This window comes from Amyelois transitella, chromosome 19 (assembly GCF_032362555.1).
Source record: "Amyelois transitella isolate CPQ chromosome 19, ilAmyTran1.1, whole genome shotgun sequence".
Classification (NCBI taxonomy): Eukaryota; Metazoa; Arthropoda; class Insecta; order Lepidoptera; family Pyralidae; genus Amyelois; species Amyelois transitella.
The window spans coordinates 5033419-5105507 of record NC_083522.1 but is presented as its reverse complement, the minus strand read 5'-3'; the positions used below and the strand labels follow the sequence as shown (position 1 = coordinate 5105507).

The window sequence follows — 72089 nt, the reverse complement described above, 5'->3', positions numbered from 1 at the left end:
ACCAACAAAACTTCAACACACCCATTTTATTATTATTTTTATCGATAGAGCGTTTAAGATGCTAAATTTAAGATTTGATTTAGAATACTCTTTGTACCATCAACAAGCTTTTTAAGTAAATTAAGTAAAGAGAATATGAAATGAACTGCTTATTGCGCCCATGAAAAAAAAAAATAAGGTAAATACATAAATTGAGTTTATACTTCATACCGGCTTTATTTTAAGACAAAGGTTTTTTTTAATTCTATCTCAGCGTGTTCTCAATTCAATACTCTATTATATATCTTTATTAAAACCCTATTATAACGCAACAATCAATCCCGTGGGAACTCCAGGATAAACCTACATACCAAATTTCATCGTAATCGGTTCAGTAGCTTTTACGTGAAAGAGTAACACACATCCATACTGACATCCTGACATACTCACAAACTTCCGCATTTATAATATTAGTAGGATTTTTAACAATACGTTATTATTGTCTTCGGGTTATTCAGGTCTTCGCTCCAATAGGAATGGGTCAAAAGAGAAGCTTCAATTATTCTTTTATTAATCGTCTATAAAGAATATGAAGGGCCAAAAATCTGTGAAAATTATAAGTAAAGTGAATTAAATAACTGTTTCTTTTTTACTTTAGTAGTTATAAATAAAAAATATTACAAAAATGCAAACAGCTATTTAGTGTAAGCATTTAAATTTATGTAATATTTTTTAAGTATTTTTTAGTACTTTTAGAACATACTCGTAAATTTATGGTGTGAAGCATACATAAATTAGTAAGTACCTGATATATTAAAAACGATCCGCTCCGGCTTCACACAGGTAGCATTTATAGATATAAATCTAAAAAAGACAGAGAAAAAAGGGAGAATTTAAAATACGAGTATTCTACTAATAGTAGAGACAGCATTTTACAGTCATGAATTTGTTAAAGATACATTGATGTGTGTCATAAAAAATAATTAACTAGGCAAAAACAGTACATAATATGTTCTGTTGCTTTATTATTATTATTTTGTATATTATAGTGTGTAATATATTCCTATGCTTGAGTAAAGTTGTCTGAAGTTATAGATGCACTGTTGCAGTAACGTCAATACAACTGGCGAGATTTGTAACTAACTTTGCTTGTTCCAATGTATTTCCGTCTCTGATTGTCAATACATATGTACAACTGCGACTTCGCCCGCATAGACTCATCAAATAAGACTAAGAGAACTACTAATATGATGTAGACGAGCCACCAAAATAAATAGGTTATACTATGTCAGAGGTCAGGTTTTAGAGAAAAATATAAACGTAATTGAAATCATTCCAGAGGCAGGAGGTCTAGTTAAGCTTTAACGTCATAAGAAAATAAAATTATTTGCATAGTTTCACGTATAGTTCAAATAGCGTTAATTTAGAATTATTTATCCATTGAGAAAAAACGAAAAGCTGGAAACAATTAATCAATATATTTGAAAAATGCAGTTCGTTAAACAATTTAACTGCTTGCATAATGCAATAAAAAGAGTTGCAGTGTTAATAATTTGACACACAAAACTGAACCACGAAGCAGTGTACTCATATATTAATTGGATTGTTTTATAAACCACAAACCGAAAAACCTCATTAAAATTACCAGGATGGAAGAAAATTTCCTGGCTCATAATAATGATAAGGGTGCACGGATATTGACTTGATTAAAGTCAAGTCGCCGCACAAACCGCTAGTGTAGCTAGCCGCTAGCCTTATTTGCTTGCCGAATTTTTGGGAAATCTACTTTGTATGGTCAACAATAGTTTGGTATTTTACTATTTTATTTTCTGTTCCCCTTTTTTAATTTAAGTTCCCAAATTTAGGCATGAAATTAAAAACTAATAAAAGATGAAAGTATTTTTCATTGTATGTAATGTATGATGTATAACAGTAATTTGGGGTTATACTATTTGAGTAGGTAAATTTTCTAGTTTTCTTATTTACTAAAACAATAGTAAGCAAACATTTTTTTCAGATTTTATAACATTAAGCCGAAATAATCTGTGTGCTTTCAATTAAAATCTACTTTTCCATGCGTGCCGCAAAGTGAAAAGATATTGTTAATAACATCATTTTCCGTAATGTTGCCCTTAACTCATGGTTTGTTCTTTGCTGGTTTACCACCCTTAGTTGAACTTGATGACATTTCCTTATTCCACCCAAATATTTTGAACTTTTAAGATAATAACATGGCCTACCTATTTATAAAGTTTGATACCGTTATATAACATACGAAATGTTGTCATAATAGCTACGAAGATGTTTATGGTAACAATAAATTCTGTTACTGTCGTAGTTTTATTGCTCGAGTTACAGTGTTTTTATTATTAGATTAATGCTGTTTTTGTCCAGTCAGCTGAAAAGCGCTGTGTGGTCATCATACAAAATGTTTTTTTTTTCATTTTCGTCTACCATCTTTTGTATTTTTTAATAATATACAAAATTAGAAACGGCTTTGAAAATAAATTAAAATTTGAATCTATCGTCATATTTTAAGAAGAGTGGAAGTATATTCTGACATACATTTTTAAAATGGATGGATATGTTATCGCTTTGACAGAAGTCCTAGCATTCACGAACAAAATTCGCAGAAATCTAAATATTTTCCTTATAATTCAAATTACTGTGGTATAATTTCAATTACCATTTTGATATCCTCTATAATCCTCATCATACGGATTGTTTAGATATTATATTTGGATAATCCTAATGTGACAATCCAATATGGAAATTGTGTAATAACCTAATTTGAATATCGACAAGTTCTTGATAATTGGGTCCTATTGGGTAAATATCAACCTATATATAATAATGCCACATTACACAATAAGATCCCAACGGTTACTTATGTTACACTTTCGTACCTTTTCGAACATATGGTTCATACCTAAATAATTTGATAAAAATTTTAGTTACAAGGATTCCCATTTTTCTCAACTTATTAATGCGAGCAAATTGAAGTTTATTGTAAAAATTAATCATGTCTTTGTCGTTCTGTTGTTTGTGATGTACTTACCATTTCTAAACGAGTAGTAATTATTCTGTATTTCGTATTTATGTAAACCGTAACGTTCTTCACAAGAGAATATGGGAAGTGCAAGAAATAGGTTCATAGGGTATATCATTATAACATTATATATAAATGAAGCATTTTTTATCAATCATATATATAGCATACATCCTATGTCATTTTCTTGTAGTTTGTAGTAAAACGTACGTGGTGTCGTAAATATATTTAATTATTAGTTATTTCCCCCTATCTCGTTTAGATCAACCGCTAAGTTTACTGGTATTAAAACCCAAGGATTATTTTCCAACGTTATATATGTTCTGAAATACAGTTAACTAATTAAATACTCCATCATAATATAGATGTTTTCTTTGTTACAGGTCGACTTAAATTTGATCGGATCATGAAAACTTTGGTGCCAGCAATAAAAGTAAGTTTAGCAAATGAAAGTCATAATATCTCACATACCTGAATAATAATCTTCTGACCTGAATAAAAATCTTAACATTTCTGTCATTTAAAATTTATAACATCTAGCATAATTTCCATGGTATGGTAATCTTTTTCAGAAAATAAAAAAAAAGGGTAGCAGCTGCTATCACTATCATTTAATAAAAATAATTTGATCCCTCTCGTGGTAACTTTTCACTAAAATAAAAAAATAAAAATTATTTCAGCTAACTTTAAATGTTAAATCATGAATACGTTGCAAACAAAAAAATATTCAATAAAATTTATGAGCATTCGGAATTTATTTTTATCACTCAGTTACGGGCAACTTAGATCAACCTATAAAAATCTCGATAAGACCGAAAGCTGAGCCATGAAGTCCGACAACCTAACTAGATAAAAGATATGAGACTTTCTGCAGATTGCTAAACTCTTATCAAAATATCCTCTCTCAGGGTCATGTCTTAAGTGCTATAAAAACTTTTTTAATAAACGGTTTATGGCGCTTTAGTGTTGCATGGTGAGATGTAGTGGGCAGCATGTGGTGTATTATCTGACTTTGTTTTACTGGGGCTTCCATGCTAGTATTGTAACTAAGAAAGTAAATATTGTGTGCCAAGTGCTTTACTTACCGCGCATAGAAAATATCTTTGGAAATCTAGGCTCTTTTAACTTGAGATTCTTCGCAAGCTGTCATTTATACAATCTAAAAACTATGACTAAATCATGCACCTAAATGTAGCCTACGAGTATTGTGGCCATTGTATCTGTCTACTCCTTTTGAGATAAAGACATGACATGTCACGATTTTTAAGATCAAGAAAGCAAATTCCTTTGGATATCAATGCTTGTTCAAAACCAATTGAAATTGATTCTACTTATGTTATTCTCAGTATTTATACTATGTATTTATACACAGCATTCATACTTACTCTTACAAAATCTGTTGAACTTCTAATGATTACATAACAATTTCCCGGCATCAACACGGTTGATTTGGCATATTCTCAATATTAATAAGAAGCCAACCGACAAAGTTCGTCTTTGAAAGTTAATTCGAGCGAAATGCTTTAAGACTAATCGCGTAATCTTGAGAACAGAGAAAACACACATCTTCTTTCTAATTTGGCATCCATTTTTCTTGTACATGTGAGTAAAAAGACGTGGAAAAGGGTTAAGACTTCTATCGCGGGCTAGCTTTAGACAAGTAAAAATCAATGGTTATATTTTGGTATATTTTCTTTTAAATCTTTTAAATGTCATGTGCTGTTTTCAACGTAAGAAACAAATGAAATAAACATGACTTAATCCAGGATAGGTAATTATTTTTCCATCTTAGTATTTCGCCTTATTAAAATAATAAACTATTAGTATTAAATATCCATCATCCTGTTTGTATAGTTCATTTTACTGTTAAACATAAAATTTTTTAGGCACAGACATCAACCAAGGAAAAGCGCTACAGCCTACAACTGACACTCTGTTCTATTCTTCATATATTCTCTGTAATTACAAGTAATTATAGGCTTATCTAGCTGTGCAGGTGCCTCACTAATTAATGGCCTCTTAGTGGACATAGTGGGTTTGTAGCAGCGGCTTTCAAATCTATTAGCACAATGGAATAATTTGCATGTGTATACTGCACTGTGCCGAGTGTACCTAATTGTTTAGTAGGATGGTTGCTATTCATAGCAATTCACTATTCGTGAGAACGTATCCATACGTTACCAATGACTTTTTTCTGAGAAACGTAACTACCTAAGTTTGTGGACTAACCGATGCTTTTACAGTGAGGAAAAATATCGTAAGGAAACCTACCAATTCAGCATCTGAATGTGTAACCATGACTATGGGTTACGTTTCCTTTGTAAGTTATAGAGCTCAGACGGGAGTGACTTCGTTTTAAAACCAAAATATTGCTTAAGTACGCTATATCTTTTTCAACTCCACTCAATCCGATCTTTGCCTTTATAAAATAAACATGGATAAAATTTGTAAAAGCGTGAACATGACGTGGTGTTAACGCTTTCAGTAGAAAACCCCAATTAATTACGCGAAACAAATAAAACGAAAGGAAAAACGCTACGAAATTCAATATTGCAAAATGAGTTAATTAAAGCGACACTGGAGGCAAAAGTTGGAGGAAACTCAAAGGAAGAAAAATGAGGGCTGAATGTGATAGGTACATTCTCGCATACAACACGTCTGCTCAAAATATAAGCATTTCTGTAGTGAGATGCAGGTAAATTGATATTGATAACTTATGTGTGCGATAAGTATTAAGAACTTTATGCTCCTGAGTCCTCTCTGGGAAGAACTGGTTTCAGCCTATGTCAATTTCAATATTATGAAAGTTGGCAGTTTATAATGTCATAAAAAAGTGTCGTTAATTATTGTGCATCTTGCCATGTATGAATATAAAATGGAAATCATTGCATTAAGAAATTTTAAAAAAACAAAATCTCTGCATTTGCCAGGTTTTACGCTTTCACTACTGAACCGATTTTGATCAAATTTTGTATTAATATACCTACTTAATTCTTCCAAATCAAGCACAGCTACATTTTTTTTTTGATTGCCGTACGGTAAACGGGAAAAAAGCGTAATTCGTTATTTTGAAATTTATTTTCTTTTCTTCATCAAAGAGTCTAAAATGATTTATACTAGTTTAGTGATAACTTCCGTATAATTCCATCTGTACACATTTCCCAGCTGAACCTGCTACTTACGGAAATCCCAAACAAACAACCTCTAAAAGCGACCTACTTGTAAATAACCGACTTTAGCATAATAACATTATAGTAAATTCAAGTTAATGGTAAACCAATAGGAATGATTTACACCACAGAATTATTAAAAGTACTAAAGGTAACTTAAATTTTGTGGCCGACATTTTGTTAAAATTTTACTCAAATGAAGCACCGGTGGATTCATTTGAGAGATTAAACAAAATAGTCGGGTATAATTGGCGCAGGTGTTTTCATTGTCGCAAAAATATGAATGTAAATAGAAACGTAATAGATATTGCATAATTGATTTTTTCATACACAATTCCCAAAAAAATGTCTTCAAGAAATGCACAACACCATAATTTTTCGCATAGCCTTATTTTTATGTTGTTCTTATATGCGATAAAGGTAATTTAGTTTTTTATTTTATGATTTCATATAGGTAACTATCAAGTAAAATATTAAATCTATGAAAGTTGTAAATATTTAATTCTATATTAAAAATTTACTTAATTTAAAAAAATAATTAAAGAATTCAATGCAAGTACTAGTTACAATGAGTATTTATATACAGTACAACGCTGTTAGTTTTGATAAGTGTATTAACCTTTCACTTCGACCCTTCCTGATCCCTTTCCAATAGTTCCCTACCATTTCCCGCCTTAACCCAATCTACACATCAGAGCAAGATAAATTGGTATTTCACTTGAAAAAAAGATGTTATGGCAACATACATTTCACATAACCTGAAGGAATGTTGAATGTTTTTTCTTTAAATTTAGTAATCATTACTCGTGCTGTAATCACCGTGTTTTCAGCGCTATAAAAAACATAAGAAAAATTAATTCAACCAAGAAAATCCAAAAATGAAAACTATTATCCTCACTCAGTAAGACGTAGATCGTTCAAAAATAGCCAAAGCAATCAATAAAGGTGCTTGACTAAATTTCAACGGACATTTCCAAAAAATACTTGGCTGCCATCCATCAAGGCTTGTACGAGCGGCGATAACAAGTAAATAAACTCTTTACTCTGCCAAATTGATAGCCGGACAAAGTTTGTCTTTCGGTATGGCGCACCGATCCGTTCCGATAAATTCAATTTATCCAACCAACTCACATTTGCAGTTTGCTCTAGAATTTTCTAGCTTTCAAACAATTGCGAGGGAACGATTTCTTACCGTTTATCATGCTATTATTACGTTTGATTCTCTTTCTCACAAAACTACGCGGAATGGATTTTGTATATAACTTTTCACTTAGCTATTTACGGCAGCAGAAGCCGAAACTAGATTAGAATAATTTGAAGTGTCGAGTCATGCTTTTAAGTTTATTGTTTTATACTAACCATTTTCAGAAATAACTTATATTTAAACGCTACTAAATTTACCGCCTTTGACTAACATTACATGGGAGTAAAAGAAGAATATTTTTTCCCACGCAATAAATTAAAACAGATGATCCGTGGGTGCAGTGGTGGGCTTCGAATATGTATATAAAACCTATATAAATTAAATTCTTAAATAATTTTTCAGTAAAAGATTATATTAAGAAATGTTTATTACCCAATACTGCTCCGCCTCATTCGCCGCATTCATAACTTGATCTGCTAAGTGGCAATATTTTCTGGGACTCTGGGCAGATCATAACATTCCACTAAGAGTAATAAGTGTAATTTATCTTGACTAGTGTGCTCTACCATCATACACAGGGTTGTAGGGTAATGTACATGTACTTAAATTAATGTATTCAATCCTCATATATACTTTTTGTCGTCGCCAAAAAGCCTGTTAAGTAAAAGGATAATGAAGTTGGACTAAATCAATTATTTAAGAACATAAGGCTAAAGGATAGCCATTAGTCGTACCCAGCGGTTTCTAGCTAATTTATTTCTAGCTTTTATACGAAACTAGCTTTTAGCCTGCAGTCCTGCTCACGTTATGCTGAAATTCCTACAATTTTGAGACTTAATATCATCTTAAAACTTGATTTCAATAAAAATATTCATAATAACTACCGACTAAGTATATTAGTCCGCTTCGCATGTAACGCAGAAAATCAAGGTTCATTTCGTAATATTGAGATCGCAAACTCAATAAAACGAGACAGCCTACATCAGGCGCCATTGAGACATTTAACTGTTAAATTAAATCACTGTTTATTTCAAATTGAACTTTCATTGATCTTCCGTTATTGGACAGAATTCGTTTCGTTTAAAAATTGATATCTGATAAAATCTTTATGCCGGAGATAAAAGAAATTGGATTCAGTTTGTTTGGTTTTAATAGTAATGACTTTTGTTATTAACAGAAGTAGTATTTTTTTAATGAACAAAATTTTTAAAGCTCTATTTTCGTTCTTAAAATCTCTCCTAATTCTTGATTGCCGATAACAAAAAATATAAAATCTATACCTATATAAGATATAAAACTTAACCCTATGACAAATTTTGGCATTATAGGCATAATAAGAATTGCTTTGACATTCCTTAATAACTGGGCATTTGGATCTATGAATGGTAGTTAAGGTACTCAAAGGTAAGTTGGGTACTCAAAGGCAAACTTTGAGCTCAAATATAATCAGTAAGAGATAGATCTCACATGTACCAAGTCTAGCCTTGAATCTCCAAATCCACTTAATTCACTTAAATAATTTTACAGAAAACACAGAACCTTCCAAACTAGAATCCAAACCTAGGAAACCTAGCGAAGCAAACTATTCACCACGTCACTCAAAAGGGCCTTATTACCATGAAAATTGATTATATTTTTACCGCTGCAGTTGTTGATCTCAATCAAAAGTCATTACAGTAAATGCTTACCAAACTCAGTAACTCCATAGTTGTATATTAATTAAACCCAGTGAAAATTTAATCCGGAATCAACACCCGCAGTTTCGACTATTGAGAAGTTGGAAATCCGTGTAATACACTTCAACTAACTTCTAACTTAATGCTCTAAATTTAAACTCGGTGCACATCCCTATTCAAAACGAAATACGTACGTACCATCAAGATAGATGTATGGGGCAAAAATAATATTTTGATCTGTATTCTATACCATCAGTACGAGTGATTAATAGAAAAGAAATGAACACACCATGATTTGATGCGCGATCACTATTAAAATGAATAGTTAACCTTAATAATGCTAGCTAAAACTTTACCAAAAATTTTCCTCAGATGAAATAGTAAGTGATTAATGTTAAAAATAATACATTCCTGATTTATACATTTTTCGGACAAGATCATGTAATATCAGGTCAAAATACAGTATTTTTAATGCTGAGTTCTATTTATTTTCTCTCATTTCCACGTCTTAGATTAAACTTATTCTGATTGTATCCTCAGCTGTCGGCATCAATTCATTCCATGGGTTTAATAGGTTTAACTATTTTGGTTTACGATTGAATAACTTTTATTTGATAAAAATATTAATAGACTGTATTAAAACACGGATAAAATAATTGACTCATCCCATGTCACTTATAAACATTGGGATTTGAGACATACGCAACTGATTTTTAAATGATTAAGAAAGAAAACAACGTTGTTTGTTTGTATTACGACACATCACATCATTAATTTTTAGTAAACATAATAGCTAATTCAACTTATAATCTGAAGCTCTTCATGTTAAGAACTTAAATTTTAACCACCATTACAATTTACCAAAATAATAGCGAAAACCCATATCACACACGGCTCACCTTTCTACAATTTTTCTCTTATTAACTGAATCACAAATATTTGGTTTTTAATATGATTTATATAATATTTACTTAGTTGATATTCATTTACAAATAAGGGAAAACCTAGATAATGTTTAACGTTAGTTTCTTTGCACAAAAACCTCAACTACTCACATGCTATTCCTAGATATTTCTATACTCTCTATTGGCAAGGTTAAATTCCAATGTTGGTCCGTCAAGTGCATCACACAGGTACATAGCAAGTATTTACAGTGCTTTGCCGGTTGACATCACTGATAAGATTATGAATGGTGCTTTCTCGCTCGGCCGCTTCCTACTCTAGTCCATAAGATTTAATTAGTTCCGCATCTCTAGTCAGGGAATCCCCGCTATTGTATTAACCGACGTTTCTGAACTATGCTTTTAATAGATAATTCAATATAGACCTTTTTATGCAGTGGAGTGACAATATTGCAAGAGCACTTAGCCTGCTAGGAATTGTTGTCCGTACTAATTATGTTCCCGTGCTGAGTCCACTTTTATAGGCAACATTTTAATATACATATGTCACGCTTTACACCTTACCTGGAAGAAAGAACTTATAAGACTTGAATGCCACTTTCAGTTAGATTGCTTCATGATGGAATATGGATAAATAGAAATAATAAGTTGCTAACCCGTCGCCTCAAGAATAATCCCAAATTTATATTTAATAGAGCCTCTCAATTTAATTAAAATTTCTCTCTAAAAATCTCATTAGGAAAACTTAGATACTTGAACACACAATGTTTTTTTGCGCTTCAAGACAAGCATGGTCTTGTAATACGCAATAAATTTTTACAGCCGCCTAAGTAGCTGACCCTAACATACCAATTATACCAATTACCATAACACTTATGCTCCTTTAATACACATTTCGTTTAATGAATTTTATGTAATTGTAGGTAGGTACGTTAAACAAATAGGAAATCCATAAATGTAAAAAAAATATCTCAAAGTTAACTACTTTATATTATGAAATTCATTAGCAATGTTCGCTTGCAAAGTTTTATAAATCTGTAAGTAGTTCCTCCTGTATAGGCAATACATACATACATATTATTACGGCTACATCCTTTGCGGGGTAGACTGAGCCAGCAGCCTTGAAAAGACTGAAAGGCCTCGTACAGCCATATGAATTAGTTATGTATGAATGAAAAAAAAATGTAATTGAGATTCAAATAGTGACAGGTTGCCCACAAGAAGCCAAGATATTTAGCCTTTTCCTTAGTGGAGTGAATATATGGAGTGGTCTTATTCTATATTACTGTACCGTATGGTTTCCGGTATAGTATAGTAGTATAGTAATATAGGTAACTTTAATAATTTTGTATTGTTACCAAAATCTTAAATTAAATAAACAAGCTCCCATGGGAAGTATGTAAAAATACATACTCTTCAGTTCCCGGCCGGTTCTGTTACGCTTCAATTAAGGTTAACCCTTACAAATGAAATTCCTTGCTCCGGGACCACCCCATGTTCTCCTGGCTTCAGAATATTTTACCAACTACATAATCCTTACTTTACTTATAAATTGCGGATCAAAGAATTAACGATCAAGGTATTCGAAAAAATCGTAATGCGCAGGTAAAATCCGAAAGTAGCCAAGTAACAATGACTGTTTTTGAATTCTGGATACTCATACGGTGAGAGAATACAGCGGACTCCACAACTAGTGTTCTAATTTGTACAGCCGCCTGGAATGTTGCAATGCCATTGCGGCCATCACCAGTAGCATATTATCTTTTTAGCTACGTACATTAGTGTGAATGGTAACTCTTACAGTGAGAGAAAGCTTTGTAGGTTGCTTACAAATCTCTCCAAATTTCAGAACTTAGTTATGTATGTCTGTTCTCAGTTTGTTTTTGAACAAACTCTATCAAACTGTCATCAAGCTTGCATATCTTCATATTTTTCTATAATTTTTACCTATGAATTAAACTTTGCAAAATATACTAAACGCGAAGTTAGATTGAGAAAAACTCCATTAAATGAATTAAATATCTTCACGATTTTATTAATATAGTCCGTAGGTATTTATCAAAATCTTAACTGATGTAAAAGTTCACAACAGAAACATTTGTTGTTGATGCCGACTTAGAGAACTCCAGTTTTAGAAATTGTGGTTTTAAGGTGAAATTGAATAAATTAAACTTCCAATTAATTTCGTTTAAAATGTAATATTAGTCTGGGAAGTTTGAAACTTTCTCTTGCTATAAAAATAAAAGGTATCTTGTCCTGAATTCTGCTTACTTAATGCTATCCACGTGGACGTGACCAACAAAACTTCAACACACCCATTTTATTATTATTTTTATCGATAGAGCGTTTAAGATGCTAAATTTAAGATTTGATTTAGAATACTCTTTGTACCATCAACAAGCTTTTTAAGTAAATTAAGTAAAGAGAATATGAAATGAACTGCTTATTGCGCCCATGAAAAAAAAAAATAAGGTAAATACATAAATTGAGTTTATACTTCATACCGGCTTTATTTTAAGACAAAGGTTTTTTTTAATTCTATCTCAGCGTGTTCTCAATTCAATACTCTATTATATATCTTTATTAAAACCCTATTATAACGCAACAATCAATCCCGTGGGAACTCCAGGATAAACCTACATACCAAATTTCATCGTAATCGGTTCAGTAGCTTTTACGTGAAAGAGTAACACACATCCATACTGACATCCTGACATACTCACAAACTTCCGCATTTATAATATTAGTAGGATTTTTAACAATACGTTATTATTGTCTTCGGGTTATTCAGGTCTTCGCTCCAATAGGAATGGGTCAAAAGAGAAGCTTCAATTATTCTTTTATTAATCGTCTATAAAGAATATGAAGGGCCAAAAATCTGTGAAAATTATAAGTAAAGTGAATTAAATAACTGTTTCTTTTTTACTTTAGTAGTTATAAATAAAAAATATTACAAAAATGCAAACAGCTATTTAGTGTAAGCATTTAAATTTATGTAATATTTTTTAAGTATTTTTTAGTACTTTTAGAACATACTCGTAAATTTATGGTGTGAAGCATACATAAATTAGTAAGTACCTGATATATTAAAAACGATCCGCTCCGGCTTCACACAGGTAGCATTTATAGATATAAATCTAAAAAAGACAGAGAAAAAAGGGAGAATTTAAAATACGAGTATTCTACTAATAGTAGAGACAGCATTTTACAGTCATGAATTTGTTAAAGATACATTGATGTGTGTCATAAAAAATAATTAACTAGGCAAAAACAGTACATAATATGTTCTGTTGCTTTATTATTATTATTTTGTATATTATAGTGTGTAATATATTCCTATGCTTGAGTAAAGTTGTCTGAAGTTATAGATGCACTGTTGCAGTAACGTCAATACAACTGGCGAGATTTGTAACTAACTTTGCTTGTTCCAATGTATTTCCGTCTCTGATTGTCAATACATATGTACAACTGCGACTTCGCCCGCATAGACTCATCAAATAAGACTAAGAGAACTACTAATATGATGTAGACGAGCCACCAAAATAAATAGGTTATACTATGTCAGAGGTCAGGTTTTAGAGAAAAATATAAACGTAATTGAAATCATTCCAGAGGCAGGAGGTCTAGTTAAGCTTTAACGTCATAAGAAAATAAAATTATTTGCATAGTTTCACGTATAGTTCAAATAGCGTTAATTTAGAATTATTTATCCATTGAGAAAAAACGAAAAGCTGGAAACAATTAATCAATATATTTGAAAAATGCAGTTCGTTAAACAATTTAACTGCTTGCATAATGCAATAAAAAGAGTTGCAGTGTTAATAATTTGACACACAAAACTGAACCACGAAGCAGTGTACTCATATATTAATTGGATTGTTTTATAAACCACAAACCGAAAAACCTCATTAAAATTACCAGGATGGAAGAAAATTTCCTGGCTCATAATAATGATAAGGGTGCACGGATATTGACTTGATTAAAGTCAAGTCGCCGCACAAACCGCTAGTGTAGCTAGCCGCTAGCCTTATTTGCTTGCCGAATTTTTGGGAAATCTACTTTGTATGGTCAACAATAGTTTGGTATTTTACTATTTTATTTTCTGTTCCCCTTTTTTAATTTAAGTTCCCAAATTTAGGCATGAAATTAAAAACTAATAAAAGATGAAAGTATTTTTCATTGTATGTAATGTATGATGTATAACAGTAATTTGGGGTTATACTATTTGAGTAGGTAAATTTTCTAGTTTTCTTATTTACTAAAACAATAGTAAGCAAACATTTTTTTCAGATTTTATAACATTAAGCCGAAATAATCTGTGTGCTTTCAATTAAAATCTACTTTTCCATGCGTGCCGCAAAGTGAAAAGATATTGTTAATAACATCATTTTCCGTAATGTTGCCCTTAACTCATGGTTTGTTCTTTGCTGGTTTACCACCCTTAGTTGAACTTGATGACATTTCCTTATTCCACCCAAATATTTTGAACTTTTAAGATAATAACATGGCCTACCTATTTATAAAGTTTGATACCGTTATATAACATACGAAATGTTGTCATAATAGCTACGAAGATGTTTATGGTAACAATAAATTCTGTTACTGTCGTAGTTTTATTGCTCGAGTTACAGTGTTTTTATTATTAGATTAATGCTGTTTTTGTCCAGTCAGCTGAAAAGCGCTGTGTGGTCATCATACAAAATGTTTTTTTTTTCATTTTCGTCTACCATCTTTTGTATTTTTTAATAATATACAAAATTAGAAACGGCTTTGAAAATAAATTAAAATTTGAATCTATCGTCATATTTTAAGAAGAGTGGAAGTATATTCTGACATACATTTTTAAAATGGATGGATATGTTATCGCTTTGACAGAAGTCCTAGCATTCACGAACAAAATTCGCAGAAATCTAAATATTTTCCTTATAATTCAAATTACTGTGGTATAATTTCAATTACCATTTTGATATCCTCTATAATCCTCATCATACGGATTGTTTAGATATTATATTTGGATAATCCTAATGTGACAATCCAATATGGAAATTGTGTAATAACCTAATTTGAATATCGACAAGTTCTTGATAATTGGGTCCTATTGGGTAAATATCAACCTATATATAATAATGCCACATTACACAATAAGATCCCAACGGTTACTTATGTTACACTTTCGTACCTTTTCGAACATATGGTTCATACCTAAATAATTTGATAAAAATTTTAGTTACAAGGATTCCCATTTTTCTCAACTTATTAATGCGAGCAAATTGAAGTTTATTGTAAAAATTAATCATGTCTTTGTCGTTCTGTTGTTTGTGATGTACTTACCATTTCTAAACGAGTAGTAATTATTCTGTATTTCGTATTTATGTAAACCGTAACGTTCTTCACAAGAGAATATGGGAAGTGCAAGAAATAGGTTCATAGGGTATATCATTATAACATTATATATAAATGAAGCATTTTTTATCAATCATATATATAGCATACATCCTATGTCATTTTCTTGTAGTTTGTAGTAAAACGTACGTGGTGTCGTAAATATATTTAATTATTAGTTATTTCCCCCTATCTCGTTTAGATCAACCGCTAAGTTTACTGGTATTAAAACCCAAGGATTATTTTCCAACGTTATATATGTTCTGAAATACAGTTAACTAATTAAATACTCCATCATAATATAGATGTTTTCTTTGTTACAGGTCGACTTAAATTTGATCGGATCATGAAAACTTTGGTGCCAGCAATAAAAGTAAGTTTAGCAAATGAAAGTCATAATATCTCACATACCTGAATAATAATCTTCTGACCTGAATAAAAATCTTAACATTTCTGTCATTTAAAATTTATAACATCTAGCATAATTTCCATGGTATGGTAATCTTTTTCAGAAAATAAAAAAAAAGGGTAGCAGCTGCTATCACTATCATTTAATAAAAATAATTTGATCCCTCTCGTGGTAACTTTTCACTAAAATAAAAAAATAAAAATTATTTCAGCTAACTTTAAATGTTAAATCATGAATACGTTGCAAACAAAAAAATATTCAATAAAATTTATGAGCATTCGGAATTTATTTTTATCACTCAGTTACGGGCAACTTAGATCAACCTATAAAAATCTCGATAAGACCGAAAGCTGAGCCATGAAGTCCGACAACCTAACTAGATAAAAGATATGAGACTTTCTGCAGATTGCTAAACTCTTATCAAAATATCCTCTCTCAGGGTCATGTCTTAAGTGCTATAAAAACTTTTTTAATAAACGGTTTATGGCGCTTTAGTGTTGCATGGTGAGATGTAGTGGGCAGCATGTGGTGTATTATCTGACTTTGTTTTACTGGGGCTTCCATGCTAGTATTGTAACTAAGAAAGTAAATATTGTGTGCCAAGTGCTTTACTTACCGCGCATAGAAAATATCTTTGGAAATCTAGGCTCTTTTAACTTGAGATTCTTCGCAAGCTGTCATTTATACAATCTAAAAACTATGACTAAATCATGCACCTAAATGTAGCCTACGAGTATTGTGGCCATTGTATCTGTCTACTCCTTTTGAGATAAAGACATGACATGTCACGATTTTTAAGATCAAGAAAGCAAATTCCTTTGGATATCAATGCTTGTTCAAAACCAATTGAAATTGATTCTACTTATGTTATTCTCAGTATTTATACTATGTATTTATACACAGCATTCATACTTACTCTTACAAAATCTGTTGAACTTCTAATGATTACATAACAATTTCCCGGCATCAACACGGTTGATTTGGCATATTCTCAATATTAATAAGAAGCCAACCGACAAAGTTCGTCTTTGAAAGTTAATTCGAGCGAAATGCTTTAAGACTAATCGCGTAATCTTGAGAACAGAGAAAACACACATCTTCTTTCTAATTTGGCATCCATTTTTCTTGTACATGTGAGTAAAAAGACGTGGAAAAGGGTTAAGACTTCTATCGCGGGCTAGCTTTAGACAAGTAAAAATCAATGGTTATATTTTGGTATATTTTCTTTTAAATCTTTTAAATGTCATGTGCTGTTTTCAACGTAAGAAACAAATGAAATAAACATGACTTAATCCAGGATAGGTAATTATTTTTCCATCTTAGTATTTCGCCTTATTAAAATAATAAACTATTAGTATTAAATATCCATCATCCTGTTTGTATAGTTCATTTTACTGTTAAACATAAAATTTTTTAGGCACAGACATCAACCAAGGAAAAGCGCTACAGCCTACAACTGACACTCTGTTCTATTCTTCATATATTCTCTGTAATTACAAGTAATTATAGGCTTATCTAGCTGTGCAGGTGCCTCACTAATTAATGGCCTCTTAGTGGACATAGTGGGTTTGTAGCAGCGGCTTTCAAATCTATTAGCACAATGGAATAATTTGCATGTGTATACTGCACTGTGCCGAGTGTACCTAATTGTTTAGTAGGATGGTTGCTATTCATAGCAATTCACTATTCGTGAGAACGTATCCATACGTTACCAATGACTTTTTTCTGAGAAACGTAACTACCTAAGTTTGTGGACTAACCGATGCTTTTACAGTGAGGAAAAATATCGTAAGGAAACCTACCAATTCAGCATCTGAATGTGTAACCATGACTATGGGTTACGTTTCCTTTGTAAGTTATAGAGCTCAGACGGGAGTGACTTCGTTTTAAAACCAAAATATTGCTTAAGTACGCTATATCTTTTTCAACTCCACTCAATCCGATCTTTGCCTTTATAAAATAAACATGGATAAAATTTGTAAAAGCGTGAACATGACGTGGTGTTAACGCTTTCAGTAGAAAACCCCAATTAATTACGCGAAACAAATAAAACGAAAGGAAAAACGCTACGAAATTCAATATTGCAAAATGAGTTAATTAAAGCGACACTGGAGGCAAAAGTTGGAGGAAACTCAAAGGAAGAAAAATGAGGGCTGAATGTGATAGGTACATTCTCGCATACAACACGTCTGCTCAAAATATAAGCATTTCTGTAGTGAGATGCAGGTAAATTGATATTGATAACTTATGTGTGCGATAAGTATTAAGAACTTTATGCTCCTGAGTCCTCTCTGGGAAGAACTGGTTTCAGCCTATGTCAATTTCAATATTATGAAAGTTGGCAGTTTATAATGTCATAAAAAAGTGTCGTTAATTATTGTGCATCTTGCCATGTATGAATATAAAATGGAAATCATTGCATTAAGAAATTTTAAAAAAACAAAATCTCTGCATTTGCCAGGTTTTACGCTTTCACTACTGAACCGATTTTGATCAAATTTTGTATTAATATACCTACTTAATTCTTCCAAATCAAGCACAGCTACATTTTTTTTTTGATTGCCGTACGGTAAACGGGAAAAAAGCGTAATTCGTTATTTTGAAATTTATTTTCTTTTCTTCATCAAAGAGTCTAAAATGATTTATACTAGTTTAGTGATAACTTCCGTATAATTCCATCTGTACACATTTCCCAGCTGAACCTGCTACTTACGGAAATCCCAAACAAACAACCTCTAAAAGCGACCTACTTGTAAATAACCGACTTTAGCATAATAACATTATAGTAAATTCAAGTTAATGGTAAACCAATAGGAATGATTTACACCACAGAATTATTAAAAGTACTAAAGGTAACTTAAATTTTGTGGCCGACATTTTGTTAAAATTTTACTCAAATGAAGCACCGGTGGATTCATTTGAGAGATTAAACAAAATAGTCGGGTATAATTGGCGCAGGTGTTTTCATTGTCGCAAAAATATGAATGTAAATAGAAACGTAATAGATATTGCATAATTGATTTTTTCATACACAATTCCCAAAAAAATGTCTTCAAGAAATGCACAACACCATAATTTTTCGCATAGCCTTATTTTTATGTTGTTCTTATATGCGATAAAGGTAATTTAGTTTTTTATTTTATGATTTCATATAGGTAACTATCAAGTAAAATATTAAATCTATGAAAGTTGTAAATATTTAATTCTATATTAAAAATTTACTTAATTTAAAAAAATAATTAAAGAATTCAATGCAAGTACTAGTTACAATGAGTATTTATATACAGTACAACGCTGTTAGTTTTGATAAGTGTATTAACCTTTCACTTCGACCCTTCCTGATCCCTTTCCAATAGTTCCCTACCATTTCCCGCCTTAACCCAATCTACACATCAGAGCAAGATAAATTGGTATTTCACTTGAAAAAAAGATGTTATGGCAACATACATTTCACATAACCTGAAGGAATGTTGAATGTTTTTTCTTTAAATTTAGTAATCATTACTCGTGCTGTAATCACCGTGTTTTCAGCGCTATAAAAAACATAAGAAAAATTAATTCAACCAAGAAAATCCAAAAATGAAAACTATTATCCTCACTCAGTAAGACGTAGATCGTTCAAAAATAGCCAAAGCAATCAATAAAGGTGCTTGACTAAATTTCAACGGACATTTCCAAAAAATACTTGGCTGCCATCCATCAAGGCTTGTACGAGCGGCGATAACAAGTAAATAAACTCTTTACTCTGCCAAATTGATAGCCGGACAAAGTTTGTCTTTCGGTATGGCGCACCGATCCGTTCCGATAAATTCAATTTATCCAACCAACTCACATTTGCAGTTTGCTCTAGAATTTTCTAGCTTTCAAACAATTGCGAGGGAACGATTTCTTACCGTTTATCATGCTATTATTACGTTTGATTCTCTTTCTCACAAAACTACGCGGAATGGATTTTGTATATAACTTTTCACTTAGCTATTTACGGCAGCAGAAGCCGAAACTAGATTAGAATAATTTGAAGTGTCGAGTCATGCTTTTAAGTTTATTGTTTTATACTAACCATTTTCAGAAATAACTTATATTTAAACGCTACTAAATTTACCGCCTTTGACTAACATTACATGGGAGTAAAAGAAGAATATTTTTTCCCACGCAATAAATTAAAACAGATGATCCGTGGGTGCAGTGGTGGGCTTCGAATATGTATATAAAACCTATATAAATTAAATTCTTAAATAATTTTTCAGTAAAAGATTATATTAAGAAATGTTTATTACCCAATACTGCTCCGCCTCATTCGCCGCATTCATAACTTGATCTGCTAAGTGGCAATATTTTCTGGGACTCTGGGCAGATCATAACATTCCACTAAGAGTAATAAGTGTAATTTATCTTGACTAGTGTGCTCTACCATCATACACAGGGTTGTAGGGTAATGTACATGTACTTAAATTAATGTATTCAATCCTCATATATACTTTTTGTCGTCGCCAAAAAGCCTGTTAAGTAAAAGGATAATGAAGTTGGACTAAATCAATTATTTAAGAACATAAGGCTAAAGGATAGCCATTAGTCGTACCCAGCGGTTTCTAGCTAATTTATTTCTAGCTTTTATACGAAACTAGCTTTTAGCCTGCAGTCCTGCTCACGTTATGCTGAAATTCCTACAATTTTGAGACTTAATATCATCTTAAAACTTGATTTCAATAAAAATATTCATAATAACTACCGACTAAGTATATTAGTCCGCTTCGCATGTAACGCAGAAAATCAAGGTTCATTTCGTAATATTGAGATCGCAAACTCAATAAAACGAGACAGCCTACATCAGGCGCCATTGAGACATTTAACTGTTAAATTAAATCACTGTTTATTTCAAATTGAACTTTCATTGATCTTCCGTTATTGGACAGAATTCGTTTCGTTTAAAAATTGATATCTGATAAAATCTTTATGCCGGAGATAAAAGAAATTGGATTCAGTTTGTTTGGTTTTAATAGTAATGACTTTTGTTATTAACAGAAGTAGTATTTTTTTAATGAACAAAATTTTTAAAGCTCTATTTTCGTTCTTAAAATCTCTCCTAATTCTTGATTGCCGATAACAAAAAATATAAAATCTATACCTATATAAGATATAAAACTTAACCCTATGACAAATTTTGGCATTATAGGCATAATAAGAATTGCTTTGACATTCCTTAATAACTGGGCATTTGGATCTATGAATGGTAGTTAAGGTACTCAAAGGTAAGTTGGGTACTCAAAGGCAAACTTTGAGCTCAAATATAATCAGTAAGAGATAGATCTCACATGTACCAAGTCTAGCCTTGAATCTCCAAATCCACTTAATTCACTTAAATAATTTTACAGAAAACACAGAACCTTCCAAACTAGAATCCAAACCTAGGAAACCTAGCGAAGCAAACTATTCACCACGTCACTCAAAAGGGCCTTATTACCATGAAAATTGATTATATTTTTACCGCTGCAGTTGTTGATCTCAATCAAAAGTCATTACAGTAAATGCTTACCAAACTCAGTAACTCCATAGTTGTATATTAATTAAACCCAGTGAAAATTTAATCCGGAATCAACACCCGCAGTTTCGACTATTGAGAAGTTGGAAATCCGTGTAATACACTTCAACTAACTTCTAACTTAATGCTCTAAATTTAAACTCGGTGCACATCCCTATTCAAAACGAAATACGTACGTACCATCAAGATAGATGTATGGGGCAAAAATAATATTTTGATCTGTATTCTATACCATCAGTACGAGTGATTAATAGAAAAGAAATGAACACACCATGATTTGATGCGCGATCACTATTAAAATGAATAGTTAACCTTAATAATGCTAGCTAAAACTTTACCAAAAATTTTCCTCAGATGAAATAGTAAGTGATTAATGTTAAAAATAATACATTCCTGATTTATACATTTTTCGGACAAGATCATGTAATATCAGGTCAAAATACAGTATTTTTAATGCTGAGTTCTATTTATTTTCTCTCATTTCCACGTCTTAGATTAAACTTATTCTGATTGTATCCTCAGCTGTCGGCATCAATTCATTCCATGGGTTTAATAGGTTTAACTATTTTGGTTTACGATTGAATAACTTTTATTTGATAAAAATATTAATAGACTGTATTAAAACACGGATAAAATAATTGACTCATCCCATGTCACTTATAAACATTGGGATTTGAGACATACGCAACTGATTTTTAAATGATTAAGAAAGAAAACAACGTTGTTTGTTTGTATTACGACACATCACATCATTAATTTTTAGTAAACATAATAGCTAATTCAACTTATAATCTGAAGCTCTTCATGTTAAGAACTTAAATTTTAACCACCATTACAATTTACCAAAATAATAGCGAAAACCCATATCACACACGGCTCACCTTTCTACAATTTTTCTCTTATTAACTGAATCACAAATATTTGGTTTTTAATATGATTTATATAATATTTACTTAGTTGATATTCATTTACAAATAAGGGAAAACCTAGATAATGTTTAACGTTAGTTTCTTTGCACAAAAACCTCAACTACTCACATGCTATTCCTAGATATTTCTATACTCTCTATTGGCAAGGTTAAATTCCAATGTTGGTCCGTCAAGTGCATCACACAGGTACATAGCAAGTATTTACAGTGCTTTGCCGGTTGACATCACTGATAAGATTATGAATGGTGCTTTCTCGCTCGGCCGCTTCCTACTCTAGTCCATAAGATTTAATTAGTTCCGCATCTCTAGTCAGGGAATCCCCGCTATTGTATTAACCGACGTTTCTGAACTATGCTTTTAATAGATAATTCAATATAGACCTTTTTATGCAGTGGAGTGACAATATTGCAAGAGCACTTAGCCTGCTAGGAATTGTTGTCCGTACTAATTATGTTCCCGTGCTGAGTCCACTTTTATAGGCAACATTTTAATATACATATGTCACGCTTTACACCTTACCTGGAAGAAAGAACTTATAAGACTTGAATGCCACTTTCAGTTAGATTGCTTCATGATGGAATATGGATAAATAGAAATAATAAGTTGCTAACCCGTCGCCTCAAGAATAATCCCAAATTTATATTTAATAGAGCCTCTCAATTTAATTAAAATTTCTCTCTAAAAATCTCATTAGGAAAACTTAGATACTTGAACACACAATGTTTTTTTGCGCTTCAAGACAAGCATGGTCTTGTAATACGCAATAAATTTTTACAGCCGCCTAAGTAGCTGACCCTAACATACCAATTATACCAATTACCATAACACTTATGCTCCTTTAATACACATTTCGTTTAATGAATTTTATGTAATTGTAGGTAGGTACGTTAAACAAATAGGAAATCCATAAATGTAAAAAAAATATCTCAAAGTTAACTACTTTATATTATGAAATTCATTAGCAATGTTCGCTTGCAAAGTTTTATAAATCTGTAAGTAGTTCCTCCTGTATAGGCAATACATACATACATATTATTACGGCTACATCCTTTGCGGGGTAGACTGAGCCAGCAGCCTTGAAAAGACTGAAAGGCCTCGTACAGCCATATGAATTAGTTATGTATGAATGAAAAAAAAATGTAATTGAGATTCAAATAGTGACAGGTTGCCCACAAGAAGCCAAGATATTTAGCCTTTTCCTTAGTGGAGTGAATATATGGAGTGGTCTTATTCTATATTACTGTACCGTATGGTTTCCGGTATAGTATAGTAGTATAGTAATATAGGTAACTTTAATAATTTTGTATTGTTACCAAAATCTTAAATTAAATAAACAAGCTCCCATGGGAAGTATGTAAAAATACATACTCTTCAGTTCCCGGCCGGTTCTGTTACGCTTCAATTAAGGTTAACCCTTACAAATGAAATTCCTTGCTCCGGGACCACCCCATGTTCTCCTGGCTTCAGAATATTTTACCAACTACATAATCCTTACTTTACTTATAAATTGCGGATCAAAGAATTAACGATCAAGGTATTCGAAAAAATCGTAATGCGCAGGTAAAATCCGAAAGTAGCCAAGTAACAATGACTGTTTTTGAATTCTGGATACTCATACGGTGAGAGAATACAGCGGACTCCACAACTAGTGTTCTAATTTGTACAGCCGCCTGGAATGTTGCAATGCCATTGCGGCCATCACCAGTAGCATATTATCTTTTTAGCTACGTACATTAGTGTGAATGGTAACTCTTACAGTGAGAGAAAGCTTTGTAGGTTGCTTACAAATCTCTCCAAATTTCAGAACTTAGTTATGTATGTCTGTTCTCAGTTTGTTTTTGAACAAACTCTATCAAACTGTCATCAAGCTTGCATATCTTCATATTTTTCTATAATTTTTACCTATGAATTAAACTTTGCAAAATATACTAAACGCGAAGTTAGATTGAGAAAAACTCCATTAAATGAATTAAATATCTTCACGATTTTATTAATATAGTCCGTAGGTATTTATCAAAATCTTAACTGATGTAAAAGTTCACAACAGAAACATTTGTTGTTGATGCCGACTTAGAGAACTCCAGTTTTAGAAATTGTGGTTTTAAGGTGAAATTGAATAAATTAAACTTCCAATTAATTTCGTTTAAAATGTAATATTAGTCTGGGAAGTTTGAAACTTTCTCTTGCTATAAAAATAAAAGGTATCTTGTCCTGAATTCTGCTTACTTAATGCTATCCACGTGTAATCTAAAATAGCTCAATTTATTTGTTTGTTATCTTTATCCTTATATTAAGAAATTGACTGTTTCGTAAACCCAATGACACCGGAAGGACAAGTCCTCTGTCACTGCTGAGTTTGAGTAAACTTTTCAAAAGTCATGATAAAAGCTTAACTTGACGATCTTTAATTTTGCTTTACTCCAAGTAAAGTTGTATAAATAACTCGCTTGGTTTACCATCTAATTTTTTCGGCAGTAAAAAAGGGAAAGATACTGCAATCTCTCCCTTTTTTATTGTCGTTGTGTTTTTATCACAAAAAGCGAATCACCTTCGTTATACTTTCAAACAATTTCCACCAATTTTTCAACTTCAATTGTAACAAATACCAGCCATTGTATTTTCAACGTCGAAATAAATAGACGAGCTGCCTACTTTGCGGATACAAGTCGGGACGTAATTTATCTTTGTTGAAACTGATACCTTAGCAAACCCAGCTTAACTTGGATTTAAGTAAGCAATGACCTTTTATTTGTTTTTCTATAAATACTCGTACCACCAAAAGGCAGTGTAATCAAAATATATTAAATTGATGAAAATACTTGCATTATTATTATAGAGTGACTTTGACTTCACTGGGTCAGCTTCAACTGTTTTCAGTATCAGGAAGTAACGGCTTTAAAAAACAGAAAAAGAAAGTATAAAAAGAACAATTCAGGAAGAAAAAGAACTATACAGGGTAAGTAGCATGTGGAAATCGATAGTTCTGCTTACCCCGGTGGGAAACAGGCGTGATGTTTTGTATGTTTATGTATTTTTCAGACGTTTCAGACCCACTAAAAAGATTAGAATGTTTCACTACTCTGAACTTGAATTATTTAATACTCTGACAAAAAAAAGATCATAATGTTTCTTTAAATCCAATGTTTTTCAATAAAACTTCTGCATACTTTCAGAATTTTTTAACCATAACCTTATCTTGTTTTGTTTTTAAGATAACAGTACCTTAGTTCTGAAAAAATATTGGTTATTTTTGAGTTGTTATGTCTGATTTCCTCGCAATATTCCATTCCCGATCGCTCTAATTTAATTTATCTTGTTAATTTGCTAAGATATTGAATGTTTTCAAATACAATATAAAGTCTCTTATATAATAACAAATCAAGTCACACTGAAGATCTACAAATTAGCAGTTCTGTGACCATGATTAATTAATGTGTATCGTAATTAAGACAAAGGGACGAATGCCTTTGATCTCACGCCGACACTCATGTAATCTCAGGGGAAGTGTTGTTCATTATATCATTTATGTATATGCATAATTATGTGGGTGTTGACACAGAGACATGTTTTGAATCTTTATGACCACATAATTTAATCTATGTAATTAATATAAAAATTTCGTATCACAACAAAATATTTATAACTCCAAAAATAATAAACTGATTTGTTTTACCTTAATTATCTATCAGCTAGCCATAGTGTGAAATATGGAGGTAAAGTTGTTTAGCTTTGTGAAACAACAAGCTCCAATATTGAGAATGAAATCATAAATATGTAAAGAGACGTGAACGATAGGTGTCAATTTCAATATATCAATACCTGGAGGATAATAAAACTGAACTTTACTTTATACGTAATAGTTATATTTAAATAAACTATGTTCATGTTAATGTGTTTTTACCCATCCGCAAAAATTATGGATAAATTCATATATGTGTTATATAAAGCTAGCCTTTATTATTATAATTAGCCTTTATTATTAACATCACTCGCACTGACTTATATAGCGTCCTTTATAAAAATTTCTACATATTGTTGATATTTCCAACAAATGTCATCTGTAAATATTCCCCTTCAATTTACACCTGACTTGATGCCTAATGGTTCCTTTCAGGCTTAAAGTGTGGGATGTAACGGGATTACTTCACGAACCGAAAACTGTATTCATATTATATTAAGGTCTATACACTCTCGACTCAACCACAGTTTCGTGAGTAATTAAGTATTTATGCTCGGAGGGCGGTGATTGAACAATGGGTAAGGATTAAGTTTGTGCCCTTCACCAACATACGAGAACGTTGTAAATTACTTAATCAAACCAACGTTTAGACAAATATATTGTATTTGAAGCAACATTCCTTAAGTAATTTTTCTTCTAAATACCTGTAAACTTATAAACAGAAATTTGGTAAGTAATTATAAAGTTAAGAAAAAAAAATTCAGACCACAAAAGTACAAGATACCATCTTGCTTCTTCCGTGCGTAACATAAGAGGCGATCTGCTAAATTAAATTGCAACAGGTGCCTGAATCGCATGGAGATTAGTTTCAAGTAAAAACAATACCGTTAAAATATTCCAAAGGTAAGCAATCCCATCTTCGAAGCCAGCGGCTAAAAATACATTTGGAATGCGATATAAGAAGGAAAAGCTGGCAGCCTATTCGCGTAACATATTTTTCCAAAAAAATACTAAAGTCATCCTTTTTGTCATAAACATATTTACATATGATAAAAAATTTCTAGTCACGATTTACACATCCAACCAGTAAACTAAATTAAAATATGTCAGTGTTAAGGTATAAATCGTAATACCCTAAATACTATGAATATTCATCAATCAATTCATAGTTAAAGCCTATTCACGTACCGTAATTTTTTTCATCGGAAACGAATCTGGACTGAACCGTTCGTCCGGAAATGGACACAAACGAGCGGAAACTCGGCACAGCCGACAATTTACGGTGCAAATCTAGCTATTGCATCGATTTGTAGCGCCGCGTTGGAGAGGTTTAATTACCGCAAATTTTAAGTTTAGAATGTTTCTTTTTTAATAATATTGAGTTTTCTTACGAAGATTGGTGATTATGCCATTTACTCGTACACACTTGATATGGCTCGAAACAGAAGAGATGCTGACGTGAAGCCATTGGCGGAGATTGGTAAGGCTCATCTGCGGTCTGTCATATATTTATAGCGCCGCGTGCTACCATGAGGTTAATTACTGCCAAGTTAGAGTTTACAATGTATTTTTTCTCAATATTTTTCAATGTTTTTATGAAGACTTGCAATTATTAAAGTCACTTTACACTATTGAAATCATCAAAAGAAAATACATACCTAGTATGTATTTTCTTTTGATGATTTCAATTTTGATTGATGATGATTCTGCTGCTGCAGCTGTAGCTGTTGCTCTACTCAACGCTGAAACACTACAACAAACGCTACAACGTTATAAAAATACATACATTTGGTCACGTCTATATCCCTTGCGGGGTAGACAGAACTAACAGACTTGAAAAGACTGAATGGCCACGTTCAGCTATTTGGCTTAATGATAGAATTCAGATTAAAATAGTAACAGGTTTCTAGCCCATCGCCTAAAAAAGAACCCCAAGTTTGTAAGCCTATCCCTTAGACGCCTTTTACGACATCCATGGGAAAGAAATGAAGTGGAGCTATTCTATTTTGTATTGGTGCTGGGAACCACACGGAGAGCTAGGCAAAGACTGAACCTTTCCACTTGCCTACTTCTTCCGCGTCTTGCCATTCATTACTTTCTTTATGCAAGCTTAGTTAAGGGTACATTTTGATCACTGCGATCATAAATAAGTTGCCTACCATCACCAATGCAGTTCAAATTCATAGAAAACGCTTTTTAAATATCATACAAAATAAATTCAATATTATTTTTCAATAACAGTTTTAAGTATTCAACTATAAGTGCTCAAATAGCATTGGATTCTTCTTTAGAAAATAATTGAAAAGAATCCAAATATAAAGCGTTAAATTAAATTTCCGAGTCATTCAAGAACTTTTTTCTGGTAACAGAGGTTTTTATTTGAATAGCTATTCACTGACTTCTCCAATGTTCGCCTTACAGTGATTTTTACGTACTAAATTTAGGTAGCTGTATGAAGAGCAATTGAAAAGTAAAAAAGTACCCCATTTGCTGTAATAATGAAATTGTTGTGATTTTACGTTTACGTTATACGTTTATGATGCTCGGCATAATTTCATCACCTTTATCGTAATCACATAAAAAAAAATACCTAGCATCCACCCGCAGCTTCACTCGCATATTTATTGAAGCCTAGAAAAGTTACCCCTGTTCGTTCATTAGATTTTATGTGACATAGTAATAAACATACCCAGTAACATTCTCATTAAAATAGCACTAGTTTTCGCTCGTGAGTTCGTTCATGTAAAAATAAAGATGATATGAAGAATTATTGAAGGTGACAGATAAAGCTTTCAATCGTAAAGAAAGACTCATCCAATAAGGTTGTAAACATTCCAAAGGCAGCAAAACCTGCAATAATTGTGACACTGTTAAGATATCAAACTCAGAAAATATATGAGTCTAATTAATGAAAAGGCATTTTCTGTAACTCGAACATCGATGACAAAAATATAATTAATCATAATAACACTGCGCTGACTAAGCCTTAGTCAAAGTTATTTATTACTTGTTTTTATACAATGATTGATAGTGATAGTCTAAAGATGAACGTGTATTTTCCTCGATATTGTTCTAAGGTAGGTTTCTATTTATATGGCTCCGTATTTATAGTTTTATAAATATCTGTTTGCTTTTTCTGAAAGGTTTACAAGTTCTTCAACTCAATCTTCAACGATCAATAAAGTTTCGAATAAATAAATAAAGTACAGTGACTACTTCTTTTTTAAGCCTATTTTGTGTCCCTCTGGGAAAAGGTCTCTCCTTCATGCCTCCACAAGCCTCTTTCTTAAGCATAGTTTTGCCATTCACTGAGAAAGGTGTCTTCTCAATCGTCTTCCTCTTGGTCTACGCCCTACTAGGACTTTTTAGTTGCTAGTAGGGTCCATACTTAATAAAAACAAATTATAACTAATGTCCATGGCTTTGGACTTCACGACATCTTATGCCTTAGGACTGGCTGTTTAGGACGTTATGCCACCATAAACAATATTCCTCCGCGCTCTTGCCATAATCCAGTTCCTATCTTTTAAGAATCAAACGGCCGGGTCTAAGATGATGCCAAGATACCGGATAGTATGGCTATGGTGCCGTAGAGATTGAGAGAGAGTTAGTGTGAGATGCTACTTGCGTTCACAGACTTCGCGCCGTCTCATCTTCAGATTACCAAATTTAAGACCATTGCTGCTCCAAAAATGAGACAGGAAACCTCAGAACGCTTAAATATGAAGGTATGTGTAATACCTATACATTTGAGCTTATATTAGGTAGAACCTCTGGAACATTTCATTAGTATATTTTAAGAATTTTCATTTGAATTTAGTTGGTACATTAAAATATATCAAACAAAAACCTTAACGTATAACATCTAACTTTTGAACCAAAATGACTCTCTCTCAGCATTTGTCGTGGTATATACCACAACGCTGTCGGAGAGATTTAGAAAGAGTTTGTATTTTGTAGTACAAGTATCAATAACTTTAGTCATACAAATTCACATAAAACTATTTATCTGTTTTATCATATCTGATAACACAATTATATACTAGTCATATCTGTATAATGTTACATTTTAAAATGAGTAAAATTTATTTTTATCTCATATGCTTGCTTTTTCTATTAGTTCTCACTTCTCAGTACTTGAGGCTAATTAATTATCTCTGTTTGGTCGTAAAAAGAGCAAACACATTTTAATAGTATCTACTCTTCACTTTATGGTAGCTACAATATATCATTATGTTTTAATAATGACCGCGATGTGTATTTAACTATGACATTTTTTTTAAATTTTAGCATTTACATTTTGTTCAGTTTAGTTACTTAGGTGGATGATTTAATTTTTATACACCCACTCACAGACGAAAAACGTTTTTATCTCTTACGGGGTAGACAGAGCAAGTCTTTTAGTCATGTCACGCGGGAAAAAAAGCAGATACCACTAAATTTTGGAAATTCAGACTTTAATCCAAAAGCTTGCACTACACAAACAGACATACACAACGTCTCAAAGGTCACGTTTAGCTGAATAACTTATTGATTAGAACAGATAAGATTAAAAATAAAGCTTATGACAGTAGATTATTTTAATTTCATGGAACAAGAAGAGGTAAATATAATAAATCCTAAAATGGCGAAGCGGTGTAAATGTAAATCAGCATAGCGCTTTTTTCTTTAGTATAGACCAAACATTTGATATACCTGCTGGTTGTACGAACATACATAGATATAATTTAAATACCGGAACAACAGCTCTCTCAGTCTCTGCCTACCCCTCCGGGAATGAAGCGTGATTTCTGTAAGTATGTATAAATGTAAATAGAACATTAGGACACAGCCTGCTGAGTCACGTAAAATATTACAATACCCAAGAAAACTGCGGCATACCGAAGTCCAACAAAGAATTGTGTAGCACTGCTGAATATAAATCGAAGTGAAATAAACACAATAAAAATATAAATACATATATATTTTTTTAATAATAATTTTATTGTAATTCATTTACGAATCTTATAAGTGGTCAAAAATTAAAATATTTTTTACTAAATCTTTATTTCAAAGTAATTTTTAAAAGCATAAAAGTAATTTATAAAAGCGCAAGCAAAAAATGAAATAAAAATTTAATTTTTTACGACGTTCAAGTAAAAATACATTTTAGTCATAAATTCATTTTTAATTTAATATTCAAGCTTTATTTAGATGGCAGTAAGTTTATTTGTAATCTTAACATAGGTCTAACTTCACAGTCCGGCTCTATTATTTTCTTTTGATTTAAATACCTATAATAAATTAATTTCATAATTAAGCCATACAGTTCAACGTTGCTTTACAGTCTTTTCAAAACTGTTGGCTCTACCTACCCCGCAATGGACATAGACGTGATAAAGTGTATGTAATATAATCATATAAGTAATTGTAACATTAAGTCCACCTGTTGTACATTTTACGTGCATAAAGTTAAAAAAATGAATAATCTATGATTTTCTAGGAAGATCTTTGCAAACATAAATAACTACAGTCACAATTCAATTAGAACTGAAAAATTACCAAACGATAATATCGGAAATAAATGACCTGCATAAATTACTAATTAAAACGATTTGACATTGATGTTATCGTATTACCTTTAGTTAATGTTCCCAAAATCTTCCAATTGCTCTGAACGACCTTAACCTGACAGATAGGTTTTCGTGTGTACATAAAGCCTTTGTTTCACAACTTGTAGATAATGTACATCGAACAGCCTCCAATAGTTATCTTTAACAAATAACAAAAGTTACCACAGCGAAAATGTATTTTTCAGAACAAGATAGTGACATTTGAAAGTCATAAATACTGAGAGTTCATTAGGGTCAAACGCTACCACTTCAAACTGCAATGTTGACGCATCGTTATCAAAAGTAAAACATCATTTTTATCTTTCCTCAGGTTTCACGGACAGCGTTATAAATGGGCCGGTGATAATTACAAAACGCAGAGTTCTATGCTCGACACGCAAATACTCCTATAGTCTGCCGATGTTTACTCTCAGAGCGTTATCACTCGATAAGTTAGATCACAAGCCGCCTGCAAACATTCTTATCATGCTAACATTCTTACTGAAGTCATTGAGGCACTACGCAGACTCCACCACGGGGAAGCGAGACGCGCAAAACACTTGAGATTCTAGATTTTAAGCGTCCAGTGATGGCAGAACTGATATTTATGAGATAAGTGAGAGTGTGAAAGTGAAAAGTGAACAAACCAAAGAACATACCAAAGCTACGAGCTAGTTTCCTGTGGCGGTGTTATAGATAGTCGGCAAACTGGAGGATTTACAGACTTTCGATGGTACAGAAGGGTCTGCGGTCAACGATACTGTTCAAAGGGTCAATTGCGAGTTTAAGAACCATGACTTGCCCACGAATTACTGCGAAGCGTACTATGATGGCCTGCTCTGCTGGGACCCCACGCCGGAGAATACGTTTGCGGTGCAGAAGTGTTTCAGTTTCTTCCAAGGAGTCCATTATGATGATACACGTGAGTACTATTATTTTTATGATCGTTCGCCTGCATCATAAGTTTAATTACATAGTTTATTTAGTAGGTTATTAATATATGCATTTTATTTTTTTCCTTAAATCAAACGATAGTCTTTCACACTCGAAATACCATACCTAATTATCATTTGTACGTCAAGGTTTGCGTCATACTTTCGTTTGTTTTTCTTCTGTGCCATTTATTACTTCTTATCTCTGGGGGAGTGGTAAGGCATCTGAATCTGGCTGGAGGGTATGAATGTCCGTTCCATACGTCAGTACTTTCACTCACTCTTTGATCATATCATTTTTTTATGGTATATATCATTTTGACAACCAGAGTAACTAATTATTTAGATTTCACGACAATAACAATTTTTTTGTAACAGTAGTTTTTATGTATCGATAATTTACCATAACTTTTGCTGTCGCTTCCAGTAGTTTGGTATCTTATACGCTCTAATAATCTTGTTTAACCTTGTTTGTGAACTATCACTTTATTGCAACAAGTAGAAAATAAATATTCCGGTAGCGAATCATAATATGTTGTCGCCTCTTCATACCCCTATCGTTCTGCGACACGTGTCTTTATTATTATGTCAAGCGAAACTAGTTTCAATAAACTTTGCCATCGCAAAGCAGATACAACAGGTATGATTTCTAAAGAAGAACCATGTAATGATGTTGATATTGACCGTATAATCATCAACTTTGGAATCCTAAATGGAATGTCATTTCATGTCGAACATCAACAAATCATCGATTTTATGTCTTAAAACTAACTGAAATAAGAGGCTTCCTTCTAATTAAAGGTCATAAATTCAAACAAAAAGCATACAAATTTTCTGAGAAATCCACTGAGACGTTTTGCACTGGCTGCACCGTTCATAGATTTTTTTTAATGGCATAACTTCAAAGGAGGAAATATATACATACATACATAAAATCACGCCTCTTTCCCGGAGGGGTAGGCAGAGACTACCTCTTTCCACTTGCCACGATCTCTGCATATTTCCTTCGCTTCATCCACATTCATAACTCTCTTCATGCAATCTCGGCGGTTTCGGGTACTTTTGACCTGACCCTTTACCAGGACGTTAAAAAGGAAATAGTATAAACATATTCAATATGAGAATGCGATACTTAAATATTTCTAAAAACCAGGTATTAAATGCGCTGGCCAACTACCCAGTTACTCTGTTCCATTACGTCCATGAAGGCATGGATAAATATTGAATGTGTTCATTTCCCGAAAAGAATTTGCATAAAAAAATTTCACCTGAAACAATAACTGCGTTTCCATCAGCGCTGACAAAACAAAATATTTTAGCGTTTCCGTACGTTTTGTTTTTTATGATGTAAGAAGTGAATTTGGAATTTTTAACCCTTTGTACGCCATGGACACACATATATCTATTAGAAACTTAGCCGAAACGTTAACGACACCTTAAAGTGTCAAAATCAGTAACACTTTCAAAACACAAAAATCGTTAGAGAATCGGTTCCCCAAACCTATCTTTGACGTAGCTCAAATAGATAAAAACTTTGGTCGCGGCGTCGTGGGCAAGAATGAACGAACGAAAGAATGAAAGAACTTTACTTCCGGCGGTCATATAATTAAACATTTAAAATTTTCTTCTGTACATATTATAAATTACCAGCTTTTGCCCGTGACTTCGTCCGCGTGGTGGTTGTTTCATATCAACATTCATCCCCTCTTTTAATCCTTCCCCTTTTTTGCAATAAAAAGTAGCCTATGTTCTTTCTCATTTTCAATTATTTGTTAAGTTTTTTTAAATATGTATATTAGTGACACCTAAAACTTATTTAACTTTTATCCCGGCACTAAACTTTAGTCAAAATGATGTTGAAGTCAAAAAGAGGCGCTTTATTTGATTTTTTTTAAATAAGTACATGTGCTGATTAATATTGATCTTGAGTCTGATCTTAACATAACGATTAATTTACCTAGTCATCGTAACTTTTTAATTTAATTATGTACATTTTTTGACATATCTTTAATTCTGTTTTATTCTAACTGCTGTAATAAAAATTATGACCATGCGTGGAATACCGAAACCCCGCCCAGGATATAAAGAAGGCAATATCACACAAATTGAGCGATAGAAATATGCTCGTTACTAGACGACACTGTGACGCTATAGGTATTCGTATTATGAATTGTATTTATTTGACAGATAATAACAATTGTGTTTTTCTGTTCGTTCATTTTCATTTTCAACGATAAGCTAGTCTGTCCCTTATTTTTTTTTAATTTTAATTAAACTGCGTTCGAAAACTTTTAAAGAGTTTAAAAGGATAAGTAGTGGGGAATGCGGATGGAATTAAAAGTAATGGAAAAATGCTACAGTACAATATTCTTTTTGCCATTTTAAACAATTTAAACACTTGGTCCATACACCAATTTCAAGTACAAAGCTCCTTTTTGAAGAGTGTCGTCTTAAGATTTTTATTCATATTTATTACAAAACAACAAAACAAGGCCCTTAACGTACAGGCGCCGCAGGACCAATTTCCATTACTAATATTTACAACGACTGTAACTGGGCGCTATGGCGGTTCGCTCGACAAATTTTAATGTTTCCATTTCTCTTGTTGTGGTAACTATGTTTATAACGCCAATTTTGTCTAGAATTATGATAAAGTTTTTCACTTAGACATTTCAAAAAGATCATTTTTTATTTTGCTTTTTTTAACAAAACATATGTATATGTTGGAACGTTATTCTCTCTCTTATCTATGTGCATTATTATGTTGCACCTCCACCATAGCGTAGTTGGAGCCTGGGGTTCGCTTTCCTACATTTATCTATGCACTTTGTCCGATCTAATGTTTTAAGACCGATTAGCATGCAAATCTTCGTTGACGATATCTAGGTTTTCGCCTTTAAGCCGACACGAGTATTACCTGAATACCTTCATGTAAACATATTTCCATCATCTCTATACAGAGAACGCGTCCCGGCATTGCCTGGAGGGCGGCGAGTGGTTCAACCACACGGACTACGCGAACTGCACGGAGCTGCCCAACAACGTGTCTCCCACTGACGTCACCAGCCTCATCTACTTGGCCGGCTACCTGCTCAGCCTGGCAGCACTGTCGCTCGCTGTCTTCGTCTTCTTATATTTTAAGTAAGTACCCGAAATACACATAAAATAATACCCAATAACACCTTAACATAAACTTAAATAATGAAATACTTCATACAATCTCTTTATTTACTATTTATATAAATGGTCTGTTTATCTCCTTTTTTAAGTCTATCTTTGTAATGTCAATAAACATATATCAGAATTTCACGAAAACATCATTGATGTGACCAGACAGACATGAAATCAAAACATTTTTCTTATTGTGAATAACATGAGGGATCACATTTTGGAGAAGATTTCCAACGCCCACGTGCCTTTTGCCATCTGATACATTTCATTTGAAATGGATACGATACAACCTGATCAAGTGATTTAATGTTTTCGCGGCCTATGTCGCAAGAAAGAAATCGAACGACTTCTGATTGGCCTTGATTTACAGGAGAGATATTATGAATAAAAATGTATGTTTCTATTCATAAAATTCAGAGAAGTTCTGAGAAGAACATAGGATATGTTTCATACCAAAAAAGTACAGTTCATAGGAATTGTTTTATTCCACATTGTATACATTGGAGACAAAGCCGTGAGCAATAGTTATGTCTAACTCTAATCATATTCCCGCTTGCATTTTTGTCTGATAACTTCAGATTTCAAAATTAACATGGACCATCAAACAAAATAATGCTTTCAACTTGAGCATTATTGGCAAAGATTTGCTGATTCAACTCACAAAGGATTTTCCTAATTTTGTGCAGTAGTCGTCAGTGATTCAGCCTTAACTCTTCTAATACGACACAGGTAGAGAGGTTTGTCTCGGCTGTAAGCCGTATTCGGATGAATAGATCAAACGGATACGGCTAACGGCCGAATGTAAAGAGTTGAGTAAGAAGTGTAATTTCATAGGTGTATTACCACAGTTTTAGACACACCCTTCACATCCTTTATAAGGCCTAATAAATATTTGTTAGGCACACAATGTTTGCGTTCGTAAATATCAGTAATTTAGTTACATAAACAAACGGTAAGTGTTTTGTTTATTTACGGATTTCCTTCGACAATTCCAAACAAGCTGTCGGAGAAATGTTAACATTGCGTTTATCGTATCAGAATACTGATAACTGTGGCGCTTTGCCGCACAGCATTGTTAAACTCACACACCGGGGCGCCTAGTATGACAAGTTTGGTTTGCTCAAATACTTTTCTTATTTCAATGAAATTAGAATTCATGACAAGATAATCATTTCGATGACAATGTTTTGCTCATAATTTTAACACTTCTATGTATTACGTCTATGTATTTAATCGAATGCATTGTCTTATCTGTATTTAGAAAAGAAAATAATGACTGGTATATATTTCAAAATGCAAATAAGTCATTGAATTTCTCCAAATTTTTTCCAAAGGCTTACCCCGAGCTCCAGAGATATGAGGATGCAACCGGGACTTAAACCAGGAGAAAAAAGAATAAAACATTGGGTTTTATACCCATTATTTATGTTTTATTATTTGTACATTCCTTACCCACCTCGTCATATGCCAAAAGGGAATGGAGCAGTCTTATTAGAAGTTTTCTTTCACGTGCAATTAAATAGTTCCTTTTTTTTCAGGGATCTCCGATGTCTAAGGAACACAATACATACAAATCTTATGACAACATATATATTATCAGCATGCAGTTGGATTTTAAATTTAGCTTTACAAGTAAGTATTTATTATGTATTTTAATATATTTATACTATTATTACGAATTTGCAACGAGGAATGTGCAACTAGAACATACATATAATCACGTCTTTATCCCTGACGGGACAGACAAAGCCTAGCAGTCTTGAAAAGACTGAAAGGCCAGGTTCAACTGTATTTTATAATGATGGAATTGAGATTCAAATAGTAAAAGATAGTTAGCCCGTCACCTAAAAACGAATACCTAGTTTATTAACCTTTCCCTTGACTTACTTTTACAATCTAAACGGGAAGAGAAGCAGCTGGTACACAATATATATTTTTACTACCAAATCTGCATGGAATCGGAATATTTTACTGGAAACACGCAAAGATTAGAAAGAAGACCTATTTTATACGAAAACATAGGATACAGTTAACATGCGAAATTCCCAAAAGTGCGCTAATTATGTTCTGCAACGCAAAACATCGTAATTCATTTTTTAACTTAAATCTCCAAGTTGTGTTTTAGTAAGTGCTATTAAAAAGCAATCTGCAGTAATAGTTAAAACTATAAAAATAAATGGGTTTCTGCGGCGAATAAACTTATAAAACCATCTAATTTTCTTTTGCGAACCATTTTTCTAAAGTTGTAAGTAAGGTTTGGAGCCACTATTTGTAAACAAGCAAATCTAAAGTTTATGTGTTCTTGTAACTCGTTCATAATTATGAATTAAGCTTTTTTAAAATCTAATGTTATTTCTCAATTAAGTAACAATAAGTTGATAAGTACAGTTTCACTTATAATTACATGTACGAGTATCGCAAACATTTCAACATATTTTTATGTTTTATTTTAACCTACTGCTGGTGGTACTTGTGCCAAATGTACAAATGTGTAGTTCGATCATAAATTGTACGAACTTGTTTGCTATCGAAATCAACCAAACGAATCAAAACCAAAAAAATATTCTCTAAGTACCTAATGGGTATTTTGAGATGAGTCACTAAGGAATAATGTCAAAAGGCGCACACCGGACTCCTCTCTAGAGAGGTTACTATGTCACCAGAACGCCAAGAGGGAGAATAATGCCAAGGTAGTTGTCGTAGCACAGCTACGGCTCGTAGCAGCTACAAGTCTCAGCAATTACAAGTTGTAGCTTGCAAGCTAAGTTACTATATATGGATGTAATAAATTTAGGGTAGGAGTAATAATAAGGATAAAAAAAAATATAAAATCTTGAAAGACTTTTTTTAGACGATGGGCTAATTATCTGTCAGTAATCTCATCTCTGAATCTTAATTTTATAATTAATCACCAGTAGGCTGCGTTAAGATGGGAGAGAAAATCAATGCCGCGATCAATCCCTTTAGAGATAAAGATGTGATATATGCATGCTTGGTACAAATATAAAAAAATCCGAAAACATTTCATACAAAAATACTTAACTTTATTTCATCTTTGTTTTAGAATTGGTCAGATGAAGCCCAGCAAGATCAGACATCGTGTATGATACTAGTAATATGCATGCACTATTTTTATCTCACGAACTTCTTCTGGATGTTAGTCGAGGGTAAGTCGATCTTAACCTTTGTACTTTCTACTGCAGAACAAGTTACCAAGTCTCTTTTTAAAATATATATATATATATATATAGACATATTCCATTACAGTGAGTTCAAGATTCGTTTTATAAAAAAAAAGTTGTAAATGAAATAAAAAAACTAATAATGCATCTAATTTTATAGTGGATTGAGATGACAAAAAATCTTACAATTAAAGTTTTGACTGCTTATATATTACAAACCTACAAAATATATAAGCAGGCAAAACTGTAATTAAAAGAAATAATACATCTGCCCCTCAACTCTAACACAGTAGTAACAGTTTTTTCTTTTCACATTCTTTGTCTGTAAAACATATTTATATACTTTTTTTTATAAATCTTACTGAATTTCTTTGAAAAATAGCATTATAATTACATCTTGTCGTCTCAGGTCGAAGTCAATAGAGTACAAAAAAAATGAATGAAAAACATCAGAATATAACAAATGTCAAATGCAGATATTTTGTTTGTGACATCTTTAACAAATAAACGGAACCATTTCTAACTCTGTCTATCACTGGCCCAGAATATTTCGCATCTGCTAATATTGGACATAACACTGTAGGTATAGTACTTATAGTGATAAACATGGTTACGTAGTTAATGATGAAATATGTATTTGATTCAATTAAATTATAAAAATTTGTATTTGTATACTCTTCTATAAAATTCTTCCTTTACGAGTAAATACTATATTGTTAACGCATTTTATAATAAGAAAACTTACTTTGTGACTAAATCTGTGAGATATGTCCCCATATATACTTCAAAAATTAAAAATATGGGGTCTATGGACACTAAATAAGTTTATTGTTTTCATTAAAGCAGTCGCATCATAAAATATTATTTCTCGCAGTACATGACTCGTCATAAGAATTTTATATGAGTTTCCAGCCAGATAGTAAAAATAAAACTTACTTTAACGCCACTACAGCTAGCAAGTAGCACTATAATGACTATAAAACTTTATTTGCTTTAGACAATCTCTTTTGGTAGCTGGTGGACGGAGATTAACTGCCAGATTTAGGATAAGACTTAACCAATCAGAGATGAACTTAATTAAAATGTGTCGTCATTTCTGCCATATTTATCACAAACTTCATATTAAACCGTTCAGTGATTTCGGATTTGTATTGATTTGATGTCATTCAACTTATTCTTTTTGTTCTTCAATTTCCGAGATATAAATTGTAGTTCTAACGCATCTTATACATATAAGGTTTAGATCGCATTTTATACATATAAGGTTTTTTTTAAAATATGAGTTATGTGTAGAAAACTTCCGTTCAGTTAAAGTAAGTATTAGGAATTCAATAGAGAATTGTTTGTTTCAGGTCTTTATCTTTACATGTTAGTTGTAGAAACTTTCACGGCTGAAAACATTAAGTTAAAAGTTTATACCACGATCGGATGGGGTAAGTACAAACTTGCTTAGTCAGAACCTCCACAGGGATAGGGAGGGCCCGGGGTTAGCGTATAACCACAATCCAGAATTTGAAAAGTCAAATATACAGTAATCTAAATAATTAATAACAGATTGCTATAGTAGTAGTTTGCGAAACGTGGCCTTTTAGTCTTGTCAAGACTGTTGGCTATTTCTACCGCGCAAGGATATTGACGTGACTATATGTTTGTTTTAAAGCTACAGAAGGGGTTACTATGGTGGGATCAATCTACATCGGACCTCCGTAACTCTGAAAATATTTAAACTAATTATATGTCCAAGTTAATATTATGGACACCTATAATTGTTCTTTGTGCATTTAGGTGCACTTATATAGGAATAAATCAAATTAATGTTCCCCAAAATCAGTATTTAAAACTACTTACACTAGTGAGGTAGTATAACGTTGCGTCATTTGCCTGCCAATCACTATAAATTCAACTCTCAAACTTCCCCAGTGTGCGGGAGGAGGTGAGGCGTCTGAATCTGACGCGAAGATGTGGGTGCGAATGTCTGTTATAGTGGTATAAATTCAATGCTTCAATACAAATACAATAGATATCTGCCTAAATAGGCCAATAAGAAAATCAGGAAATAAATTTAAGGAAAGCTTAGTACTTAACCCTTTGACCGCCCGATACCATATTTCTTACCTTTACACGGAACTTCGATATATCGATGTCATATCGATTTTTTTTTTACCCTGAGGTGTCACTGGCGCGCCTAAAAATATCCATGGCAGTCAAAGAGATCATAATATTTGACACAATCTCCGTGAATCCTCAAATTATTAAACCTGTACTGTTTCCAGGAGCCCCAGCAGTGTTCATCACGATATGGACCATATCGAGATGTTTCGTGACCATCGTGCCGTCTACAGGACCTGATGGAGTAAGTTTTTATTTATTTTCATATTATCGGTTCTTATTATTTTCCGGTGAAATATACCTATAATGTTTTACTTGTGTTCATTTGTTGGGTCTACCAACCATTATTTAAGCACATTTATTATGTAAACTACATTCGAGTATTTAGAAAACTATAGATAAACAATATTGTACTTATAACTTATTATTTAATATTGTCTTTTTACTCGATAATTAATGTGTACTCAAGAAAATATAAATAACAAAAAGTTGATATTATTGTAGTGGATTAAGTTAACCTTAAAAAAAACTTATTAAATTGCTTCGTAATTTGACCCTTTATTTAGTGATAAGTAGAGAAAGTTAAAAATTCTTTCCAACTCTTGGCACATGGGTTTTCCTACGCAAGTTCGCAGCCGCCCTAGTTTCAACAAACTTGACAAAATTCCCTTAACTTTGCCTACACGCCTCATACGTGCTTAATTACTTGATCATCTTTAGTACCTACTTTTCTTTATTTTTAGTTTTCTTCGGAGGCCAAAATGTAAAAGAAAAAACTTAAATTTGTTTATCATCGTATAGTTCTTGAAGGCTCGTAGGGTACAGTCATTAAATAAATACACAGGGCTACAGTATAGGTATTTTTTAAAATGAAAAATAATTAAAATATCTTTATTTTTCTTAACAATTTCATAATACGATTATTGAAATATATTTATAGTAAATATAAAAAAAGAATATTGTAATTAAGACAAGATAGTACTAAATGTGCTATTTTTAAAATTTCATTGTTCAATTTTTGTCAATAAATTTTATAAAATTTTTGTTCTGATTACTTTCTTTACTTTTTCACTGATTGAGAATCAGCTGAGAATGAAATCGGGAACACTATGACGAGACAAAAGATAGTTAATTACAATATGCTTTCAGTTGGCACTATCAAGTGAGACAAAGATGTGCACTTGGATGCATGAGCACCAGGTAGACTGGATCCACAAGGCGCCAGCCCTGGCCGGCTTGGCGCTTAACTTGTTCTTCCTCATCAGGATAATGTGGGTAAGTACGAGTAAAATTCTGTATATGCACAACGAAATTAAATTTTAGGCATATATTGTAGGTACTCGTACAAACTATTTTTATATATGCCTAAAACTGAATTAGAGGCAGCGAAGCTCAGCACAAAACCTAGTACTTCGTTTATTTATTAAATTGTAAGATTTAATGTCTGTATAAAATTTATTTAGTTTCCATATTTACCAAATTTTAAAACAAAATTTTATTTTAGGTTCACACAAATTAAATTTGAAAACGTTGAAGATAATGAATAAATTTAATGTTTGTATTTTCGTGAATTTATATAATACAAACGGTTGTTTGAAACAATGCAGATAAAGAACAAATGAAATGCTTTTAAAAGCACCCACAAATAGGTATATCAAATAACGGAAGCCGCGCTTCCCAAATAAATATCTAATTGTCAAAGACGAACCCTCGAAAAGGGTTACAAATATTTGTTAATTGAATTGCAAATGTCATTGAATGAAAAATAATTAATAAATAGGCAACATGAAATAAAGAATTGTATATTATTCCGATTTCTACGAAAGATACTGATTATCCTTTTAAATATTCTTATTTTCCGTGTACTTGTATTCGTACATCTTTCTTGACTTCCAGTTTCACAAATTAACAGGAAAGTCATTTAGATTCGACATTAACAGAACTCGTTATCCTTTCAAACCATCTTTTTTTTTAAAACTCAGCCCCAATTAATATTTCACAATAACTGTATTAATTTTTGTTCATAAAAATTCTAGGAAAATTTCTTAACAGGGGTCGGGCAGGATGAACGGGTCACTAAACTTACTGAACAATTGTAGAAATAAGTTTTAATGAGCGGACATTTCTTGTCGTTTCTTCTTCAGCTGCAAAATACATCGGAGATCATTATAGTCTCATTCCAAATCGTATCTATAAATATTGTTAATGTTACTAATCAATATTGTTTATGTTAAAATAAATATAAAACATCTTTTGTTATTATCAAAACTATTTTATTTTTATTTTTTTTAAAAGTATATTTTTAAATTATAATTAAATTCTTAATAAAAAATATATATTTTTTCAATTAAAAAAATATATTTTTAGTTTTTATTTGAAGGCAAATGTTCAAGTCTTGAACTAAGGATTTGCTAAATCTGAGTATTTTATTCACTCTATGGTGGAGCAAATTCTTACGCCTATTGTAATAATTCATAAATAATATTTCATCCGAGATAATTGGTTATAGAAGATTAATAACGTCCTTCCCTATTGATTTATCACAACAATAAATTAGACTATGTTATAAATAAACCATTTAGTTAATAAGGCATTGTCATAGCATACTCATTGAGATAAACTAATACGAAAAAAACTTAGTTGATAATAAATATAGTAAGTTGGATGTACTTAGATTTTATTTCTTGACACAACGCCAGTTGTAGCGGAGACAAACAAAGTGATTCACGCAGCCTAGGGCTAAAAGTTTCTAAGAAATTCTGTTCGTAGTACAGAGGCATGTTTTATTAAATGACGATTGCGTACTTCAGGAAAATACTCTTTTTTTATTTCCATGCTTGTGGGATACGATCCAAAAGCTCTACAAAATAATTTTTACTTGAATATTTGTATAAAATTATAATACAAGCAAACATAATACGTTTACGTCTTACGTTTCCGTAGAAAAGTCCAAAAATCCTCTCTTAGTGCGCCCATACACTCCCACTCCCTAACGATCTTTATAGGTACCAAATTTCAACTTTCTACCCTCAGTTATTTCGGCTTTGCGTTTTTTAAAATTGTTTTTTAATCGTGAAATATACAATCGCATTTTTGTTTTCATATCTCTTCCTACGTTCCAAAAGAAAATGCGATAAAAGCCACGGATAAAATCTTAGGCAATTTTTTCACAACGTGTTATATCACTAGCTGAAAAAATAATTGAATAACGCCATAATGAAAGAGAGAGAAGCAAGTAAAGCTTGTTTCACACAGCTTCTTCTATCGGGTCGCACCATTTTAAACTTCCATAATATTTCAGGTTCTAATAACAAAGTTGCGAGAAGCGAACACGCTTGAAACCGAGCAGTACAGAAAGGCCACAAAGGCGCTTCTGGTCCTAATCCCACTGCTGGGCATCACCAACCTGCTGGTGCTGTGCGGGCCGAGCGACGAGTCGTGGTTCGCGCACGCTTTCGACTACGCTCGGGCTTTGATGCTGTCTACACAGGTGAGATTTTTAACATCATTATATTGTTTTACGTTTCATACTGGTATCGAACATAAAAAATAATTAAGCAACATACCTATGAAGTAAGTGTATACTAGTTTCATTGATATAAGCCAAATAGCTGAACGTGGCCGATCAGTCTTTTCAAGACTGTTGGCTCTGTGACCATATGTATGTACCTATGTATATAAGTCAATAAACCCAGCATTTCGATTTTTATGTATAAAAGTGATTAGCAGAAGTAAAGTCACTTTAAGTTTATTCAACTCTTTCAAGACATATCATAAACAAAAACGTAAATATTCTGAGACAAGATAGGTACCTACTTTTTATTTTTTTATTGTGAGCATCATATTTAAAAATACTTCCCAGACACATCCATCTTATCAAAATTAATGGAAGTTAGACTGTAGCACGTTTATCTTAATTTACGATCTTATGTAAAACAAATACTCTGGTTCATAATTAGACTTTCGACTTTGCTACTCATTTATTATTAAGTGTATTTAACATTCAGGAAATGATATAAGTTGCTTTTGTTATTCACATACATATTTAATTGCCCAATAATTGTCGCGTCTTGTATCTCATGTAGTATAAAATATATGAGTAATTTTATAGCTGTTTCTTGCATGATAGTTTATATCAAAATCATGCGAGTGGTTGTTGATGACTGTATTAATTGTAATTATAAATATAGGTAACAGATTAAATCATCAAATACATTGTCTAAAATTTAAAGTAGGAACGAAATCCTACCTAAACCTAAAAAGCAGATAAAGAATGAGTTTTAAAAAAATTTTACTCTTTTTGAAGAATTGAACTAGACGAATTTACTTTGATCAAATCTTAGATTTATAGGTGAAACGTCAAGAATACTTATCCTAAAGTGCTTGCATGAAAAGATTGGTAGACATATAAAAAGCAAAAGTATATAGTATGAGAATATTGTATCAAAAAGAAATATGGAAGTCTCTGCCTAACCTTTCGGGAAAGAGGCGTGATCGTACATTTGTATTCTTGTAATTAGTTTATTAATTAAGTGCCATGTAGTTTCCGGCACGTGGACCACTCCCTTCTCTTTCCAATGGTTATCGTAGAAGGCGACTAAGGGAAAAGGCTTATTTATTTAATGTAACTTTTACTATTATCCAATCTGGGTAAGGTTAACTTCAAAGATTGCGGAGCGAATAACTTACCCACTTCGGAATCATGGTCAAAAGACACACTCCGGCTGCTCTCCAGAGAGATTAGTACGTAACCGGGATTCACGCCAGTAGGAAGAAGAAGAGTTAATTAATTTGAACAACCTTAGTCATTAATATATGAACCAAAGATACACAGATCTCCTATTGAAATTACGGCTACAATAACATCTGCAATGTATAATTGGATTAATTAAAGTTTGACATTTCCGACCAGTGCCGGGACCTGTTCCATCCTAATGGATTTAGATGATTTTCATATAATAGTACAAGTTTACTAAGATTTTCTATGATCAATAATACGAAGATAATGCCAAACATGTCGTTCTGACATTATTGTTAAAATAAATTGACAAATCGCATGAATTGACCTATCCTAAAGTTAATAGGCTTGTGTATTGAGCGACTAACTCATTAATACAATAAATTAAAAACAAGGCAGACAGACGTGATTATATGTGTTAAAAACAAATAATAAAGATATACATCGAAGATTCATATCAATTAAGTAGAAAAAGTTGGATCTTCATCATGTCCTTATCGGGAATGTAACCTAAAGAAACTTACACTACGTCAAACACGCCGTCACGCGGTCAACTAAAATGAATGACTAATTCGACTTTAACCCTTCTTTGCATGATGATGGAAATTTCAATCATAACATTTAGTGAAGAAAAAACTCAAACTACTACTCAAAAACTGTAAACTTTAAATTTGTTGTTGCTGGCAACTTTATAAATGACTATTGCGTACAACAAAACCCTAGTATCAGTTTACTAGAAGAAGAATTACAATCAAAAAAGAAAGGTCACTTCGGTGTAAATTTCCCAAATGTAAAGGCTATTCCACAATTTCGTGTAATAAATGTGGAGTTAATTTGTGCTTGAATAAAAATAATAATTGTTTTTTAAATTATCATTAAGAATAAAGGAGAATAAGTAAACAATATCTTTTGATTTATTTAGTACTGAGCTATATATGTAACAATGCATAATGATGTTTTCCATCATACTGTTTTTTAAATAATTCAAATTCTTATTTATACTAGGATCTTTTTAAATATTTTTCCTTTAACCTGGAGCATTAATTACATCAAACTGATTTATTTAAAAAAAACAGGAATAATCATGCAAAGAAGGGTTAAGCTTAGAAAAAAGAAAGAATCGAGAAAAAAAAGATATTCCTTTTTTGAGCATACCTTAGGGAAGCAGTGAAAATGCATAGCTACCTCTAAAACGCGGTTCACGTAAAATTAATTCAGCATCTTCCCATAAGGCATTTTATAAAACAAATATGTTGCGAAGACTCGACTTTGCTCATTTACAATTCATGCATGCAAGCAATTTCACTCTTTCTAAATTATTCTCCTTTTACCGACACCTGTCAGTTCATTTGCAGTTCTTTTTATTGTAAAGTTTATTTTAGGGATATTGTTTTTTAATTCAAAACTATGTATAAGTAAAGTAATATATTCATATTGAACCTTTTAATCAATAAGTGAACCTAATGCTAAAAGCGTTCTCTACCAGTCAACTTTTTAAAAATGCCAATCAGATATACTATCACAAAAGATTATTCGTGAATTCAACTAAGTACCTACTTTATTTTATATTTTTATATAATTATACTAAGATACAATATGTCTTAACAAAGTTCTTCTGACTCTCTCTTAACAAAGTGAAATTTGTTACAATGTATTCTCTCGTCCACATTTCTATACTCAGTTTGGATAATTGTGAAGTTCACGTTGTTGAATGATGAAAAAATGCTGCAGTGTAGTTTGTTCCCGCTTCTTCTGCACTTAGTTTAAAGTAATTTATTTGTTTGTGTAAATTCAACTGTGTTGTGAAACCAAAACAAATTACAATTATTAAGCGATGTGAAGTATGCTATAATTATGAATAAAAATTTTGAATTTGAATTTATTAAGAAAATTTGGAAAATATATTAAAAATCAATTTTTTCACATATTTTTTGTGCACTATTGTCCGATTATGTTAGTTACCATCTGCTTTTACATACACTTACTTTCCAATAAAAAGTTTAAATGTTTCCGAATATAAATTAACAAAACATAAATAACATAATATTAAATCTATCAGCAAAACGTTTCAAATATTCACTAAGCAAAACATTCCAAATTGCGCGTAAAGGGCTCCAATGGGCTTATCCTTTGACGTAAACGGATTACATCTGCACGCTGGAAGCCTTCAAACAGCTTTTATATGAAAACTTAGACTAGCGTTAGACAACTTAAGCGCAAATGTGATTGTAGGTACATTCCGTTTTATTTAGATGTATGTTGTACGTATTTGTCCTTTGTGTACTTTACGAGTAAGTACTCTTTTATTTTTTACATCTAAGTATTCCTTGTAAAATATATATACAAAGGTATTATTATTGTGCCATGTGGTTCCCGGCACTTAAGGATAGGATCCTATCTTTTCCATGTATGTCGTAAAAGGCGACTAAGGGAAAGGCTAATAAAATTATTCTTGTAGGTGATGGGCTAGCAACCCGTCAGTATTTGAATCTCAATTCCATGATTAAGCTGAACGTGGCCTTTCTCTTTCTATCCCGCAAGGGAAATAGACGTAATATGTTTGCATCTATGTAAGTATATATTACTATAATTCAAACATATAACGTGTATTTATATGCAAATAAAATACTCTGTTGATGGGTTATGTCCGGATTCTCGCATCAAAGGACCCCAATCAAAAAGGTCCGGAACGACTTCACAAATTTTGATAAGATTGGACAGGTAGTCTGCAACTATACCAATGTAAGAAAAAATAAATATAAATAAACATTCGCAGATAAACCGGGTTTTTATTGCAGATGTATAGTTTCAAATTATTGCTCTATTAGTTACCCTACATATACAATGTTTGTATAAACAAATAAAACCATTTGTTTTTGGATTTTTCTTTTTATTTTATTTTCTAAGCTCAAATTTCGCTTCGTTCTTTTTTTATGTTCAAAACTATACTCTTGCTCATAGCTTTTCTCCTGCAATATTCAAATCTGTTATATTTAAATTATTCATACTTGTTGTAAAGGTCAACGTATCATTTATTTTGAAACTCTAAACATTGTATTAACATAAGCTAACTCAACTATGTAAGCAATTGTAATGCAGTACTAGCAATTCAGTCGTAAATGTTGACATATATAGTGAGAATACCTAACTAAACCACGGTTTATTTGTAAGTTTAAGCCCAAAACAAAGAGAAGTGATAGTTTAATTTATCTTGGTTTATTTCCAAGCAACTCATTCTGAATGGGAATGTAGGACTGGGAAGACCTAGACGAACCTACCTTGATCTAATCGGGGAAGTTCTGGCAAACGGTCAAGAGTACCCGAAATCGACGAGCTTGCACGAAGATAGCTTTTAATTATGTATGTAACTCATTTCGGAACTTAACTTTTTTGAGATAAGCACATTAAGTTGATATTCGTCTTTTAATGGATAGATTGTAAAGTATAGAAAACTTGTAATAGAGAATAAAGTTTTTAATAAATAAGGCGCACCTCGTGATCCTCTCCAAAGAGGTGAGGATGTAACCGGGATTATCACCAGGAAGAAGAAACTTAAAAAATAAATTAAATTTATAAATACCGACAGGGTTTCACAGTAGCGTTGTTCTACTGCTTCATGAACACGGAGGTGCGGCATGCCATCATGTACCACGTGGAGCGATGGAAGACGGGCAGGACGATCGGCGGGGGGCGGCGGAGAGGCGCCTCCTACTCCAAAGACTGGTCTCCTAGGTCCAGGACTGAGAGCATTCGGTAAGATTCACACAGTTTTGATTAAGACTTACCTCTTTACTATTCCATAGAATTTGGAATAACATGAGACAATAGAAAGGTCATTTTGTATTTGAAACCGTAGAAATGATGTGTTGTTTCTTAAATCACCAGTTATAAAAATACCTAAATTAAAATGCAATTTAATTATTTTGGTGCAACGTCGCATACACCGGTAGTTACCAGCTCTATAGTCTCATTCCAAAATCCATGGTGCTCTCCATTAAAAGGTGGGATAACGTAGAGAGAGAGAAGTCTCGCAGTCATACTTTGATCATTGGTAAAACAAAAGATATTCAGTTATTATTAAGGAATTAATAAAAAAAATTACAAAACATACTTAACCAAAATTAAAATTACAAGGGAAGAGAAAATTAAAACTCACCTCATTTTCGATATTAACAAATCATAAAAATTATTTTTTACTATAATAACATATTAATATATTAATATTTCTGGCAACATCAATTTCTAATATGGGATTTATATTTTGCTTAACATAAAAAAATTATAACTTTAAAACAAAAGTATTTTTATTTCCGTATCTATTTTCAGACCAAATTTGCATGCTTTCTCCCATTCCTATTTTGACACTGCTTAGTTTTTTATTCTCACTTAAATTGAATTTAGGATCTATAGCACAAAAAGTAGATATTCTTTTTGACTACGCTTCAATCTTTTGCTTGACTCTTTTAGTGACTGTTAACTTATAGATGTTGCTTCGCAACGAAAACTCATAATTATAAGAGAAATCATCATTCCAGGCTGCATGAAACATGTACCAATATTTTACCTTGTTTGTAGCCTGGTGATCAATTTAGTTCAAAATCATTTATAAGTATGAGTTGGCAACATATTAGTCATTGAATAATTGTATATACGTAAGTTATTAAAAAGAAGTATTTTACTACAAATTTTAAAACTTGCGACATCCATAAATTTCAGTCACTATCAAAGGGTGACTCGTATTTCCAAATCCATATTTGACCGCCTTTTTTTTCCATTAGGCTCACGGTATGAAGAAGCCTGGAGAATCGGTTCCGGCTATTCAAGGAATTGATAACCGGAATGGACTAATTGCATTTATGAAGAAATAGATTACAAGGATGTAATGTGGATTTGGATGTGTAATGTTTTTTGTTACTTTAATAAATTAATGTTTACTCCGCTTTACTTTACTGGTTATTATTTTTCAATCTTACGCCTTACTGCGCTTTGCACCCGAATTTGCAATTGCAATTTGATGTCTCACCTTTCGTATAATAAGCATTGCTCATTTACTTACAAAATTGAAAAAATCTTTATCTTTAAATCTTTAGTTGTAGGTAAACATAACATAAAAACATGCTTTTGAACTCTCCTAAAACATTAGAGAAACTAAAACGTTAAAATTATTCCAACGAGTATAAAACTTTCTAGGAATATTCATATGAAGTACTCGTATAACAAGCATGTCCTCTTTAAATTGGCACAATGGAACTCGTACGATGCCTCTCGCATACATCATTTTAATAATCTGGCCACATAATCCGCTTTGCAGATTGCATTCATGAGCATCTAAAGTCGTATCTCGACGTTTCATCTCGAAGTTGATAGCTTTCTCAGACAGATTTACAAATTCACCACTGCTATAAAAAGTTTGGAAACTGGTAGTTTCATCGGCAGCATCAATACGTTTAAAATGTAGTCTGAATTCCATTTCCAAATAAATCCAAAAATGTTCTGTCAACTCACTAGACATATTAACGACAAGCCATTAAGCCGAAAAAGCAAATGCTTTGCACTAATAAAGGATTTCCGAAGTTCCTATGAAAAAAAAAAAAACAATAAAGTATAGCAGGTGGATTCAAGGGCAAAAGCTCATCATATATCATTTATCGTCATTTAACATTTCAAATAAAACACATGAAAAGATCCAAGAATTAAAGAAACGACGAAGTATTCTTTTAAAAGATAAGCAAAGGCATCTAAAGGTAAATCTTTATTCTACAAAATCCGTTACTATTTCCTATTTGGTATTCATTTCACACAGTTTTATCACTAAAGTATTTCGTAAAGAAAACTATCGTTCAGACGATCCAAATATTAGCATCTGTATGAAACGCGTTCGGTGTAACATTTTGAAGGAGAAATCTTGTTACCCTCAGCTTTTGTTGCCATGACAAGATGGAAGGAATCCCTCTAAAAGCCTCGGATGTTGAACAGATAAAGGGTGTGTAGTACTCAGCACATCTTACTTAAAAGCTTATATGTAGCAAGACCCTATCGCCGACCGTTTCAGGTTTTCCACGGAAATGTAACACAATTTTCTAAATGGTACAACGTTTTTTAGTGAAATTGTGGATTTACCGCTTAAGGTAGTCTTCCCATTTTTAGGAAAATAACTAAATTTTTGCCGAGACAAAAATAAACCTTGATATGTATAACAAATAATTGATATGTACCTATGTTTGTGGGTGAATGTTTTCTATTAAATAAGATTTACAGTCCCTTAACTTAAATGTAAGGAAGAGGATCCATTGACACCGTTTCTTATGAGTCTTCAAAATTGTGTCTTCTATGTATAAACCTGGAAAATTCATTATAGTCTACATAAAAAAGTTGAATAAATAAAATCTAACTATATACTTCAAATGTCCGTACAATATTTTATACACAAAAAAAATAAAGAACAAAGATGACTTAATAGATGAATGAATGGAACAGATTGTACAACCACCCGTCCAAGAGGGAGTCAGCCGCCTCGGAGACCACCACCACTACCCTGCTGGTGCCGCGGACCTCGCTAGCACTCCACTACGATGGCAGACATCTGCACGCTGTAAGTAATATTTCATGCTGTGATATATCAAGTTCAAGTCTATAATAACTATGCTAAGGGTGTGGCAATAGAGTCGACAATGGAACAATTTTTGAAAGACTATATAAATAGTCTTCCTTTTCCTAATTTTCTTTTTTCGCTTTCTTCAATGCCACGATTAGTTCCGGTTACATCCTCTCCTCTCTCAATGAGTGCTGCATAGATTTCACTGAAATTTGATTGATTGACATTAATAGGCCGATACTGCTCAACTGGGCCACTGCGCAGCAATGTACAAAATTACACAATTATTTTTTATTAAATATCCTAATGCTGTATAATCCCTGGCTCTTTAGAATAGGACTCTATCTTTTTCCCATGGATGTTGAAAATGGCGACTAAGGGCTAGGCTACTAAATTTGGGATTCTTCTTTTAAATGATGGGCTATCAACCTGTCACTTTAAATTTAAATTCGGCTGAACGTCGCCTTTCAGTCTTTGCGAGATTGTTGGCTCTGTCTACCCCGCAAGGGATATAGACGTAAGTATATGTATGTATGTAAATATCCTAATCGAAATCCAGAGGTAATACTGCAAGCTGGTTAATATTCTGTAAGGCAGCGTAGACCAAATTATAGTCGCTTCGTTAGAAACCTATCATGCCCACTCTAGGATTGTTGTCACACGCTGGCCTTTGGCTGCTGTGAGGACGCCAGGTGGATGATGATCACTGCAGAAAAAACTGTTTTGTGCAGGATTACTTAACCAGCGGGAGCGCAAGCGGGGACCAGTCGCCTGTGTGAGGTGGAGGGCGGGGGAGGCTATCGCGCCTGCGCACCTTGCCTGAAGAGGACGCCCCTCCTGACGCGTCCTCCGCCTCTCCCGCCTGCCCTTCAACTGCAGCAAACTATCATAACTCCACTTATATACCGACGGTCTCATCCCCACTTACTGTCACTTGCCAAGCATTCAACAGTGATCTAAAATCCAACGGCTTTTCTTTACAAAACGAAACGAACTCTGGAAACTAGTTATAATCATAGAATCACTGACTGATTTTAGAATATAGAATTTATGTGGTTTACGTAATATTCGTTGATAACTTCGAAAATAAAATATATTAATTACGTTATTAAGATTCCTTTAATATTTAAGCTAAGTAATCAAATTAGATCTGATGTAATATGCCTGTTATATAAATGTAAATTAAATACTTTGAAATATTTGCCGCGGGCTGAAACATTCCGACCTTTTAACTGTTACCGAAATCCCTGACAGGATTGTAACGCAGCTCCGGGCAGAAATGTATTCTTTTTGTGGTATAGGTACTTTAATGGATCTCTTTGGTTAAAGTCGAAATAAAAATAAAAAGGTACAACATCAATTAAATTTTCCTTTTATCACAACCCACTTTTAAATGGAGTCTTTCATTTTGTTAATTTGGAATTTGACAGTTTGCTGTCAATCATTACTAAATGTAGGTGTAATTTACATAGCTTTCTAACAAACAAAAAGCGAGATTCGAAAATTTAAGGCAAAATTTAAGAAAGAGAGATAATATATACTTTGTACTCTAGTCTTTGAATATTTGTAACCAAAATAAACTATAAAGTTCCTTGACACTTCGCTAGAACTATATATGTATGTATATACCCATGGCTATCATATAAATTATAAACTCACAATAAATATATGAAATGGCTTTTACGTAAGAACAATTTTGTTTAAATGTGACTAACGTAGTGAAATGCCAAAAATAGTTACCTATTAATGTAGATGTAAGTTATGTTGTGATACAGCCAAATACGTTTTTAATTTACTTTGTCGTATTCGGAATTGTAAACACCAGACAAATTTACTATGAGTAGGTTTGTACAGCGTAAAAGAGTTAAAATTTATTGTTTATTTTTTTTTTAATAAGTTATGCTATTGTTTTTTGCTTTTAACATCAAATGTGTATATTGGCTGGACACAATATAAGCTCTATATAAATAATTGAATAAAAATGAATTGGGAAACAAAGCGCTACTTGTATATTTAATAATTGTAGCATATCTAATGTAAATTGTTATATGTTCTAGATACTTTATAGAAGACGGCTACATTGAAAAAGTTTTATTGAAAATTACGAGAGTAAACGTATTAAATCTTATTCCGCTCATCGAATTGGCGGCAGATCTCTTTGATATGGCGTCATGATAAATAATCTATACCGTGGTATGTTTGTAGACTGTATTCGATGATAGCAGGTTGGCAATGTATACAGGCTATTTTGTATACTTTGTCAAGTTGTCCAACCTGAACGAATGCCTTCACACGTGATACGTTCTTGACGTTGCGTCACCAGACACAATACGTTATGTCCGATGGACGTTCACATGGAATACGACAGCGTGTTCTTTTTCCACGATTCGGATCCGTCGTAATCAAAAAACATTAACGATTCGTGATTTCTAAAACACGTATCCATCTATTTTCATGGTTCGTAAAGCGTGTGAACATGAGTATTCAAAAGAATTGCTCGTGGAAAAAAATAATGCATCGTGAAAAATGGTTCGCAAAAATAACGATTAGTTTTCGTGTGAACGAGCTGTAAGGAAAATAAAAAATGCAAAAGTAAACATCAAACGAAGACCTTTAAGCTTCATTAGACAATGCAAGCGTAGTGCAATTTCAAATTTTGCGTAAATATGTATTAGATAAATTTCATAAATTAAAAAAGCTTTATATCAATGTAAATTTCTGATTGATTATATTTAATAATGTATATAAATCGTTAAGTACCTATAATGTTATAATTCATATAAGTATATTGAAAAATGTATTTCTAATAGAAATATCTACTAAAATGTTGTGGCTATACGTAAACTGTACCTATCGTGATTTACTTTGCTTAGACTACATTTGTAAATTTTCCAAAATACGAAAGGTATTCAAAAAAGGTTATGAATAAATTTTGTGACTGTCTGTCATAAACTTAGTTTTGAACATAATCGAAATGTTCATGATTATTTGAATTTTCGATCATCTTTGGAACTTCGTTGAGTTTTATTTTACCATACCTTTATATTTTGTGTGTGTTATTAGTGAGCGGAGGATATTCAAAAATTTCCAATGAGACAACTTTGACATGTGCCTGCTTTTTCTCTAGCCACCTTCTATGATATTCACAGAATAAATGTAGCTGGTCTATTGTACTTTTTCAGAAATTACATGACTGACTTGATACATATTTTGAACTTTGTTCAAAGGATCGTACTTCAGTCGTCCATTCTCCCAAAAAATTTTAGCGAAAAATTAAACTCGCAAAAAAGTTCTTATTCTGAGAGACTATGAAAATTATTTTCCGCAAAAATGTAGGACGTTCATTAATATTTGAAATTCAAGCTGCGGGCACCATTGTTCCACTTCAAAAGGACTCACTGGATGGCTGCAACTGAAATGCATGCTTACGATAAGCATTGAAGATTCCATTTCACGAAAGACTCGGATTGGATGCTCTTTTTGGTAAGCTATTACATTTCATAATTTTTTTATAAGAAAGATTTTGTTGTAAAATGAGTAATAACTAATAAAGAGTCGATAGAGATCTATGATATTTGGATTAAGTTCTGCAAAGGTTGCAGGTCAGGTCACTTGAAAAAAAACTGACTTACCCGATAAAGGATCGTGGTCAAGGGCGTACTTTGGACTCCTCTCCAGATAAGCGAATATGCAACTTGCCAAGGAGAGGAGATCTTTGTTATATTATGGAAGCATTTTTAATTACACATTAGCAAAATTAAATAATTTTAATAACATGATGTAATGCAATAAATGTTGAGAAAAATTTGTCAATATATGCAGTAGATATAACTATATAAGGCTCTACCAAATGGGCGAGTGAAAATTAAATGAGAGAATGTTGTAATTGAGGTTTAAATTAATGTAGGATCTTTATATCTAACAACGTAGTCTTCTGTTGACGACCTCGTTAATGCAGTATTGTTCTTGTAACACAAGACAAACTTTTATTCGATCTCCGTTCATAATAGAAATCTTATATTTTATCAGAGCCAAGACTATGAATATATAAATTCGTGAAAATTATTGACTTACTTGACTTAAGGTCCTATGTCCCCTAGCTGGGGCAGAGGGCATCCACAGTGCGTCACCATCCCGCTCGGTCTTGAGCTTTGCGTTTTATTTTATTGAAAATTATTACGTATAACTAATTAATTACAAGTATTTAAAATAAGACTGTAGTATCTCATTACCCAAATCCCGAGCGTATCGTTTCACTTTTGTGCTTGCTTAATCTGTGTTTTTTGTAAATAATTTTGATTTTATTTCTTCTGTCTATGAATTTATATTTATTTATTACGAACGTATCTTGATCAAATTAAGGACGTCCTGGTAAAGGGTCAGGTCAAAAGTACCCGAAACCGCCGAGCTTGCATGAAGAGAGTTATGAATGTGGATGAAGCGAAGGAAGTATGCAGAGATCGTGGCAAGTGGAATGAGGTAGTCTCTGCCTACCCCTCCGGGAAATAGGCGTGATTTTATGTATGTATGTATGTCTATGAATTTTAAAACATATTGGAAGCCTCTACCGAGGCTCTTTCCACCTACCAATTCAGTTTGTCTAATTAATTACGACTTTCTATAAAATAATTATTCCACAAATTCGACGCTCATAAGCCACAGAAGCCTTTACCAACGAGCAGACAATTACCGCCGCCTTCATATATCAAATGATCAAGGCGGTGCAGTAATCACGCAGATTACGACCGTATCTGTGATACATCGCTGGGTAGTTAATGATCTCACGAGGTGTGGTTGGTGTATTCAACTGGGTTATATTGGAGTGGAATGCTTTAGTGTGTTAAAACACTGAAGAACATTTTTCCGAAAACATCTCTTTTTAAGTCCTTTCGACAACAAATACGCTAGGCGATTTTAAACGATACTCGTTGATAATTGTTTTCAACGGATATCATCTGTGATATATTATGATTTTATTGTAATGTTATCCCTCAACATAATGATATGGCATTTCTATCGTTTTATAATGATTATATTTCGATGTCGAAGCAAAAACTTCAACAAGACTGAGTCTTCAGACTTATCGAGGTATTGACTCCGTCGTTATTAGAACGGACTGTCACAGAAACTATACAAATCAGCCGCCAGCACGACCCTTGTAAATCCATCAGCGCGACGGCGAATAATTTGTGTTCGCGTTATTAATCAGAGACGGGGTGAAGAAGCAGATGTCGCAATCTCCAGACGTTGTCCATTATCCTCACCCTAATAGTAGTTTATTCTGGAACAAGCTTTACCCCGCAGATCCGCCCGTGATAAACTACAGACTTTGTTTTAATCTTGTATCGATAGGTATTACCGTAGAAAGCAACTCATGTCTATTTTCAAATCTAAATAAGCCTGGAAGGCTATCTCAGTTTTCCCCTTTTAAGTAGGAATTCACAAAAAAGGCCACCAATGTCCTTTTCTACGATCTAATCTTATAACTTAGAAGGCTAAATCCTAGGGGATTAATAACATCCACGACCAAGTAAGATGTTTTAGCTAAATTTATTAAGTTATCCCAAAAAAAGTCTGGAAAGAACTTCAAAATAAACCAATTATGTTATAACTAAATAATTGGTATATTCTGTAGTTTCTTGTTTATTTTGTACAGTCATTAAATATTCAAAAAGCCACAATGCTATTAAAATTATTTTTCCCTCTGATATGCCGTCACTCGAGTTTACTAAGCCTTGACAACAAAAGGTAAATCTCTATATAAAAGGACTATTACAGAGCCCGTTGCCTTCAATTTTTATTATGAAGGTATAAAAACTAGGTTGTAAACGTGCTTCATTCGGACGGAAATGTACCAAAGTTATTTTTATACAAGTTACTCCCCAATTTCGTTTACCCTTACTTATAAATTGGTTAAGATGACTCACTTTTACTCTTTTTAATCTAAAGTTTTAATTACATTGGGGATTTAAAGAACGAAAAACTCAAAGAATGAAAAGAGAATCAATATAGATACATTATGTAGTTTGAATTAAAAAGTAACCAGTCGGTCTAGTGCAAGTTCCCTCACATACCATTTCAAAGCAGGTCGTCTTTCCAGTGAGAATTTTCGGAAACGAAAGTAGCCCATATAACTCAAAGTCTATTTTATATCTGTACCAATTATATTTAAAAAAGGCTTCTTAATAAGATGAGCTTATTTAGTAGAAACCAAATACAGATATAGAGTTAATTCCCAGTTTATCCCCTTGGAATAAAGGACCCTAAAAAATTCAATACTGTTACATGCCAAAACACGTTTGTAAATAAAAATAAAATTTCAAATTTAGGAAATGTAATTTGAGGACAAATATTATTTGAAAACACCTACTTTATTCCTAGCGTCGCACGATGAATACTAATAAGTTAGAATACATTGTATATTTAGCTGTGGAATATACTGGTACACGCCAGTCATGCAGATCAGGGATCCTCATCATATGTACATAAATTTAATCTCGTCTTTATTCCTTACGGGCAGACAAAGCTAACAGTCTCGAAAAGAGTGAAAAGCTAAGTCCGACTGTATGGCGTAAGTATGGATACTCAAAGTGGGTTCATATCGACATTTTGGGGTTACTTACTACCAATTTCTTAGGGGCCGACGACACGTCTAGAAATCAATATCATATAATTTCTTATTCACGATTTTCTACACAACTAATCTGTTTTTAACAATTAAAATTATATCAAGTTTCCTACTAAGTATAAAGTTTTAATGTAAATGAAAAAGCACGAAGTTTACAAAATTTCGAAATTTGCTATAACATAAGTCTCGTTGGAATTATTGAGAAATATCTATCAGCTCAGTTTAAAAAAAATTATCATCATTCTTCTTATTTTCCCTTTCATAATGAAAACGGGTCTCATACTCAAAGCAGTTTGGGAATTCCTCAGCTCAGTTTAAAAAAAATTATCATCGTTCTTCTTATTTTCCCTTTCATAATGAAAACGGGTCTCATACTCAAAGCAGTTTGGGAATCCCTGGTATAGATGCAATAACAGTTTATGATGACGTCAATTTTACAGCAAAAATATGAAAAGCCCTGTAGACTTCATAACGTTGTTTTTCTCGGCCAATTTGTATTTTGAATAATTCAAGCACATTTGCATGCAGTGCGCAAGGACAACGGGGAAGAATAATTTCATGTTACATGTTGCTCTTTAACTTCAAAAAATGTCAATATTTTCGAAATGAAAATAATATCAGTATCTCTGTGGCATAGCGACATTTCACTTGTCTGTGACAGAGTACATCCAGGGTTTGAATCCCGGCCAAGGTTATGAAAAAAAAAATTTCTAATTGGCCTGGGTCTTCAATGTTTTATGGCCTATAACCGTATTAAAACATTCAAGCCTTGTTTTAATATAACCTTTTAATATGGTATCGTTCTTTCAGTGTCTCGTAAGTCTCAAACTTACTTTGAGGCTAAATCTGTAATTAATAACGTTCTTATATATTTTTTGTATATTGACTTAAAAAAAATATCTTTTCATTCATGTTTTGTGACAGACTCTACAAAGGATTTATTAACTTTCGCCCTCACAATTTTCACGAGAATTCAGCTGTACGAAATCATAGTATTTAATTTAAGATTGTCAGGTGTTATAAGCTAAAACTTGGTAAACTACTTTACTGTGTGGTTCACCACAGAGATATATAAAGTACAAATTTCGAAAGGCAAACTCATTCATCTAAAATTAAACCGAAATATAAGTGGATTCTTTTCACCAACGACAATTTAGTCAACAATACCGTCCATTTTCCTGTCAGGAAGGGTATTGTTGGAGTAATCTTTTATCTGCGGATACAGTATTATACAGCATTCACTGCCTAAGATGATATATTTTGTAAAGCCAGTGCTTATAAAATACTAGCTTTTAGGCGGGGCATGGGTTCATGCATAAAGCACATATTCAATTTCGTAAAAATCAATCCAGTAGTTTTTTAGCTTATTCGTTTAACGTTTCAATTCTGTTAGAATTTCAATATATCTGTTAAAAATATATGTATGCCAAAATTCAACTAAATTCATTTAAAGTTTACATCCAGTTATTAAATGAATCAGTCAGTCAACTAATCTTGTTATTTTCTTTCATAAGAACAGGGAGGAACACCTTCTTTATAAGTTGAAAGGAATAAAGTATACGATCGTATACTAAAACAAGATTATAAGATTAAGTTTATGACGGCCAGAAAGTACGCTATAAATACGAGTATGCTATTACTCCCGTTAATCCAGACACAGTAAGGTTGTCCATGTGATGTAAACAATCATAATACATACATTTAAGGAAATCCTACTTGTTAAACAGGAGCTACTCACATTAGAAGTGGAACAATTTGTAGGGATGTGTGGAAGTGTGTTTTTTACTCAGTCACGCAAAAACTTTTAAATGGATTTACATGATACTTTCTAGTAATATATCTTAAACATTGGAATAAATTAAGTACAAAATGTACAGAGATTTAAATTAGAGTACTTCTTCAAAAACATGAATATATATATATATATACCGAAAACATATTATTTCCTTGAATAATACTTAATAGAAATGATTAAGTAAAGGCCGATATGAATATAAAAATGAAGCAAACAAATATTTATTGTTTTATTATTGTAGCAGCATTTATTTATTTAATAAGTAGTAATTCTGAACTCACACTAGTTTTATTTAACCTTTCTCCCAACAACATACAAATGTAGACCACGATGTTTAAAACAGATTGTGCTACGACATGGCTGCGACTACGACGTAGGCTATCTACGAGTGATCTACGATATTTTTATTTTTTGGATGAAAAACTGTCAGTGCCTTTGTAAACTTTTCTTATCATTCCATAAATGAATTCATCATCGGGCGAAAACATATTTTTTGTTTTTAAATTGTCACAAGATAATCTTCGAACCGCTGGTCTAATTTTGAAGACATTTAAAAGTAATGTAGGATTAGTAAAAATTTTAAGTTCGTAGGGCAACAAAATCGGTTTAGCCGTTTTTGAGATACTTATTTACAATTTTAATTTTGGTTTAAATAAAAGTCTTCGCGAGGTCTAAATTCGTGACCTTCTCTCTCTGGAAAAAAGCCCCGGGGTTTTCCTGCTGATCGGAGTAAGTCTGATCTTCTCTCTCTATCTCTCTTTAACCAGTTAACCTCAAAGATGTGAGAACGATGAGACATATTGCCTAACAAAGTTCATGAAAAGCCCTCCGGTCGCGTGTTGTTTTTATATAAACTCAAATGTTACGAAATGTTCTATTCATTTTCGCATCTCTGGTTTCTCTAGTCGGTGACTTTTAGATAAAGTTAGCAGTGAGCTACTTAATATAGTCTTCCATATAAAAGCACACCAACCTGCTTTTAGTCATTGAAAAAGAAAACCAATTTAAAAATAGGCGCTCTTGGATTTATTTCCATTTACTTTTCATTACCGTGGTTTACGAGTACTACTGAAGAAATTGAAAAGATAGTAAGATTTCAATTAATTTATTTTTCAATTTGGTGACATTTCTTATAATATAAATGAAATTGCCGTGTTGCTCCCGACACCAATATAAAAAAAGAATAGGACCACTCGACTAAGGGATAGGCTTACAAACTTGGAATTCTTTTTTAGGCGATGGGTTAGCAACCTGTCACTTTTTAAATCTCAATTATATCATTAAGCCAAATAGCTGAACGTGGCCATTCAGTCTTTTCAAGACTGTTGGCTCTGTCTACCCCACAAGGGATATAGACGTGACCATATGTATGTATGTATATAGTATTACTATGAACACTAACATATATTTTTAAATATTACCAGCAAAATAAGCCCAGCCCGTGACCTCACATTATTGAGCCATTCCATTTTTTTTTTGCAAACTCATAACGATAATAATCGTTTTGGCGGCCGGCCAAATGGCTCTGTTTGATACAAACCGGCAGACACTCCTTTTGAACTATAACCCTTTGGAAAAAATGAAGTTTGCGATTGATGCATATCGATGACAGCGCGAGACGTGGCAAGACTCAAATGGAAAATCTTATGAGTCGGAACCAAAACTTATTTTAGTAAATTTTATTATTATTTTATAACACTACAACGTAACCTTAACTAAGGTAAAGACGAATACCCCTTATAATTATACTTACCTAATTATTTAACCACTGAGATTGTCTTTATAAAGGAAAAAAATAACAATTACTTACTTAGCACCAACTGCACACCATTGCACTTCGCAAACTCCACCAAGTTTCATACATCAAGTCGGGTAGCATTCCTTGTTTAAAAAATAAGGGAAACACAGAAAGCTCAAAAATGTAATGTACTTTCTAAACATAGTCTATGCCAGTTGCTTCTCTCCCGCACAAATAGAAAAAGTCAATCAAGAGAAAGGCTTGGACACTTTGGGATTCTTCCTTAAGGCGATGGGCTAGCAGCCTGTCTCTATTTAAATCGCAATTTTATCTTATTCGTTATTATATTTGTATGTATAGTCTTTTCAAGACTGTTGGCTCTGTCTACCCCACCAGGGTCATAGACGTGACCATATGTATGTATGTATGTATATTCCGCGTCGAAGCTACTGTGATATTTAATTATTTATTTTAAACCTCTTTCTAGTTTAAAATTGTAGGCATTTCGATGCCAAAAGGTAACACAGAACAGCAGTCATGGTTTGTTGCCTAAACTAAACAATACCCAATTCAAACATTACGAAAAGCCTTCTCTTGTTATTCTTTATTTTGTGCCTCGAGTAAACCCACACCCTACTTCTATTTTATTGCATTTCTACTGCGAATAAATGGATTGATAATTAACTTGAGGTCGTTTAAATAAACCATTACTTGATACTAATGTCACTAAGGTCGTTCCCCGGATTGAAAATTTTCAGAGTAATTAATTCTTAATGTAGCATTAATTTTCCCAAAAGCAATTTCAATGGATGTCGGTCCGAAAGCTTTCATATATATTTCTGGTGGCAAATTAATGACGAAATAATGAATGAGGAAATCACGGCAAACTTTGAAAGTGGAAACTTGGATACTGAGATCGTGATAGGTAAATTGGTCACAAGAATCTTCGAATAAGGAAAGGATGATCGGAAACCAACCTAAATTGATGCAAGCTCAAATACACAATTATTGCTCTGGGAGTTTTCTTACAACTAGGTCCAATACTAGCTGTTACTCGCAACTTCGCCCGGGCGAATTTAGCCCCAATAACATAATAATACAGGTTTTTCGCAAATCCCACAGAAACTATATTTTTTCAAGACTGTTGATTATATAAATACGAAAAATTTCAAGAAGATTGGTTCCGTAGAAACAAATAAACTTCTTTTCGCATTTTTATTATTAGTTGGGAGCTAACGTTAATAAAATAAAATTCGACGAAATGCTTTTCACTTTTTGAAGAAACAATATGGTGACGTGAGTTTCCCTTCCGTCCGTCTATATATGATAGTATTATTACGAATTCTTTATTATTACCAAATTGATGAACTACAGTCAGGTAATTACTGTCAATCGGAAACAAAAACCTACCACCTACATATACAGGAGCTGATTTTGTAATTAGCCGGTATTGGAATATATTGCGGTTGGCAATACGCGCAATAGATGAACTAATTAATGAGATACGATTTATTTTAAAAATATCGTCTTATTGAAATATCTCTTTTTTTAAATTGGTTATAAATTGAAATTTAAGTATCCTTAATAAACAACATACATACCTATATCAAGTACTTGTATCTGATGAGTTAAATATAGCCAATTATTTTCAAAGACCATATTTAACAGTGGCAGGTCGCTCACCCATCGCCTAAAAGAAATCCTTTCCCTTGATTGACTTCTAGGATCTGCCAGTTATTCTATTCTGAAATCTAAATTCTTAGTTAATTACTAAGTTTAATCTTGACTTCCAAGCAAAGCTTTAAAAGAGAGTGACAGGTGATAGTGACAGATATCTAAGGCTTTTCTTTTGTTTTTCTTCTGCTCGTCTTTCGTATTTATATAACAATGAAAATTAAGAAAATCATTATGGAAGACGAAAATTATTATGAAGACGAAAATTATTATTATGTCGTTAATATATAACAATATATAACAGCTTTTTGTAAACCCATTGGTATCTAATAATAATTTTTACGCACGATTTTGCTAAGAATAAGACAATGTCATAATATTAACCCATAATATGTCACCTCTCCAAGATCCATCCCTTCCCATTAAGGGTCGCCGGATATAATCGGAACAATATGTCATTCGTCTACATTCCTCTATACATTTTCGTAGATATCTCAATAACTTTTTCCGACACACGTCTATTACACAATGCACACTGTCCCGTCTGTTTTGTCCATACGTTTATTTTTATGTTCTATTGTTTACGCAAAATACACTGTTGTTTTATATAGTGTACTGTAGGCTCTGTCTTCCCCTGAGGTCTAACGGAAAGCCTTGATTTTATATGTATATGTTTTTATGGAAAAGTACTTGAACATACTTAGAAAAATATAAAAACGAAACCATGGGCAAAAATCTTAGTCATTATCGACGTAAATATTGTTATAAGCAAATTAACGACAACCAATTAAAAGTTTTGTAAGTATCTTTAATTGTTACTTACTTATTTGTTTTTATTACCCAATTACGTTCTTTTTTAATTATTAACTTACTAGCGTTACATTACACGAGATTTTTTAAAACATCTTTGTAAAACAGGTAAACATAAAATGATTGATAAATGATTAAAAAAAAGAAGTTTGCCGGGGTCGTGTCAAGTGGAGACATGAAGTCTTTGTCTGTAACACAGGTGTGATCATTTGTTTTGTACATATTAAAAAATTACAAATAAAGTAAGGGAATAACTTGAAACTGAATCGAATATGTTTCCAAGTAGATATTATGTTTCCAGGTAGAATTTTTCATAATTCTAGGTTTTATGTTTTTTCCCTTTGATAGATTTTCAACTATCGAAAAATATAGAGATCAGTGTTAAAACCTTGTATGTATGTATAATTTATTTAACTTACCCACACTGTTGTTCCTAGTGTAACCAAACCCTTACAGAGTTATTTTTCTGAATAATTTAACAGTTAAAATTACCTAATGATCAATTTACTGTTATGTACGTATTAACAACGTAGGTAAATTGAATGTGTCAACTATTAGACAATTATCAAGAAACTGTGGCAATTGAACATACGCGGAATTGTCATTTATTTTCCCTAAACGATACACACTTTTAATATGACTTTAAGATCAGTCAAGCTTTTTATTATTAGTAAATTTATTGAATCCGACAAGGACCCTATAGATGCATCAAAAAACATGATAAGTTCAATACAAAAGTTAGTGGGAATCCATAATGTTTTTGGTGATCCCGATCGGCGTAAGTCACTAAGTATTTTTTTATACCTCAATGAGGTTTCGCCCGACGCATCCTGAAAATATTACAAAAATCTATTATTATTGTCCATGTTACCTACTCTTGAAGGTCTGTACCAAATTTCATCAATATCGATTTAGTCGTTTCTGAGTTAATTTCTTAACAATTTTTTTTTAATTATATTCAACATTTTTTTTTAAATACATATTTAATAAGTGTCATTTTATAGTCAACCTTGTCAACGAGAATATCTTTAAGAAATATTACATTAGCCTATTAGACTCTCTAGGGAATCCGTCTTCTTCGTCTCTCTACTCGAAAATATATTACATATATTTTCTCATCGTATACTTTATTTCCAACTCCCATCAGATTACAATCCACTCTCAAATAAAATTATCAAATCAAATAGGCAAAATCTTTTATTATTCAAAATAATCAAGATTGCTTAACAACGATTGCGAAAAAAAATCATTATAATAGGTATAATGTTCTCAGTGTTAGCCTATACTACACCTCCGCGAAAGAGACGTGATTTGATGTATGTTTCACAAACCAAATTTTTGTATGCTAACCAAACGATGTTTTTCGCCAGCAAAAAATTAATTACGACATTTTTTTATTATTTATTTACTTTTCAGATATATCATTCGGTTCCATATTTGGCATGTTTTTATGCGCCGGCGCCTTTATTTACGTTGGCACGTTCAGTCAAAGTGTGTATTTAATAAACGTGTTCCCTGACAAAGTGGAGTGCTTCAAGGCTATCAACTGCCTCAGCTCCACTTGTATTCCCATGTCGAAATACATTTTCATGTGGACTTCAAGGTAAATACAGAAATTGCTCCAGACTATGCTGCTAGTCTGGAGGCTAGCAAAAATCTTTTGATTACACATTTATTTTCGAAAAAACATAGTGTGTCCTAGCTGCTTCTGTTCCCGATTGCAAAAGGTAATCTATAAGGTAATAATAATATATTTATTAACTATGTATTCATTTCAGTGCTCGCTTGAAAAAGATATTTGCCATGAGCCAGCAGGGCCTGAATTCTGTCACCGATGAAAGGGCACGACTCAAGATTGTGAAAACCTTACAAAGCGGCCAGTACGTATCGTGGCTGGTAGTACTCAATCAGGCTGCTTCTCATATGATTTATTTGATTCTCCCTCTGTTGCTAACCATTATTGGAAATGATAAGTACTTACCAACAACGCCTGGGGAAATTTATGGTACGTTTAATACTAAATATTCTTTCTTTGTGCCTCTTTTTTGAACCTTAGTAGTTTTAACTTAAAGATTAAAGTATTTTCTTCCTGAAATAAATTCAATTTCGAGTGTATTCTCGGCTCCAGTCTCAATTGTTGACTTCAAACCAAGTACAAGTAGAATGTTGGTTTACAGTCATCTACCATGATGATACCAATACACCTAGCTTTACTTACCTTTCCACCCCCACCATATTTATCGCGTTTTGAATAAATTACTAACTTTACATTCTTATCATCATCGACACAAATTAACATGAACGTGACCAAGATTAATTTGAAATTTCTGTTCATAGGTTTCTCGAGCGCTAAAGAGAGTCCATACTTCGAAATAGCATTCGCCCTTATAATTGTCGCCACAGCGTTTTCGGCCATCAATCAAACCGGATATATCGTGTTATTCGTCACTTTGTTATCTCACGAGCTCGGGCACATCTACGCAATAACAGAAACGCTAAATCAGATCCAGAAGGTCATGTACGACGAAACGATACCAAAGGACGAGAAAAACAAATCAGTAGACGACAAACTACGTTTTTGTGTGAAACATCACCAATTTTTCATGCAATACCACGCAAAAATAAGAAAGCTGTACAAGATTATATTTGGATGCCATTTCCTTTTGATGACTATCGTTCTTGTTACGACGCTCCAGACATTGAATGCTTGGAATTTGAGTAATACGATATTGACAGGAGTAACCGGGGTGCTACCATTGTTCGTCTATTGCTTCGGGGGAGAACTTTTATTCAGTGCTGAAAACGAAATGTCACTGGCGGCGTACTCGTGTGGCTGGGAGCTAATGAAAGTAAAACAAGCGAAGATCGTATGCTTCGTGTTAGCGTTGTCTGAACGCCCGCTGTATCTCACCGCGGCCGATATTTTCATCATGAACCGAGACACGTTCGGTACAGTTGTACAAGTCGTGTATAAAATTTACGCGGTTTTCAATTAAGTTCTAAAGAACTTAATTGAAATTGATGCTCTTTCAATTAATGTTTTTTCAATGGAATCAAATGAAACCGACTTTGAAATTCAATTTGAAAAAACTTTAACCTCACACCGTAATGTTCATTATTGTTATCTATAAAGAATATAATTAATTTATTGAATGGTTCGCGCTTTACTATCGATTGTAAACGATACCAATAATACAATAAGTATTTAATTTTCCTACATGGTAGTGCCAGCCAGAAGTGACTTGATTTACTTACTTGTAAGTATTTAAAATTAACTACCCTTTTAATTAAGATTATTAGGATAATTTCAAATTATTTACTACTGAAAGTTTTCAAATAAATGATATTCTAATATTAAAATTAATATCAAATGTTTGTATGTTCGGTAGTTTATAACATTCTCAAATCGACACATTCTTCACATACTTTATATAAAATGCACATTCATATGGACAAGACACAAATCACATGCAATTTATCATGCATACGAGTCCAGACTCCAGGCGTTAAGAATTCCCTTTATATCGAGTATACACTTTCATTGCTGGAAATCCATCATTTATAGATAAATTATGAACTCAGTTTACAAATCTTATGAGACGATTGGTTCATAAATTCTAACATCATTTCCAAACGGATCCAAAATAAAGGTCCATTTATATTATTTTTTTACCTACAGTCAGTATTTTCGATCGAAAAACTTGTAGGTACATAGAAATGCTAATTTTCCTAATCTTTACCAAATATTACCAGGCTTCGTATGAAGGAAACTTAATGTCGCAAAATATATTATTTTTCCAGTCGACACCAATTTCGTGGGCCTGGAGATCTCAGCGAAAGTGACGCCGTTTTTCATTCTCTGCGCTCGGATTTATGGCATGCGTTTGTCATGCTCAGTCTACCGCTGTTCTGTGATAAACAAAATAAATAATTTACTTAGCAAAAGATACTTCGTGTTACTACACTTGAAACGTATGAAACTATCTACTTACTTATTATTTTTTCTTCATTAAGAATCTTCAAAATCGGTATAGTTGTTTGTATGCAAAATAATAACTTTCACTAGTTTATTAATATTTAATAATAATTATTTGCTAAAGAATAAATAGTCGTATAATAAGTAGGTACCTAATTTTATTCCTCTTAGTATTTTTTAATCAGGTTTGCATAATTACTGTGGTTAAAATAGTCACATCTACACGTCTAACATAGTGTTCTTAGAATTTTCATACTCATTAAAGTGGTATAACTTCCAATTTAAACTTATTTCAAATGATTACTTACATAATGTGCTATAGTTAGCTTATCCACAACAAAGGGTATTGTTCAATGCTTTGTCATACGTCACATGTAACCACAATTTTCGCTGAACAATATGCAAGCATGGTTCCGACCAGATGTTCACGCACACTATCATTTCAACAAGTATTTTGTACTACATACCAACTCGTCACAAGTTAAATACACGCTTCCATATTGTTACGAGATGATTCGGATATTTATAATTGGGTAAAGAGTATAATCACTAACTAGGGTACAGCCGTTGTTTCACCGGAGTTAAATCATGAACCCCGTTAATTTTCGTTCCCGTGGGTATTTCGGGAAATGATACATATTTTAGTTCACCCCTAGACCACATAAGGAATCTATATGGCAACCTCAACTTTAATTTCTCTAGACCTTTGGGTTTAGGATGCGCTCTGCCTGTCAGTCTGTCCGACCACTCAGACGGAAAAGCAACGGAAGAATTTTATTTAAATGGATTAAACAATAACACTATCGCCTTAAGTCATACTTAGTTTAGATGTTGTTAGATTTTGATAAAAAATATGTTGGTCTTTTACCAAAATCACCAGAATGAGAAAAAAATTCTCGGTGGTAGAGCTGAAAACGATATCTGATTAATGCTACCTGCCAATCTTCTTGACGTAACGATTCCAATTCTCCACGTCCGAACATTTTTTCTAGTGCAAAAACTTAAGGACCGAAAGGTGAGAGTTAGCTGCCTGTATAAAGATAAGTTTTAAGATAAGGCACCGACAAGCACCTTTGCACGAAAAATTTGTAGAATCTCTTGATATGTAGTTAATTTTATTATTCTTACTTCATTAGACTTTTTTGTCTGTATACTCGTATACTTAAAGAGAATGTGTGTGATGAATGTGGATGAAGTGGAAAAATGTTGTCTCTGCTATCACCTCCGGGAAAGAGGCGTAACTTTATGTAATGTATGTTTACTTGTAAGAGTCTAAACTGTAATTTTATTTTTCGTGCCCTTCTGCCCCCTAGGAACAAATAAATAAGTAAGTAGGTAATATAAGTTCTCTAGGTATAAACTTATTAATACAGCTAAGCTTTTCCACGAAATAAATGTTCTTAAATTTCAGTAAGAAATTAAATTACCTAGGACTTCAGAATAACTAGTTTGCATAGCATTAAAGTAAACGATCGATACTACCACTTAAAGAAGTTATCAAGTCTTTAACAATATTTCCTACGATGGAGTTCTATGAATAACTACTTTCTGCACAATGATCACGCAAATTAAATTATCGTTAAAAGTTGCCTCAAGGATGGCGATTCGCTGTGTTAAAATTTTCCTCAACATGTTTTTCTTTTTCAATAAGGATGCTCAATATCGCCAGTACTTAATAAAGCGTAGATTTTAAATTTCCGTTTGTCTTTATAGGTACATAGGAACATTGGTAACTACGGTTTCTATTTCACCGACCAGCATAGTGAGATAAACATTTCGGAACAGTGGCTACCACAATATAGCAACCGACATTAACCGCTTGCATTGATTTGAATGAGACGAGTTAATAACTTGATCAAAGGTTGAGAACATTTAAATATAAAAATGTGGCTTTAATTATATTTCTTTATTTTAATGCTTACCACTAACATCAAATTATGTAATCGGTATTGCAACAAAAAGCTTTTGATCTAAGTAAGTACCCACTGACGGCACAAATTCTTGTTTTTCAATGTTTTTAAATTTTATTATTGACTAATATTGCCATTACTCGATTTCTAAAGTTTCTTGACGGCCTCTGTGGCGCAGCGGTAGTACGCTTGTCTGTGACACCGGAGGTCCCGGGTGCGAATCTCGGCCAGGGCATGATGGGAAAAGAACTTTTTCTGATTGGCCTGGGTCTTGGATGTTTATCTATATAAGTATTTATTATTTTATAAAATATAGTTTCGTTGAGTTAGTATCTCGTAACACAAGTTTCGAACTTACTTCGAGGCTAACTCAATCAATGAAATTTGTCCCATATATGTATATTTATCTATATAAGTATTTGTTATAAAATATAGTATCGTTGAGTTAGTATCTCGTAACACAAGTTTCGAACTTACTTCGAGGCTAACTCAATCAGTCTAATTTGTCCCTTATATATTTATTTCTTAAATCGTAACCTGACTCTAGAAAATCCCACAACAACACGTCGTGCACAGGGTTACGAAGAATCACGTACATGTGCAGTAAAATTTCCACCTTTCCCGGCAAGTCTTTAATTTCCGCTGTAATGAGAGGAAAGCGGGCACGTAATGACTCCTGCAACGCTCCGTTCTGCACAAAAGATTCTAAACTCTGAGTCTACCTTTATTTTACTTGCACATTTCCAGACATTACATGGATACTAGTAAGAGTATACTTACTTAGGTAGGTTGACACCCTATACTACATCACTTAGCTTTGGATTTAGCATAGCACATAAGTGTATAAATGATATATGGTACCCGCGCGAAGCCGGTATGATATAGGTAAATGAAAGTTCCGGACGGATTTTGATGAAATTTTAAATGTGAAAGTAAATTTGTTACCTGATCATAATTAGACCACTGTTATAAAATTTTGTATAAGTATCTACATCTAAAGTGTGGAATATGAAAAAGGACAAAGATACTTTCCTCGAAGGCGGAACCGGGGTCAATAAAAGAGATAGGTTTTTTTTTTGTTTCAAAAACAAAAAATATTTTATATTTAGGTAAATATAGAGTAAAAATTGTATATAACTAGTTGGGAATCGAGTTGCATTTGTAATTACAAACTTCGTCTTATCTAGGTACTCTGTATCGGCATTATACAAAATTCCAAGGTCACGTGCGATATTTTGTCGTCGTGCGAAAAGTTGTCGTCGGTCGTCTATGTACCCACCCCACATGTAAAGTAGGTATTATTTTTTATCGACTACCGTTGTGCCTATAAGACCACCTGTCACCTGATGCATTTGTGAGAAAAAATGTCCAACTAAAGGCTG

The 72089-nt window shown here is 32.6% G+C and overlaps 2 protein-coding genes across 2 annotated transcripts; both read left to right on the top strand.

The window, feature by feature from the left end:
- The first annotated feature begins 27289 nt into the window (after positions 1-27289).
- LOC106132728 (diuretic hormone receptor) lies at positions 27290-55119 on the top strand. The gene is made up of 13 exons (XM_013332244.2): positions 27290-27338; positions 31781-31998; positions 32146-32371; positions 35342-35522; positions 37091-37184; positions 38617-38719; positions 40087-40167; positions 41008-41087; positions 41993-42118; positions 44145-44333; positions 49168-49334; positions 52059-52173; positions 52908-55119. Exons 1-13 carry the CDS (start codon positions 27290-27292, stop codon positions 52953-52955), a joined length of 1677 nt encoding a protein of 558 aa, XP_013187698.2. The 3' UTR covers positions 52956-55119.
- A 10338-nt stretch (positions 55120-65457) lies between these two features.
- LOC106132542 (odorant receptor 30a-like) lies at positions 65458-67817 on the top strand. The gene is made up of 4 exons (XM_013331987.2): positions 65458-65599; positions 66238-66424; positions 66600-66826; positions 67159-67817. The coding sequence occupies exons 1-4, from the start codon at positions 65458-65460 to the stop codon at positions 67815-67817; spliced, it is 1215 nt and encodes a 404-aa protein (XP_013187441.2).
- Positions 67818-72089: the final 4272 nt, after the last annotated feature.

Coding starts and splice junctions, on each gene's coding strand:
- LOC106132542 (XM_013331987.2), top strand. CDS start 65,458: ATGACTTTAAGATCAGTCAAGCTTTTTATTATTAGTAAATTTATTGAA. Junction 65,600..66,237: donor TTTTGGTGATCCCGATCGGC/GTAAGTCACTAA, acceptor TTTACTTTTCAG/ATATATCATTCGGTTCCATA. Junction 66,827..67,158: donor AACGCCTGGGGAAATTTATG/GTACGTTTAATA, acceptor TTCTGTTCATAG/GTTTCTCGAGCGCTAAAGAG.
- LOC106132728 (XM_013332244.2), top strand. CDS start 27,290: ATGGCTCGAAACAGAAGAGATGCTGACGTGAAGCCATTGGCGGAGATT. Junction 32,372..35,341: donor AGTCCATTATGATGATACAC/GTGAGTACTATT, acceptor ATCTCTATACAG/AGAACGCGTCCCGGCATTGC. Junction 42,119..44,144: donor TCCTCATCAGGATAATGTGG/GTAAGTACGAGT, acceptor ATAATATTTCAG/GTTCTAATAACAAAGTTGCG.